The sequence below is a fragment of the Budorcas taxicolor genome, chromosome 24, assembly GCF_023091745.1.
Source record: "Budorcas taxicolor isolate Tak-1 chromosome 24, Takin1.1, whole genome shotgun sequence".
Taxonomy (NCBI): domain Eukaryota; kingdom Metazoa; phylum Chordata; class Mammalia; order Artiodactyla; family Bovidae; genus Budorcas; species Budorcas taxicolor.
The window spans coordinates 15,669,458-15,741,546 of NC_068933.1; the positions used below are offsets into that span (position 1 = coordinate 15,669,458).

Sequence of the window (72,089 nt, forward strand, 5' to 3'; positions counted from 1 at the left end):
AGGCTGAGTTCAGGGGAAAGGTAAGTCCCAAAGCCACACCACTAGTGAGTGATGATAAAGCTGGCAGTGGAGATCTTTAAATCTCTCCACTCCCAATATGGTGCCACTTCCACAATAGGATCTTGCTTCACAGCACCCATGTCTAGATGTTATTAGAATGTAGATGTTCTGCCTCTGACCTTGGCAGATTTCCTCTTCCATTATTAAAGGAAAAGAGAAGCCGTTCATCTATATTAAGTAACCCAGTCACATCTCGCTTAGTATAGGGTTAGACTTGCAGTCAATTGAATCCTCCAGGACATACCTGTCAAGCTGATAACAGACACCTGTTCCCCAAATTTTAATGCCATAGACAATGTCTCTAGTCCCTCATTCAGTGACTTTTAGAAACTTCTTTTAAGAAATAATTGTAATAAAATTGTTGCTTCAATTTTCCAAGACAATAACGATAGAAACAACAAATTAAGAAGACGCATGATGTATTCTTCAATGGATATCAAAGAAAGAGGTTACAAAACCAAAACCACTTGGGAAGCACCATGGGCTGTGGTACTAAGGGCAGGGTCAGCAGATCCACCCACCTTCATATCCCCAGTGTGGACCACCCAGCCCCTAAGCTGAGCAGAAAAAGTCAAGAACATATACGATAGAAGGAAAAGATTTCCATCTTATGGTTAACCTTCTTACTTAAAAACTGGGTATGTAGAAATCTTGCTCCCTAATGACCCTGGATAATTGGAATTTTATTTGTGGAAATTGGTCTTATTTCTGAATTTCATGCACTTACATGTAAACCTTTGCGTGTGTTTAAGTGACCCTACAATATGATGTTAAGTTAAATGTAAAGTAAAATATTACTACATGTTGTCTTTTGGTCTAAAATCTTCATTTATTAGCCTCAGAATAATTTATTTTTTTTTAACATGGAAATTCTCTGAAACTGTGTCAGAGTTGTAACTGAGAAATATGTCATTTTTTTTGTAATATGGAAAATGCAGATGCTGATTTTTTTTTAAATAAAAGTATGATCAAATATCTATATCCCTATTACCTGTCTTCTACTCAAAAGAGGTAACTCAAGAAAAATAAATTACATTTTAAACATGGGTGCTACATTTTATCCTAAGAGTTGACATCAGTTGGAAATATGGATAACTTTAAAGGATAATTTAGTGGATGACTGATTCATAATGTAATAAAAGTATTAGTACTTTTGAGTTGATATCATTAGTGTCATTCACACTTTCTAACAAAATGATCCTTATGCTGCTATCATAGACTGATTTCAAGTTTCCCATACTTTGAAGCATAAACTAGAGGAGAAGCAGAAATCCCAAAACGTTTTGTTTATCTGATAGCAAAAAGTAAAATCCCTCTTAAGGGCTCCCTGGGAGTAAGCAAAAACCATAGCATCGCTGGGTCCCAGGGGTTTACAGCCTAGAAACCTCTCCAGGACGGGGCCTATTGAGCTGACACTCTATTCTCCGTCACAGACAACCGAGGATGTCAATTTCTGAACCACCTGACCTGTCTCACAAAGAGACACTGGTCATGAAAAGGTCAGTTTTTACCCTGGAATGTATTTGGATCAATCAAATGTATTTATTTCCAGCATCTAATGAGATGCTGACAGATACATTTAACTTCGTTTACTCTGCCTAGAGACTCCCTCTTTCTAGGAACAGCACCTTCTTTATTTTTAGAATTATCCTGTGATACCCCCACTTTCTCTTCTCCTCCTTTTGCTTCTTCAAACCACACCCACTGTAAATATGTGGTTCCAGAGCCAGCCATGGAGAGCTCCCCTCCTGCCCAAAGGCTCTCCCACTTTGACTCTCTAGGACTCTTACACTGACGGCAGAAGCAAGCTCTTTTTAAAGGGCTCCGTGGTAAGATTAGGCACAGCCAGATAGTCCCCACTTGACTAGTTACTAAAACAGTTTAGTAACCGTAATTATTGATACATCTTCAAAATTGCTTTTGTCCTGTAACATCAAGTAATCATGGACAAATGTGGTACCCCATTTTCTTTGATGTCTGGGATGATAGAGGGAAGCCTTGGGGGACATTTTAGAATTCTGCCTACCATTGCCTCTTTTCATCTTCTTTCTGATTTGCTCCTTCTGAATCCACAAGCAAATCTTTAGTTTTATTATATTACGAGAACATATGTTCCACTATGAGAAAAATTCAGAAGAAACACAGGAGTATATTTAAATAGATTTAAACCAGTAATCGCACCATTTAGGGAAAAAACCTCTGAGGGTTTCTGCTGTAATCTGGAGACAGGGCAGTTTTTTTCCAGTCATCTTTTTTTTTCCTAATGAGGCCGGTAGCAAAGGAAATCACCAATTTAGATTCTTTAATACTGCACAAGTCAGAGGATTCCCTTTTGTTGTTTGCTGGTGTGTCAGTTGATACACCGAATTTAAATGGATATTTAAACATGCAGTATGAATATTTGAAATATGCTACTTCATTATAGCCAGAAAAAATGTTTTACTGGCAACATTTTCCTACATTCTTAATAAACACAGTTCTGTACTGCAGTAACATGCGTTAAATATTCATTTAAGAACTCCCTAAAAATCTAATTTACTAGCCAGAAAGATGTATTGCATCTTTGAAGAAAAGTTAGAAAACAAAGGAGATTTAGTGGGCAAGGGATTGTAGTCTTTACATATTTTTAAAAGTACAAGAAAGAGAGTAAATCATTTCATATAGATTTAGTAGGTCAATCTAGAATGATGGATAGAAGTGGCAAGGAGATCTATTTCAGTATATAGGGAGATTTTTTTTCTTTAAAATAAAATTCCCTGAACAAGAATAGGCTACTAGGAAAACCAGTATGTTTCTTTCAGGTCTAGATGTCCTGAAAGAGAAGTCTACATTCTATGCTAGGAGTGCTAACTTTATCTGAAAAGGGGCAGATGGTAAATCTTCTCAGCTTTGCAGGCCATACTGTCTCTATCACAACTACTTAACTATATAGGGTAAAAGCAACCATGGATAATACAGGAGTGAATGAGCATGAGTGTTCCAATAAAACTTCATTTATGAAAACAGGCACTGGACCAGATTTGGTCTGTGAACAAATTGTCAAACCCTGCTATGTTCTATTTCCTGAACTGGATGGGAGGAAGTCCTAAACATTGGTCAATTTCATTCCTTCCTACAAACCTCACTGTTACAGGATTCCTTCACAAAGGAAGGCATGGATACCATTTGCTAAAAGGCTCATCATGACTTCCAGGAGGATGGATCCCTTTCCACCCCCTTATTCATATGTATCCAGGTCATTATATTGGAAATGTCTAGTTAGATATATTATGAGCCCCAAATAACTAGGAATGTTGGGGACATTTTAAAAAATGGAAACGTGTACATGAATTATGTGGGCCTATTATGAAATAGTTAACGTATTAAATAGTTGAACACAGAAATGGGATGTTCATAGAATATGTTGACAGGACAAAAAGTTGAAACTCTTGGCAGAAAACCAAAGTCAATATTGGAGCCAAGCAAATACTGCTTGCAGAGCCCTATCGGGAAAGCTTGAAGACCAGCCATTTTTCAATCGCAAGAGACACCCTCAGCTCCAGAACCACGGAAGCAATTGTGCTTTCAGGTAGAGGATTTCTATTATTCTGATTGCTTCCAAATATTTTTTTTTCCATTAAGCATTGTTTTTAGTTTATAAAGCAACTATTAGTTGACATTCTAATTTCCTGTGTATTTAGAGAACGTAGAAGGAACTGATGCTCTTATATGTGGAAACATATAAGTGCAAGATATTTTTCAATCAAAGAGAACATTGATTAAAAAATTTTAAATGGACTTGAATATTTGGGGTATCTTTCCTTAGGGATTTTTGGACAGATACCATTACCATGGTTTACAATAATTTTCTTTTTGCTCATATCAAGAGGTTTCACAAATGTTTAATTTCCCTCTACCAATTCCCTTCGCATAATTGCTAAGAACACAGGTGCCAAATGGACAATAAACACAACAGTAATCTAGAGGCCTCAACTTGTATCTCATGCCAAGTCATTGAGCGTAAAATGTTCGGAAAACCATTGCTTTCTATACTGATAATTGTGTGCTTAGATTTGCTATCCAGACATTTACAAGAAAATCTGTATTACCTTAAATTAAGATTCATGTTAAATATGATCTATAAACAGTAGAGTTATGTGCCTGTTGCTTTCTCTTTTAGGATGATTGCACTCAGGCATGCCGCTTACTTCATTTGCTTGTTTGCTACAGTTTCCTGTGGTGAGTGGATTATCTCTAAGATGCAAAGTTAAGGGTGAGGGGGAGAGTAATCAAGCAAGACATCTGACCCTCAGGACACATATCCTTTTAAGGTTCAGCACCAACTACCACTTTGCAGATATATCATCCTAGACACACCAGAAGGAGGGGCCCAGAAACAAGAATGTTTTGGCAGGTGTCAACAGAAACTTCTGTTTGGAAAAAGACTCTCTACAAAGCAGAGCTTAAAACAGGCAGCCCTCTATTTTTATTATCAACATTAAAAAATCAACTTTATCTGAATATTCAGAAGAGTGCTAGGTATTTATAGCATCTGGGTCCAACCCGAGTACCATAATATGTACTTAGTACATATTTTTACTCTTTTAGACTTCTGGAGAATCATTTCAGAAAAGAAAGTATCTAATTTATATTTAATTTAGGAAGTTGTCTATTTGAATAGTTTGAGTTTCCCTATAGGTTTTGATCTTATTTCTCTTTCTATCCACTAAAATTTCACAGAATAGGAATGATTTTAGACACTGTTTTTCATTAATCATTGTAGAATGGAGTTTTTACGATGCCACCGTTATGTGTGGTTTCTGAGTCTTTGTTGACTTAGGAAGACCACATTGCAAAGATGTTTATGGCTAAGGCAAACAATTCTAGGTGTCCAGGGTAAGGGTGACATTTGGCAAAAAATAAATTCTTAAGAAAGAAGCTTTTTTCCCCTAAACCAAACTCCTCTCCATCTGTCCCCTCATTCCAAATTGCTCTTCTGAGCCATAATCATTACCACATACAAATGCATTGAATGCTGAAGAGTAGAAGCCAGAGATGCTTTTTATTATTTTTGAAAATTATGATTATGCTAGGGAAATTAGAGGTGCAAATTAGCAGAAAATGAGAAAATACCTGTCATCTGTAGTCTTGTAATACAGAGATGGCCTTTGTTAAAAATATCTTTTTCAGATATTTTTCTGCATGTGTCTTTACACACTCAACAAAGATGTTATTAGATACTTTTTTGTAACTTATGTTTCCCATTTATAGTGATCTTTCAAGCAGATAAATATATATCATGTTTTTGGAGCTTAATATTCTTCTCTATTCATGGTAGTTTTGTATGCCCATTCTTATATACATGTTTATTTCTGTAGAAAAAAAATTTTGGAAATTAAAATACCAGATATAGTAAAGGTGTGCATAGTTTTGAAGGTTTTATGATTTATATCATCAAATTGTCTTCCAGAAAAGTTGTTCCATGTTAGAAGATAGGGAGAAACCAAGCTAAGATTGCATTTGAGGGAAAATAATTTATGTACAAATTATTATGGTTGAGCATGATAAATGAAAATCAACCAAGTATTTTTATGCACAGGCACCCCAAACTAATTTTAACATCATGCATTAAGCCCTAATACATCACTATTTCAGGAATTCCTTGGCTGTCCAGTGGTTAGGACTCTGTGCTTCCACTACAGACATGGGTTCAAGCCCTGGTCAAGAAACTAAGATCCCACATACTGTACAGCTGGTATATTTCATCCTGCCTCTGCATTTAGTCATGTCATAAGATCTTTGGTTATTCCATGGACCAATTAAGAAGGTTTAGAACGCAGATACATTTCTTTTAAAATTATTATTTATTCCAAATTAATGTGTCTTTTTTCAATGATTCTGTCACAGGATGCTTGACTCAACTATATAGCAACACCTTCTTCAGAGGTGGGGATGTATCAGCCATGTACACCCCAGATGCCCAATACTGTCAGCTGATGTGCACCTTCCATCCCAGGTGCTTGCTATTCAGTTTTCTTCCTGAAAATTCAACCAGTGATGCAGACAAAAGGTAAAAGTTGATATTTCTTTACTGGAGAAACCAGTCATTTTTCAAAATGGAATCAGTTGTGTGCGCCAGATAGCAAGATTATGTTTCTACATGGCCAGCTTCATCAGAATCACCCTGAGGAGTTCTTATCTAAGTAGATTCTTAGGCTCAGGCCCAAACCTATCAAACTTAAGTCTCTTGGGCCTGGAAATCTGCATTTTAAACAATGACTTAGAGCCATAGAAAGTAGTGTTTTCCTATCCAAGACCTCAAGGAAAACACTTGAAAATCATTGAGTTAAGAGATTATCTCGAGAAAGGGTCTAATGCTGCTGCTGCTAAATCGCTTCAGTCATGTCCGACTCTTAGCAACCCCATGGGCTGCAGCCCACCAGGCTCCTCCGTCCATGGGATTTTCCAGGCAAGAGTACTGGAGTACCATTGCCTTCTCCAGAAAGGGTCTAATAATAGGTGAATATTTCACCTGAACAAGAAAGGTACTGCTGTCTGACGCATGGTCACACTATGGATCATACGCATGAACTATGGATAGCATAGTTCTTAAGAAGATACTATAGAAGGCAAGCATTTTGTTGAGAAAATAATTAAAATCCGTCCTGTAACCTTGGGAGAAGGTAGGTCTGAATGATGCCTACAATGAGCCAGTTTGGGCACCTATAGTATTCATGGAGTGTGTACGCCTACATGTGCATGCATGTGTGTGTGTGTGTGCACACATGTGTGGACATGAATATATATTGTTAACTGGTAATTTGAAAAAGTAAGAGCATTTGCAAAGTAGTTGTAATGAAAAGTCTCATTCAGTCATAAAGTTGCTCAAGTACAACCACAGTTTTATTATAATTTTCTTTAATTTTGATCAATATCCAGAATGAATGTTTCTTCCTTGTTCCCATTTCCATATCCATCATTCTTTTCCTTCATCTTTATTCTATTTGAATTAAAAACGCGGAGTTAGACTGTCATTTCCCGATTCTACAAGGGAAACAAAAGTGAAAATGTTCGTCATGTGGTTGTGTCCGGCTCTTTGTGACCCCATGGACTGTAGCCTACTAGGCTCCTCTGTCCATGGAATTATCCCAGACAAGAATACTGGAGTGGGTAGCCATTCCTTTCTCCAGGTAATTTTTCCCAACCTAGAGACCAAACCCAGGTCCCCTGCATTGCAGGCAGATTCTTTACCATCTGAGCCACCAGGGAAGCCCTCTACAAGGGAAAACTTGTATAGCAAATCGAGACTGTATGTTAGAGGCAGCAACTTTTCATTTAAAAAGTTGAATTGGGTTCTAGAATCCTTTTAAATAAGGAAATGACATGAAAGTTGACATTAAAGACAGAATGAAGTTTTTTAGTAGGTGTGGACTGTAGGGAGTTAGCAGTCAGGAGGAATACCAAATATAGATGCGATTCTCATGACTGGTTTAATTTCTTAAGTAAATGAAAATATTTATAACAACAATCACCAGGTGGGAGCATAATTCCCACAAAGTTTGGGAACACAGGAAGAATCATTCCCTCTTTTATATGACTGACTTTCTGTACTTTGAAATGTGAATATAAAGGAAAACAATGCTAAAGTTAGGTATTACAAAGATTGTTAGGTATTAAGGAATTGCCTCTAAGAATGTTTTTTTCCCAGCAGGTGTCAGGCATGCTGTAGTATTTTCCTTATTTCTGGCTGTATTTATGAGTGCATAGAAATGCTAGACATTTTCTCAATGTGTGTTTATTATTCTACTTCTTATTAAGCTACTTTAAAAAAAAAACAGGTTTGGTTGCTTCTTGAAGGACAGTGTTACAGGAACCCTGCCGAGAGTGTCACGGACACATGCAATTTCAGGACATTCCCTAAAGCGATGTGGTCATCAAATTAGTGGTAAGGTGTGGATTTCTGAGCTCAGTTTGAATGGACAGTGGGTCTACCTTAGAAAAGCTTCTGCTCAAACTCTGTAGCACCATGCACTTTTGGAACGGAGATAAGATAATAGAGATGGGGTTGTATTCTGGACGTACCCTTTTATTTTCATCTCACACTTGAGGAGCCTCTATCATTTATGAGGTTGGCACTTTGGTGTAAGATGTACAGAAAGTAAATACACAACCGAATAATAGTCTCCCTTTGATTTCCAAACAGAAACAGGCCGACAGAGAACCAACTTAATGGTTACTAATGGAGAAGGGTGGGGGGAGGGATAGATTGGGGATTTGGGATGGACAGGTACACACTGCTATATTTAAATAGATAACCAACAAGGACCTACTGTATACCACAGGGACCTCTGCTCAATATTCTATAATAACCTATATGGTTATTCCCTATATGGGAAAAGAATCTGAAATAGAATGGATATACATATATGTATAACTGAATCAATTTGCTGTTCCTGAAACCAACACAACATTTTAAATCAACTATAGTCCACTATAAAAGTTTTAAAAAGCTACCCAGCCCAAATGGATGATTTACTTTCAGAAGGGAAACTAATTGAATTTGCTCTATGTGTTTTATTTGGACAGCTTGCCACCGAAGCATTTATAAAGGAATTGATATGAGAGGAGTCAATTTCAATGTATCTAAGGTGAAAAGTGCTGAAGAATGCCAAGAAAGGTGCACCAACAACATTCACTGCCAGTTTTTCACATATGCCACGAAAACCTTCTTCAATGCGGAGTACCGGTGAGTAAAATTCAGTGTCTGTTCTTTCTGATGGTGTTTTCAGAAACATAATGTTTTTTTCTTCATAACCATTTTTTCCCCCAATTGAAAATCAGAGAGAGTTTTTAGGTCTAATCAGTTGTCTTAGTCTTAAAAAGAAATAGAATATTCTTAAAAGAGATGGAAATACCAGACCACCTTACCTACCTCCTGAGAAACCTGCATGGAGGTCAAGAAGCAACAGTTAGAACTGGACATGGAACAACGGACTGATTCAAAATTGGGAGAGGAGTACATCAAGGCTGTATACTGTCATCCTGCTTATTTAACTTATATGCAGAGTACATAAGGCAAAACGCCAGGCTGGATGAATCACAAGCTGGAATCAAGATTGCCAGCAGAAATATCAACTTTAGATATGCAGATGATACCACTTTAATGGCAGAAAGTGAAGAGGAACTAAAGAGCCTCTTGATGAAGGTAAAAGAGAAGAGTGAAAAAACTGGGTTAAAACTCAACATTCAGAAAACAGATCATGGTATCTGGTCCTATCACTTCATGGCAAATAGATGGGGAAAATGTGGAAACAGTGTCAGATTTCATTTTCTTGGGCTCCAAAATCAGTGTGGACAGTGACTGCAGCCATGAAATTAAAAGACGCTTGATCCTTGGGAGAATAGCTATGTCAAACCTAGACAGTGTTTTAAAAAGCAGACATCACTTTGATGACAAAGGTCCATATAGTCAAACCTATGGTTTTTGCAGTAGTCATGTATGGATGTGAGAGCTGGACCATAAAGAAGGCTGAGCACCAAAGAATTGATGCTTTTGAACTGAGGTGCTGGAGAAGACTCTTGAGAGTCACTTGGACTGCAAGGAGATCAAACCATTCAATCCTAGAGGAAATCAACCCTGAATTGGAAGGACCAACGCTGAAGCCAAAGCTCCAATATTTTGGCCGTCTGATTTAAAGAGCTGACTCACTGGAAAAGCCCCTGATGCTGGAAGAAAGTGAGGGCAAGGGGAGAAGGGGGTAACAGAGGATAAGATGGTTGGATGGTATCACTGACTCAATGGACATGAGTCTGAGCAAACTCAGAGATACTGATGAACAGAGAAGCCTGGCATGCTGCAGTTCATGGGGTCGCAGAGGTGGACGCGAATTAGAAACTGAACAATAGTCTTATTATTTTATTCCATTTCGGCATCATTTTTCCTGAAGGGAAAAATTTCCATTTGGTCCGCAAATACCCTGTGCTTGTGGAGTGAGAGTTCAGTAGAATAATGTCCTGGAGAAGAACAGTTCCTACTGCGCCCTCACCCTAACCTTCCCTCTAAAGAGGGGGAGATGTCTCTTTGATGAATAACGCAATCCCTAACTCACTCATCACTGTGATTGCTTTGTTCTGATTGCTTTGTTTATTTTCCACGGACCATGGATCATTTTCAACAGGGAATGGACTTCTGCAGGCACCTTGAAGTTCAGGAAGCAAAATAACCTGTGTTTTTCACATTCAGGAACACCTGCCTATTAAAACGCAGCTCACAGGGGACACCTTCGCGTATAAAGGTGCTGACTGATGTGGAGTCTGGCTTCTCACTGAAGGCCTGTGGAAACTCGAAAATTGGTAACTGTATGGCTCCTACTTCCCTGTGTGGACTTCTTCCCCAGTGGCTAGATAATAGACACCACCAAGAAATGACCGTATAGTTTTCTCTACAATGTCACTGTGCTAGTTTCCTATGGCTGCTTAAAAAACTATCCCAAACTTCATGGCTTGATTCTGGGTCGTGAGGATCCCCTGGAGAAGGGAATGCAACTCACTCCAGTATTTTCGCCTGGAGAATCCCATGCACCGAGGAGCCTGGTGAACTACAGTCCATGGGTTGCAAAAGAGTCAGAGACAACTTAGTGACTAAACAACAATGAACAAGGGAATGCTAGTCATTATGCTACGAACCTTGGCTTTGTAGAATAATGCACATTTGAGCAATCTTCACATCAGTCAGTGAAACACTGTACCACAAGGAAGGTAACCAACCAGGAAGTCAATGAGGGAGGATATTTATATAGTCCTTCATTTGATTTGCACCATAGAGAACTAAGGGTTTCCCTAGTAGTTCAGACGGTAAAGAATCTGCCTGCAATGCAGGAGATGGAGGAGACACAGGCTCAATCCCTGGGTCGGGAAGATCCCCTGGAGAAGGAAATGGCAACTCATTTCAGTATTCTTGCCTGGAAAATCCCATGGACTGAGGAGCCTGGCAGGCTGTAGCCCATGGGGTCACAAAGAGTCAGACATGACTGAGTGTGCACACACACACACACTTCACTGTGTGATTGTACTAGGCAGCAAAAGAGCCTCCCCAAAACATCCACATCCTAATCTCTGGAATCTGTAAATATGTCACCTTACAGGGCAAAAAAGGCTTGATTAAATATGTGATTATGGTAAAAAACACTTTGAGATTATTCTGGATTATGTGGATAGACCCAATGTAGTCACAAAGGTCCTGATAAAAGAAAGAGAAAGCAGAATGATCAGAGAATCAGACAGAGAGATCAGAAGAGGTTACACTTCTGGCTTTGAAAATGGAGGAAGGGTCCCTAAGTCAAGGAATGCAGGTGGCCTCTAGAATCTGAAAAAGGTAAGGGGAAAAGTTCTACATATATTCCCAAAGGAACAAAGCCATACCGGCATCTTGGCCACCTCATGCGAAGAGTTGACTCACTGGAGAAGACTCTGATGCTGGGAGGGATTGGGGGCAGGAGGAGAAGGGGACGACCGAGGATGAGATGGCTGGATGGCATCACAGACTCGATGGATGCAACTCTGAGTGAACTCCAGGAGTTGGTGATGGACAGGGAGGCCTGGCATGCTATGATTCATGGGGTCGCAAAGAGTCGGACACGACTGAGTGACTGAACTGAACTGAACTGAAGACCCATTTACTTCACTGAGCGACTTCACTTTCACTTGTCACTTTCATGCACTGGAGAAGGAAATGGCAACCCACTCCAATGTTCTTGCCTGGAGAATCCCAGGGATGGGGGAGCCTGGTGGGCTGCCATCTATGGGGTCACACAGAGTCGGACACGACTGAAGCGACTTAGCAGCAAGACCCATTTGGTTCAGAGATTAAAGCATCTACCTGCGTCTGCCTGCAATGCAGGAGACCTGGGTTCGATTCCTGGGTTGGGAAGATCCCCTGGAGAAGGAAATGGCAACCCACTCCAGTATTCTTGCCTGGAGAATCCCATGGACAGAGGAGCCTGGTGAGCTGCAGTCCCCGGGGTTGCAAAGAGTCAGACATGTCTGAGTGACTTCACTCACTCACTTAAAACCCATTTCTAGATAAGGAAATTGCAACCCACTCTAGTATCTTTGCCTGGAAAAATCCCATGGACAGAGGAGCCAGGTGAGCTACAGTCCATGGGGTTACAAATAGTTAGACACGACTAATGACTAAGCACTACACGTTATTCCCATCATGAAAGAACTAAACAACAAGGACAAAGATCCATTTCAGACTTCTCAACTTCTGATCTTCAGAACCGTGAGATAATAAATTTGTGTTGTTTTAAGCCATTAAGTTTGGGATAATTTTTTAAGCCGCCATAGGAAACTAGTACAGTGACATTGTAGAGAAAACTATATGGTCATTTCTTGGTGGTGTCTATTATCTAGCAAAATCAATCAATGAAACCCTATGTTTCAGACATGGGGTAATTTTAATTGAAAGAGCCAGAAAATTTGCTAAGATAGTCTGTCTTATTTAGCGTATCAGCATGTCAATGATAACACGTTATTGAAACCAAATTATCAATAGCCACTTCTATACAGTATCAAGTGCTGACTCTGTGCCAAGCCCCGAATGGGGAGCTGGGCTAGGATCCTGCGTTAGAAGACTGGGAAGTTGGCTGCAGTGCCTCTTTTCCCATTGGTTCCCAGCCTCCCCCAACACACCTCCTCCGTGGTGTGCTCCAGATTTATTGCTTCAGGTTAAGTATTATTTTGTTTTTTAATATACAGATTTGGTTCTTTTCTGTAATTTAATTTCTGGTTATTGATATTGTCTGGTGAGACATTGTTTTCATACTTCAGTCCTTTAAGATCTTTTTTCTGTTTTTTGTTTTTTTTTTCTTTTAGATGTGTGGACCATTTTTAGAGTCTTTATTGAATTTGTCACAATATTGCTTCTGTTTTATGTTTTGGGGCTTTTTTTTTTTTTTTTTTGCCATGAGGCATGCAGGATCTTAGCTTGCCTGCTGCTGCTACTGTCGTGTCCAACTCTGTGCGACCCCAGAGATGGCAGCCCACCAGGCTCCCCCGTCCCTGGGATTCTCCAGGCAAGAACACTGGAGTGGATTGCCATTTCCTCCTCCAATGCGTGAAAGTGAAAAGTGAAAGAGAGGTCACTCAGTCGTGTCCGACTCTTAGCGACCCCATGGACTGCAGCCCACCAGGCTCCTCCGTCCATGGGATTTGCCAGTCAAGAGTACTGGAGTGGGTTGCCATTGCCTTCTCCGCTTAGCTCACCTACCAGGAATCAAACCCACATCCTCTGCATTGGAAGGTGAAATCTTAACCATTGGACCAACAGGGAAGTTCCCTCTCCAGTTCTTTGGACATGGTTTCCTTTAGTTCTTTGAACATATTTAAAATAGCTGATGTAAAGTCTTGGTATAGCAAACCCAATGTTCTTGCTTCCTTAGTGATGGTTTATATTGACCTCTACTTCTGTGTATGGGCCATATTTCCTTGTTTCTTGACATGTCTCACTATTTTTTTGTAAAAAAAAAAAAATTAGACTTTTTAAGTACAAGCATGTGACAAACTCTGGACATCAAATCCCCTCCTTCCTCAGAGTTTATTGTTGTTGTTGTTACTGTTTTGTGATGCTGTTGCTGTTTGTTTGGGGACTTTCCTGAGCTAACTGCACACAGTGATTAGTCTCTTTTGTGGCATGACCACGGATGTCTGTGCTCAGCTTCCCCCACAGTTTTCTAATGACAGGACAGAAGTTTCCTTGGGTGCCTACAAGTAGTGAGTTTGCCAGCCTTGGACAAGGGGCTTTTTGTGAGACTTAGGGCATGCGTTTCACCGCCCTGCCCTGCCCTTTACAACTTTGCCCTGGCCTCCACTTTGTGCTGACACGGAGCTCCCAGAGGTCAAAGTCAGTCCTCGGTGAGGGCCCGGGGCTTTCCCAGCACGGGAAATGTGCAGAGCCTCTGTCGTGCACACAGTCAAGTGTATGGCTTTCCAGATCCCTAGGAATATCTCAGAGATTTTCAAACTCTCCTTGATTTTCCTTCTAAGATTCTCATTGGCTTGTGGTATGCCCCTGTTGTTACTACTGACTTAAGCAGCTACAATGTTGTATAATAGTCACAATCTTTTTTTTTTTTTGACAAGTACTTTCAAGGAAAAGGCTGTTGACACTGAGGAAGTTCTGAATCAGGTCAAAGAAACTCAGTCCTTGGGAGTGAGGTTTTCCTGAGAACCTCCAGTCAAATAATGACAGTTATCTGGGGACAGGGCTTGGGAGTAGCTCCAACTCCGTTCTGTCCCCTCCTGAGGCCCGTTAGCCTGCTGGTTTTCCCCACAATTGTGGGTATTTTCAAGGCTTCCATGGAGCTGTGGAGAGGGGATGAGAGGGGAAGTTAAAAACCTCACAGAACTCAGGGCTCTTGCTGAGATTTGGCTGTTGTTTTTGGATCAAAACTCCCTGGGCTGTTATCAGCCTTTGGTTCACTTCTAGAGTTCTGAAACAACATTAATTTTGACATTCTGGCCAGTGCTCATTTCTTTCTTTTTTTTTTTAACGGAGGAAAGGGTTTTGGAAGGTCTTTACTCTGTCATTCCTACTGACATCTTGCAGTGCTTTTGACGAACAAAACAAATGAAAACGAAACTAGCTTTAAAAAACAGCATGGTCTTTGGAACATAGTTAGCCCCTGTTCTTTTGTCATCTTGACAGGTCAGACTGTGACTGCACTTTATATTCAGCAATATGTTCCGTATTTTGTTTGGAGCAACAGACACATCAAAAGAGAGTAACCAAGATCCTGAGATACCTAGAAACATAGGCAAATAAGATACCATTAAAGAAACAGATTGGACATTTAACCCTAAAAAGTCAGGATGACTGTTTTAAATTTTTGTTTTTGAAGAGCGGTCATTGGGAAAAGGATTAGACTAATCTGTGTGGTTTCATAAAATAGATACTACTATGATGAAACTAAGAAAAAAATTCTGACTCCTAGAGTGGTCCAGAAATGAACCTCGCCATGAGGCAGTCAGCTCCTTGTCATTATAAACATCTGAAATAAAGGTTGAAGTACTTGAGAGGATGCAGTTGTAGGTAGACATGGAATCCCATAAATTCTCTTCCAGCGTAAAGTCTGATTTTTTTTTAAAAAAAGATTTAATTAGTTGAGGTCTAATTTCCTAAACTTCCCATCTGAAGATATTATGTGTGGCAGGCACACTCTCTTGATCCAACTATGTTCATTTAAATTTGGATTCTTTTTGTCTTTCTCATAATTGCTACCATTATTCTTTAAGCTTACATAATTTTAATAGAATTTGTTTTTGTTTTCAGTGGATAAATCATGTCCAGTTCTTTGCAATTCCATGGACTGCAGCACACCAGGCTTCCTTGTCTTTCACTATCTCTTGGAGTTTGCTCAAATTCATGTCCATTGAGTCGATGACGCTATACAATCATCGCATCCTCTACCACCCTCTTCTCCTTTTGCTTTCAAACTTTCCTAGCATCAGAGCCTTTTCCAATGAGTCAGCTCTTTGTATCGAGTGGCCAAAGTATTGGAGTTTCAGTTTCAGCATCAGTCCTTCCAATGAATATTCAGGGTTGATTTCCTTTAATCTCCTTACAATCAAAGGGACTCCCAAGAGTCTGCTCCAGCACCACAGTTCAAAAGCATCAATTTTTCAGCAGTCAGCCTTCTTTTTGGCCCACCTCTCACATCCGTACATGACTAATGGAAAAACCATAGCTTTGACTATACAGACCTTTGCTGGCAAACTGGTATCTTTGCTTTTTAATAGGCTGTCTAGGTTTGTTATAACTTTCCTTGCAAATGTCCAACTCTGTGACCCCATGGACTGTAGCCTGCCAGGCTCCTCTGTCCATGTGATTTCCCAGGCAAGACTACTGGAATGGGTTGCCATTTCCTCCTCCAGGGGATCTTCCTGACTCAGGGATCAAACCTGCGGCTCCTGCTGTGTCTCCTGCATTGCAGGCAGATTCTTTACTGCTTAACCACCTGAGAGGCCCTAATAGACTTTTAAAGTGAAAGTGATAGTTGCTCAGTCATGTCTGACTCTTTGCAGCCTCGTGGACTATACAGTCCATGGAATTCTCTAGGCCAGAATACCAGAGTGAGTAGCCTTTCCCTTCTCCAGGGGATCTTCCCAACCCAGGGTTCAAACCCAGGTCTCCCACATTGCAGGCAGATTCTTTACCAGCTGAGCCACCAAGGGAAACCCAAGAATACTGGAGTGGGTAGCCTATCCCTTCTCCAGTGGATTTTCCTGACCCAGGAAATGAAATACTTTATGTGTTATCAAATTGAGTAAATAATAAGAACATAAGTAAAAGTATAATTGAGATATAATTATGTTATGGAAAAGGAAAGTGGATTTCCTCTTCTAATGGGTACATGGCATTTTTGTTAGAAATTCAGGTTTTTGTTGATGTCTTTATTAAAATATGATGTTTTTATTAAAATATTCAGGAAAACATAACACAAAAGCTCATGTGCCTAAGGCCTGAATTTCAGGGTCAGGGTAATATAAAGAAAATATAAACAAAAGCTGAGTAGCTTAGGTATTTCGGACCAAGTAGGATAGAGCACAGGTTAAGACATTTTATTTCTCTGACATAGGTATCTGTCTTTTATCAGATTGAGACCAATTTTTTCTTCTCCCAAATGGCAAACAACAAGCTTGGGGATGATTCAACAGACATTTTTTTCACTAAGGATGTGTAGGTCTGTGTACAAACAACAGCCATAGTTTCCTTAGTTATGATGACGAAGTACAAGCATGTGTAGCATCGTGACATGTACGTCTTCCCCTGTGGGTTCACAGGCTGCCGCGTGGACATTTTCCAACATCGTGCGTTTTCAGATGCGGATGTTGCCAGAATTATCGCACCAGATGCTTTTGTGTGTCGGACCACCTGCACCTATCACCCCAGCTGCCTTTTCTTCACATTCTATACAAATGCGTGGAAGATAGACTCACAGAGGTCAGTAGGCGTGGGTGACGTTTGCTACTGTCTTGGCATCATTTTCATTTTATACTTCGAGTTTTTCCCAAGTTTTGTTCATTTCCCCCAAAACACTTGAACTCGTAGAGTGAACTTATGGTTACCAGAGGGGAAAGTGGCGGGGGAGAGGGATAGCTTGGGACTTTGGGGTGGACATGTACACACTGCTATATTTAAGTGGATAACCAACAAGGACCTACTGTATAGCACCGGGAACTCTGCTCAGTGCTATATGGCAGCCTGGTTGGGAGGGGAGTTCGGGGAAGAAGCATATATGTATATGTATGGCTGAGTCCCTTTGCTGTCCACCTGAATCTATCACAAGATTGTTAATTAGCTATACTCCAATATAAAATAAAAATTTTTTTAATTAAAAAAAAACCAACAAAAAACACTTGAACTCATAGTTTAAATAGGGGCTCTTCTGCCAGGTGCAGATTAGTTAAGAGATTAGCAGACTTTCCTACCCATCTTCTCTTACTTAAACAGACCATCCAATCAATGAAACAATAGCCATGGGTACCTTTCCTACTAATCTTAATGTTTTGTATTAGCTTGAAGTAAACCACTCACTGGGAGCATATCCTTTAAGCTCCTTTGTTCTGACCCCAGTGTTTCAGAAACTAGAGCCCTGTTTATCCTGATCAGGTTCCAGTTCCATCTCTTGACCCATAGATAACCTGTCCTTTTCTTTACACACAAGATGGAGCTAAGAGAAGGGTATCAAGTTATGATAGCATCAGCACCGTAAATCCCCAGAATCTGTTCTTTCTTCTTTTTTTTTTAAATTAGAAGGTAGAACTTTACCTTTCTCCTCTTTTTGGGCTATCTGTGCCTATAAGTTTTCTTCAGAGGGAGATGTGGCTTGATTTACATTTAATCTCTGTAATTCACTAGAGTCCTGTAGTCTGATGTCCTTTGGAGGGAATTTCTCAGAAGAATAAAATTTGCGGGGGGGGGGGGGTTTGATATGAGGTGTTCTTGGTATTTGCCTTTAATGGGGTTTTCTTTCTTTCTCTTGACTTTTTTTTTTTTTTTTTGACCATAGAAATGTTTGTTTCCTTAAGACTTCCCAAAGTGGGAGCCCGAGTTCCCCTACTCCTCAGGAAAATGCCATCTCTGGATACAGCCTTCTAACCTGCAAACAAACTCTGCCTGGTAATGCGATTTGATAAAAAAATATTACACAAAATGTGATACATTCTATGATCTTCTAACAAGCCTCAATGTTCCAGAAACTTGTGCATGTGTGGCTTATCATTTGCATTTTCTATCTTTTTCACATTTGTCATAGGCACAGAGCCCTGCCACTCCAAAATTTACCCGCAAGTTGCTTTTGAAGGAGAAGAGCTGCATGCGACCTTCGTTAAAGGAGTGGATGATTGTCAAGAGACCTGTACAAAGATGATTCGCTGTCAGTTTTTTACTTATTCTTTATTCCCAGAAGACTGTAGAGGAGAGAAGTTAGTGAATGCTTATTCTTCAAAAACGGTTGGCAGATAATTTCCTGGGCTTTCACCCTCTGAGGTTTACTCTCATGCTGATCGTCTTGTCTAGGTGTAAGTGTTCCTTACGCTTGTCTTTGGATGGCTCCCCAACTAACATTACTTATGGCACGCGAGCAAGCTCTGGTTATTCTTTGAGGTTGTGTAAACGTGGGGACAGCCGTGGTGAGTAAATCTCACTTTTTTCATAAAACTGTAGAGGGATGTCTGAGTTGTTTAGATACCTTTTTAAATCTTCTATAATGGAACCATGTGTCTTGTTTTCCTTAATTGAAGGGGACTGTGATTCACCCTCTGATCCCAACCATTAACTTCAATGCTCTCTTTTTAGTCTGTACAACAAAAAGGGGACGCATTGTTGGAGGAACAGATGCTTCTTGGGGAGAGTGGCCCTGGCAGGTCAGCCTGCAAGTGAAGCTGAGAGCTCAGAGCCACCTGTGCGGAGGGTCAATCATTGGACGCCATTGGGTCTTAACTGCTGCCCATTGCTTCGATGGGTAAGGTTTGGCTGCATCTTATCTGGAGTTGTATCTTGCCTCTTCATTTTGAAGACTCTATAATCAATTTCTACATCATTGTGTCAGTTTATTAATATCCATCCCTCTACAAAGTTACAATAGCTTTTGGTGGTCAAAACTTTGGAGATTTTCTCTCTCAGCAACTTTCCCAGGTAACTCAGGGATAAAGAATCCGCCTGCCTCCAGGGAAGGTTCGATCCCTGGGTTGGAAAGCCTTCCTGGAGGAGGAAATGGCAACCTGTTCCAGTATTTGTGGCTGGAAAATTCCATGGACAGAGGAGCCTGGTGGGCTCCATGGGGTCACAGAGTTGGACATGACTGAGCGCCCATGCACGCCATTGTTAACTGTAGTCACCATGCTGTATGTTATATCCCCAGAACTTATTTATCCTATAACTTTGCTCTACATAGTAATTTTAGACTTATTTTGCATATATCCATATTTAAAGAGTTAATTTAAATTTTCACACTTCCCAAAATATACATATAATTTAAATAGTGCTGAGGTTCCTCTCATTTCCCCTATTAGAGGTATTACATAAAAACTGGGTTTTCCTCTTGGTTGGATGTCAAAAGACACAACCAAGCCAAAAACTGGGAGAAGGAAGGATTTATTATTGCAGTGAGTAAGGAGAACACTGGGGATCTTTCCCAAAGAAATTGTATCCCCAAACAACAGAACTGGAGAAGTTTTAAGCTAAGGGTACATGCATATTATTGAAGGGCCTTGGCCTGAGTTCAGGCCTTGGTTGATTGAAGTCATGAGGGTCAAAAAAAGTCAACATCACCATATCTTAGGTTCCAGTTGATCTGGTTGAGTGCTTCTGGCTAATCTTTGCCATTGAAAGATAACTAGGAGTCTTTACAGCTGATCCATAATCTTTGCTCTTGTTACTTCTCTTACCTGTAATAGTCCTTTGTCTCTGCATTCTTTTATTCCCTTTCAGTTCAGTTCAGTTAAGTTCAGTCCCTCAGTTGTGTCCAACTCTTTGTGACCCCATGAATCGCAGCACGCCAGGCCTCCCTGTCCATCACCATCTCCCGGAGTTCACTCAGACTCACATCCATCGAGTCTGTGATGCCATCCAGCCATCTCATCCTCGGTCGTCCCCTTCTCCTCCTGCCCCCAATCCCTCCCAGCATCAGAGTCTTTTCCAATGAGTCAACTCTTTGCATGAGGTGGCCAAAGTACTGGAGTTTCAGCTTTAGCATCATTCCTTCCAAAGAAATCCCAGGGTTGATCTCCTTCAGAATGGACTGGTTGGATCTCCTTGCAGTCCAAGGGACGCTCAAGAGTCTTCTCCAACACCACAGTTCAAACGCATCAATTCTTCAGCACTCAGCCTTCTTCACAGTCCAACTCTCACATCCATACGTGACTACAGAAAAAACCATAGCCTTGACTAGACGGACCATAGTCGGCAAAGTAATGTCTCTGCTTTTGAATATGCTCTCTAGGTTGGTCATAACTTTTCTTCCAAGGAGTAAGCGTCTTTTAATTTCATGGCTGCAAGTCACCATCTGCAATGATTTTGGAGCCCCCCAAAATAAAGTCTGACACTGTTCCCACTGTTTCCCCATCTATTTCCCATGAAGTGATGGGACCGGATGCCATGATCATCGTTTTCTGAATGTTGAGCTTTAAGCCAACTTTTTCACTCTCCTCTTTCACTTTCATCAAGAGGCTTTTTAGTTCCTCTTCACTTTCTGCCATAAGGGTGGTGTCATCTGCATATCTGAGGTTATTGATATTTCTCCCAGCAATCTTGATTCCAGCTTCCAGTCCAGCGTTTCTCATGATGTACTCTGCATAGAAGTTAAATAAGCAGGGTGATAATATATAGCCTTGACGTACTGCTTTTCCTATTTGGAACCAGTCTGTTGTTCCATGTCCAGTTCTAACTCTTGCTTCCTGACCTGCATACAGATTTCTCAAGATCAGGTGGTCTGGTATTCCCATCTCTTTCAGAATTTTCCACAGTTTATTGTGATCCACACAGTCAAAGGCTTTGGCATAGTCAATAAAGCAGAAATAGATGTGTTTTCTGGAACTCTTGCTTTTTTGATGATCCAGCGGATGTTGGCAATTTGATCTCTGGTTCCTCTGCCTTTTCTAAAACCAGCTTGAACATCAGGGAGTTCACGGTTCATGTATTGCTGAAGCCTGGCTTGGAGAATTTTGAGCATTACTTCACTAGCATGTGAGATGAGTGCAATTGTGCGGTAGTTTGAGCATTCTTTGGCATTTCCTTTCTTTGGAATTGGAATGAAAACTGACCTTTTCCAGTCCTGTGGCCACTGCTGAGTTTTCCAAATTTCCTGGCATATTGAGTGCAGCACTTTGACAGCATCATCTTTCAGGATCTGAAACAGCTCAACTGGAATTCCATCACCTCCACTAGCTTTGTTCGTAGTGATGCTTTCTAAGGCCCACTTGACTTCACATTCCAAGATGTCTGGTTCTAGATTAGTGATCACATCTTCATGATTATCTGGGTTGTGAAGATCTTTTTTTGTACAGTTCTTCCGTGTATTCTTGCCACCTCTTCTTAATATCTTCTGCTTCTGTTAGGTCCATACCATTTCTGTCCTTTATCGAGCCCATCTTTGCAGGAAATGTTCCCTTGGTATCTCTAATTTTCTTGAAGAGATCTCTAGTCTTTCCCATTCTGTTGTTTTCCTCTATTTCTTTGCATTGATCGCTGAAGAAGGCTTTCTTGTCTCTTCTTGCTATTCTTTGGAACTCTGCATTCAGATGCTTATATCTTTCCTTTTCTCCTTTGCTTTTCGCCTCTCCTCTTTTCACAGCAATTTGTAAGGCCTCCCCAGACAGCCATTTTGCTTTTTTGCATTTCTTTTCCATGGGGATGGTCTTGATCCCTGTCTCCTGTACAATGTCACGAACCTCATTCCATAGTTCATCAGGCACTCTATCTATCAGATCTAGGCCCTTAAATCTATTTCTCACTTCCACTGTATAATCATAAGGGATTTAATTTAGGTCATACCTGAATGGTCTAGCGGTTTTCCCTACTTTCTTGAATTTAAGTCTGAATTTGGTAATAAGATCATTAATTACTGAGACCTATTCAAGGACAGGGCTTTCCTGTGGTTTAGCCATAAAGAATCTGCCTGCAATGCATAAGATGTAGGTTTGATCCCTGGATGGGGAGAATTCCCTGGAGAAGGTCATGGCAACCCACTCTGGTATTCTTGCCAGGAAAACACTATGGACTGGCGGGCTATAGTCCATGGGGTTGCAAAAAGTCCAACACGATTGAAGCGACTGAGCACATTCAAGGACTAGCATTGTGGCCTGGCTTAGATCACAGAACGGCTTAAGCTAAAAATGGTTTCTTTTATATCCAGAAAACCATGACTGGATCTCTTTCTCTGGGGACCCGCTATCCTATCTGGTTGCAGAGAGACTTACGTACAGTCATTCTTTCTTGCCAGTTCTGAATTTCATGGAAGTGATTGCTTTCAACTTGGTGAATGATTTTCCATGAATTTCCATGATAAACTGTGAGATATCTCCCAAACAGTTTATCTCAGAAAGAGACAGCAACATTCTTCTATATTCACTTACAGAAAACATGACATAATTATACACTTCCCAATATTTTTAACTAAATCTTCAGAGTTCAGCACTGCTGCTGTTGGTGCTAAATTGCAAGGAGGAGAAATTAGGTATGTAAACATATGAACTGGACATGGAACAACAGACTGGTTCCAAATAGAAAAAGGAGTACGTCAAGGCTGTATATTGTCACCCTGCTTATTTAACTTATATGCAGAGTATATCATGAGAAACACTGGGCTGGAGGAAGCACAAGCTGGAATCAAGATTGCCGGGAGAAATATCAATAACCTCAGATATGCAGATGATACCACCCTTATGGCAGAAAGCGAAGAAGAACTAAAAAGCTTCTTGATGAAAGTGAAAGAAGAGAGTGAAAAAGTTGGCTTAAAGCTCTACATTCAGAAAACGAAGATTGTGGCATCTAGTCCCATCACTTCATGGGAAAGAGATGGGGAAACAGTGCAAACAGTGTCAGACTTTATTTTTGGGGGCTCCAAAATCACTGCAGATGGTGACTGAAGCCATGAAATTAAAAGACGCTTCCTCCTTAGAAGAAAGTTATGACCAACATAGATAGCATATTGAAAAGCAGAGACGTTACTTTGCCAACAAAGGTCCGTCTAGTCAAGGCTATGGTTTTTCCAGTAGTCATGTATGGATGAGAGGGTTGGACTGTGAAGAAGGCTGAGCGCCGAAGAATTGATGCTTTTGAACTGTGGTGTTGGAGAAGACTCTTGAGAGTCCCTTGGACTGCCAGGAGATCCAACCAGTCCATTCTAGAGGAGATCAGCCTTGGGTGTTCTTTGGAAGGAATGATGCTGAAGCTGAAACTCCAGTACTCTGGCCACCTCATGCGAAGAGTTGACTCATTGGAAAAGACTCTGATGCTGGGAGGGATTGGTGGCAGGAGGGGAAGGGGATGACAGAGGATGAGATGGCTGGATGGCATCACCAACCCGATGGATGTGAGTCTGAGTGAACTCCGGGAATTGGTGATGGACAGGGAGGTCTGGCGTGCTGCAATTTATGGGGTTGCAAATAGTTGGACACAACTGAGCGACTGAACTGAACTGAACTGAAACATGTTATATGTAGTATTTTCTTCCCAGTTCTTTTTTGAAAGGTAAAGAGAAAGGAGAAAAGAGCAATATGAAAGGCCAGTCTTTCTGGTTTCAAATCAGTTCTTATTTTTCCCTCCTAGGCTTCTCTTGTCAAATATTTGGCGCATTTATGGTGGCATTTTAAATCTGTCAGAGATAACAACAGAGACATCTTTCTCACAAATCAAAGAGATTATTGTCCACCCAAATTATAAAACCTCAGAAGGCAGTCATGACATTGCCTTAATAAAACTTGAGGCTCCTTTGAATTTTACTGGTACGTAGCATATTTCAGGAGACATGTATTGCTGAATTTTGTTGGTTTAAATTTTCAGATCAGTTTCAAGGAGGGGTCAGAATCTAAGGAGACTGTCTTTATTTTCTGGTTAGTAAAGTTGCGGGAAAGATGAGTATTGCCAGGAAAAATAATTTGGAACTTGACATAAAATGTCTTCTACTTAAGGGCCAAGATGTGTTACTTAGTTCTTTCAGGAAGGAATACAGCTGCATATTATACTATTGAAATAATAACAGACATGGAAGGGAGCATGACTTCCTTTGACAAGAGTAGCAGAATTAGCATTGCCTTGGGCCTAGGCATATTGGGAGTATCTGAGGGCAAGCATAATCAAATATTAATTTCCAGGTAAAACCTGAGTAGGGAAGAGACTGTTGGACAAGGCAATTCTGGGAGACAATAGCTTTGTGGTTGGACGGGGTGTGTTTGGATGTATAAAAAGCTCCACTGTTGCTGGATGCCTGCTGGGTCTGCTAAAGATTCTGTGACCTCAGGGCAGGATGTCCTTGACTCCAGTTGCCCCCTAATAGGATTGTTATTAAAATCAGTTAATAAGTTAAAGTGCCTAAAAATCATGCTTAAAACAGTGTAGACCCCTCTGCTATTACTATTGAGGGAATCATACATAAGAACTTGTAAAGGCTCTTGACAGTAAATTTGGGTTCGGAATTTTAAAATTTGACACCCAAAATGACTGTGATTGCTGAGACATTTTCTTGAGTCCCTGACCTTGGAAACTCAGTGGAAAGTAAAAGGTGTATTCTACTTGGTGCTACTCTAGAGAAAGAGAATATAGGGGCGGGGAGAGTATGTATTTTTAAAGTCAATGTCCATAACTAAATCTAGCCAAACTCTAATGTAAAAATTGCCTTTTAGATTTGCAAAAAGCAATATGCCTACCTTCCAAAGATGATACAAAACCAGTTTATACTGACTGTTGGATAACTGGATGGGGCTTCACAGAGGAAAAAGGTACCTCGTGGCATTTTATATGTTAAAACACAGGAGTGGATTTGTTTAATTGGCCTCTAAAGTTATATCCAGATTCGTGATTTCATTCCCAGATATGTATTCAGTAATTCTTGAGAAGACAGTGTTGCTTGGTCCTGGAAAAATTCCTAGGGTAATCTCTTAAGCATCTTTGTTTGACTTCTTCTAAAGGATTGGTCCCATACAGGACTAACAACTTCCCCAAGCCCATCCTGTCCTCAGAATTAATAGAGTTCCCATCTCCCAAGGCCACTGTTATCCCTTGGATTAATAACCAGGAGTACAGGCAGACATGTCATCTCTCTTTCTGGAAAGCTTTTAAATCTTTTTTTAAAACACATCCTTCCTACAACCTGGTAAAGCCTGCAAACCTCTTCTCTAATGCTTTCACACCCATAAATAAAACACAGGATTACAAAGAAAACCAATGAAACTGCAACTTATCAGAATACTTTGAAAATGACAGTGTTAATAGCTCAGTCCTGTCAGACTCTTTGAGAACCCTTGGACTGTAGCCTGCCAGGCTCCTCTCTGTCCATGGGATTCTCCAGGCAAGAGTACTAGAGTTGATTGCCATGTTCTCCTCCGGGGGATCTTCCTGACCCAGGGATCACACCTGGGTCTCCTGCACTGCAGGTGGACTTTTTACCATCTGAGCCACCAGGGAAGCTCTTATTTCTTAACAATTAATGTAAAACAACTTTATTATAAATTGTATAGTTCATTCCTGCCAAATTGAGAACTATAGATTTTAAAAACTTTTTTAAATTGCAGTGTAGTTGATTTACAATGTTGTGTGACTTGCTGTTGCATAGCAACATGAATCAGTCATACATATATCCACTCTTAGATTCTTTGCCCATACAGGTCATTGCGGAGTATTGAGTAGCACTGCCCATACTATACAGTAGGGCCTTATTGGTTATCCATTTTATGTATAGTAGTGTGTATATGTAGATAACCAATAAGGACCTGCTGTATGTGTGGAGGGGCTTCCCAGGTGGTGTTAGGGGAAAAGAACCTGTCTGCTAAGGCAGGAGATGTAGGAGACTAGAGTTGGATCCCTGGGTCGGCAAGATCCCCTGGAGGAGGACGTGGCACCCCACTCCAGAGTTCTTGCCTGGAGAATCCCACAGACAGAGGAGCCTGGCGGGCTACAGTCCCTGGGGTCACAAAGAGTAGGCCTCGACTGAGCGACTAAGCACACGTATGTATACTTTTTCCAGTTTTACTGAGATATAATTGACATACATGACTGCATAAGTCCATGCTGCACAGAATGATGTTTTGACTTTTATATGTTGTGAAATGATCACTATTATAAATTTGGTTAGCATCCATCATCTACTATAGACGCATGTGTGCTAAGTTACTTCGGTAGAGCCTGACTCTTTGGGACCCTATGGACTGTAGCCCGTCATGCTCCTCATCCATGAGGTTCTCCAGGCAAGAATTCTGGAGTGGGTTGCCATGTCCTCCTCCAGGGGATCTTCCCAACCCAGGGATCAAACCTGCATCTCTTATGTCTGCTACATTGGCAGTCAGGTTCTTCACCCCTCGTACTACCTAGGAAGCCCCTATTACAGACACAGACATACAAAAATTATTATGTGAAGAAATGACCTTCATGGAAACTTCAGCATTCTCATTCAAGACTGTAGTCTTACTTCTATATTTATCTTATTGCCTCCTTCTGATGTTGCCTCTCAGGTAAAATCCAAAATACCCTACAAAAGGCAAATATTCCTTTGATATCAAATGAAGAATGCCAGAAAAGTTACAGAGATTATAAAATAACCAAACAGATGATCTGTGCCGGCTATAAAGAAGGAGGAAAAGATGCTTGCAAGGTAATGCGTTAGAGTACGAAAAACACACAATAGGCCACTTGAGAAAAATCATTTCAAAATATGTTTTTCCAAGAGTAGTTCTCCATAGCTTTCTAAATGACTTGGAACCAAATAACCTGATAATTACATGTAAAATCTTTAAAAAATCGAATATATGCCTATAGTTTTTATATATTATCTATCTCACAGCAGGAGTATGCCATCTTTAAGAGAAGAAAATTGTGCAGACAAATCATTGTGCTAAAATACAAGCACATTAAGTTCATCTCACCTTGGGATGTGATGATGTCAAATTTTCAGTGTTGGAATGAACAGAAAATGCCAACTATATACTGTTGATTAGGTCACTCTTACTATGTCCAGCAGCTCATGAGACGCATGAAATATCTGAAGAGCTATGAGAAATTGTTTGTGTGGTGTGTGTGGTATGACTACAGAATTTTAAAGGCACATGCATCATAACCTCCTCTCATTTTGCTTTTTCCACTCACTGTGATACAGGGTGATTCAGGCGGTCCCTTGGTTTGTCAACATGAAGAAACATGGCATTTGGTGGGCATCACTAGTTGGGGTGAAGGCTGTGCCCGCAGGGAACAACCAGGAGTCTACACCAAAGTTGCTGAGTATGTGGACTGGATTTTAGAGAAAACCCAGGACAGCCATGGTCAGCCTTTGAGGAAGTAGCCAGCTTGAGAAGCTTCATAGACATGGGGAAGAGCCTCCCTTTGAGTATTCAATTAACAACCTGCATTCAATTCACGTGCTGAACCTTGGGGTTTCTCATCTGCAAAAACCCCACAGAGGACAAGAGGAGTGGTGTCTACCTCTTGTCCTTGTTGTAAAAGCAACGATGCATAATGCTTTCAGCATTCGGTAATGATACCGTAATGAGAGAGAAAAGCAACCGAGTACGTCTACAATTGTTTGTTATGAAATAAAAATGGCAAAAGAGTGTGATTAATGTGTTTTATTCTGATAGTGAAACAGAATGGAAGACAAGTGACTCCAGGTTGTAGCACATTGCCTGGGATCATTCTAACCTTACCACTGCCTCCAGAACTCCGTCTATCCAGGGATAATAAATTCTTCTCTTGGCCTCACCTGCACAGTCATTCATACCTACTACTGCCTGCCTCTCTTGGGGTGAAGAGCCAGTGATCTTGGATTTTGTTCTGCCAAGCGGAATGGAAGAAACCTGTGAAATGTGCACTTTTGCAAGGAAGAGATGGGTTATCTGAACCTGGAAGATTAGCAGCACAGCTTTCCATGTCAGCTTCTTACCTTGGTTCCCTGGACGTTGCCACAGGGCTCCAGACTGGCCGTGCAGGGGAGACCTGTGGGGCTGCAACTGTCTGGGTGCAACTTCCGCCATAAGATCCTCACATAGCCTTCGTGGAAGGCAGGGGATCTGATTTGCTGGGGGTTCAGGGGGCTTCCCAGGTAGTGCTAGTGGTGAAGAATGTGCCATAAGAGACACAGGTTTGATCCATGGGTGGGGAAGATCCCCTGGAGGAGGGCTTGGAAACCCACCCCAGTACTCTTGCCTGGAGAATCCCATGGACAGAGGAGCCTGGCAGACTACAGTCCACAGGGTTGCAAAGAGTTGGACACCATTGACTTAGCGTACACAGTGGATCCTGGGTTCTGCAGTAGTAACCCAAAGGCAGTAATAAGTAAATTCCTGGTGGTAGGAAGCAGTCCTGGAATGAATGATATTAATTCTTATGTAACATAAATTCCAAACTTGTCAGTGACCCACCACCACAACTGATATCAGGAAGTTATATTGCATCCCACTGAACTAACTTGACATTGACACAGAATTTGACCATTCACAAAATACTGAGTAAATGAATTAGAAAAATAGAAAAGCAAAGTTCCTAAAAGAGGTTGAGTTTTTCCTTCTATGTTCACAGACACAATGAGAGGTGGAAAGAACTAAAGATGGAGGGGACTGACTGAAAGAAAACCACAAGGTCTGAGTCATTCATACACCACATAGTAGGAAATTGAAGAGTTAAGGGCTTACTCCGCAAATAAATTCCCCAGATTTTGCAATATCTGGCTGGATTCCCTGAAATGATTAAAAAAAAACAAAACCCCACAACTTCATCTTTTACTTTAGTGTACAACACAGATACTGTGAGTGTTGTTTTATACTTAAAAAGAAAAAAAGTGGTTTGCAGTGAAAATCTTTTATCTTCACTACTAGTGTCCTAAAGGATGTTTGAATAAGACTTGAAGGGCTTGCAGTGTAATCCTTGGGCTATAAAATAAATTATTTTTTCACCCTCGGGCTCTTGCTGGTCAAGGAATGACCTGCTTTGGGCAAAAGAGGAGAGCTTAAATGTGAAGCTCCTCCGGGATATGCTGATCATCTTAAAGTTGCCAACTGGAACCAGTGGTGCTGGACTGGTCTCTTTATTACCCATCACGTGTTCAGTACAAGGGGGAACAGAAAGAGCACTTCACCCAGTAACAGCGTCAACAAACTGAGATGTGTGTAAGAGGCTAAGAGGGCCAGAGGCTGGCATGACTTCACTTTCACGAGGGCAAATGGACAGAGAGGCATGGGGCAGCACTGAGCCTGCAGGCCAGCTCTGTGCCACCAGCATAGCAAGCTGCAGAAAGCCCAGCATGTGAACACATCTGGTTAGCCAAGGGCTCCCGCATCTTGTCTCCTTCCTCGCCGAGGTGTGGGAAACATCTAAGGTATACTTAAAATTTATTAAAGTGGGAGCCACTTTCATTCACATCTCATAGATTATAAATGGGCATTCATGTCTAATGAATGAGTATGTCTTTAGGCTCAAGATGAAGCAACGGCAGCTTAAAGAGGTAAAGAGACCACTTCAAGGTCACCCGCAAGGACAGAGTCAGGACTAGAACTGGCATTCATATCCCAGGTGAAAGTTATGAGCGACCTAGACAGGATATTAAAAAGCAGAGACATTACTTTGCCAACAAAGGTCCGTCTAGTCAAGGCTATGGTTTTTCCAGTAGTCATGTATGGATGTGAGGGTTGGACTATAAAGAAAGCTGAGCGCCAAAGAATCGATGCTTTTGAACTGTGGTGTTGGAGAAGACTCTTGAGAGTCCCTTGGACTGCAAGATGATCCAACCAATCCATCCTAAAGATCGGTCCTGGGTGTTCACTGCTAAGTCACTTCAGTCCACTGTCCCTGGGATTCTCCAGGCAAGAACACTGGAGTGGGTTGCCATCTCCTTCTCCAGTGCATGAAAGTGAAAAGCAAAAGTGAAGTTGCTCAGTTGTGCCCGACTCTTTGCGACCCCATGGACTGCAGCCTACCAGGCTCCTCCATCCATGGGATTTTCCAGGCAAGAGTACTGGAGTGGGGTGCCATTGCCTTCTCCTGGGTGTTCACTGGAGGAACTGATTTTGAAGCTAACTCCAATACTTTGGCCACCTGATGTGGAGAGCTGACCAATTGAAAAGACCCCAATGCTGGGAAAGATTGAGGGCAGGAGGAGAAGGGGATGACAGAGGATGAGATGGTCAGATGGCATCACCGACACAATGGATATGGGTTTGGGTGGACTCCAGGAGTTGGTGATGGACAGGGAGGCCTCGCGTGCTGCAGTTCATGGGGTTGCAAAGGGTCGGACACGACTGAGCGACTGAACTGAACTGATGTATCCTAAGTCAGTATCATATTGTATTATGAGGAAGATTAAAAAAAATGACAGGAGCACATATAGCCATCATTCGCTATTTTTATTATCATCTAAAGCAGTGGTTCTCACCTGAACACACTCCCAGCCAGGGGACTTTGGGCAATATCTAGAGACATTTGGTTGCCACACCTGTATGCTGTGGGTACTAGTGGGTAGAAGCCAGGGATGTTGGTAAACATCCTACTATGAACAGAACAGCCCCTCAGAACAAAGAATTATCTGTCCCAAATATTAGTAATGCCAGTGTTGAAAGGTCAGTATTAAAAGAGAATGGAAAGGGGATATTTCAGGGACAGCAAGGAAGAGGTTTCAGGACGTTGGAGTCTGTGCTTTTCTTCGAAGCAAGTCTTGATAAGAAAGGAGATCCAAGAGAAATCTGACGTTGGCTGTGACTGAGAAAGTGCACCTGTGTGTTTCTTCCTGTCCCAGACGGAGAATTTTAGGCCACCAAGGATTCCAGCTTCTAACTTATTCTTGGGTCTCTATAGACCAAGTTCTGAATTTTTCCTGAGATTTTGTCCAGTAATTCCCTATTTTCATTAAGCTTCAAAAGCATTCTACTTCACTGCAGGGGTTGGGGGGAGAAAGCTTTAAGAGAAAAGTATTTAACAGTAGAATTCTAATCTGCAAAACATTGGTCGAAGAGAATTCTTAGAATACTTGGTGTCAGTTTGAAAAGAAGCTCTATTTAATATGGAAGAGTTCCTACACAGGTAAGACTCTTATTCTATTTTCATTTGAATAGACAAGAATATTTCAGAATCCTTATATTATTTCGAAGGCTTTAGAAATTTCACTAATTTAGCGAGACCAAATTTAGGAAAATATTATTTGGTTTCCCAATGATGTATATCGCTTGTCAGAGTCTTTCTGTTTCTCTCAATAGAGTTGGAGGCCTATCATTATAATCTTTGTACTAAGGCTTTAGGATAGAGATAGGGTTTCATGAAGTAAACCGTACAGGGAAATAAGGACCTTACATAATTTCATGTATCAGTTTTCCACAAAAAGCTTTCCTGGCATAAATTCGCTATTCTATGTTTGAACTGCCTAAAGAACAGTGCATTATAGACATATGCTTCTTGTGTAGCTGAAATTTACTTTTATTTTCATTTATTTATTTTTGGCCCTGCCACATGGGATCTGCTACTGCTGCTGCTGCTAAGTCACTTCAGTCGTGTCCGACTCTGTACGACCTCGTAGACGGCAGCCCATCAGGCTCCCCTGTCCCTGGGATTCTCCAGGCAAGAACACTGGAGTGGGTTGCCATTTCCTTCTCCAATGCATGAAAGTGAAAAGTGAAAGTGAAGTCACTCAGTCATGTCTGACTCTTAGCGACCCCATGGACTGCAGCCTACCAGGCTCCTCCATCCATGGGATTTTCCAGGCAAGAGTACTGGAGTGGGGTGCCATCGCCTTCTCCGCATGGGATCTAATTTCCTGAAAGTGTTAGTCACTCAGTTGGGTCCTGCTCTTTGTAGACCCCATGGACTGTAGTCCCCCAGGCTCCTCTGACCATGGGATTCCCCAGGCAAGAACAGTGGGGTGGGTTGCATGTGTTCCTCCAGGGGATCTTCCCAACCCAGACCTCCTGGGTCTCCTGCATTGAAGGTGGATGCTTTACCGCTGAGCTACTAGTGCTCATTACAACTAATCCTTTCCAGGTCTCCAAGGTAACACTGTGTAAGGGGAAATGGGCTTGCAGAAAAGCAGGGATCTACAATTGACCCCACCTGCTCCACAACCCTGGAACAGCTGAGTTTCAATTCTCTACTTTTCCAAACATCAGTTAGTCCATCAGACTTTCCTTGTTTTCTTTTCAGATGGTGAGATTCCAGTTAGCCTGAAATTAATGATTAACAGTTGCTATTTGAAAATGTGGTTAAGTGCAGCTTTGGCCAGTGGGCATCCTCATTTTGAGTTTAAGGAGATGGCAACCCACCCCAATATTCTTGCCTGGAGAATCCCAGGGACGGGGGAGCCTGGTGGGCTGCCATCTATGGGGTCGCACAGAGTCAGACACGACTGAAGCTACTTAGCAACAATGGTTAAGAAGTGAAGAAGTGAAAGTGAGGGCACTCAGTCGTCTTCGACTGTTTGCAACCACATGGACTGTAGTCTACTAAGCTCCTCTGTCCGTGGGATTTTCCAGGCAAGAATACTGGAGTGGGTTAAGGCACACAGGCAAATTTAAGTTCTCTAAGCTTCTCTCTGGTCACTTGTTTGGATACACAGGAAAACGAGAGAGAAAAAAAATCAGTGTATTGAAAAAGCAAGCACCTCTACCAGAGTACATGTTTGATATGCAAAGATTTTAAGTACTTTGACAGGCATTCTGCACAAGGAAATGATGTTACATCACACTGGGAATCAGCAAAAGTAAATATTAAAGTTAAGTGAACAGTACCTGCAAAAACTCATTGAGAAGAGGATGGCCATTTTGGAAGACAAAAAACATTCTTATTAAGAATCACAACAAACAAGGTGTTTCAGGTATGATTTCAAAAATTATTATTTAAGATGTCCCTCAAACAATTATTCCTTGATGTGCCTTTTTCTGTGGAGTTAAAAAATTTTTACAATAGAGAATAAAATGTGTCTGATTTAATATTTTGGAAGTTTTTAGTTAATACCCATAAGCAATGTGGGAGGAGATTGCAGAATGGAAGAAGAGTAATAGTTTGTACTCAGTAGCAAGTATTTCAGGAATTGAAAAGATATTCAAGAGTAATATGAACACATCAGAAGACAATCTGTCTCATAGATTTCCCTTGAGACAGGAAAACTGTCTCAAGTTTTCCATAGAGATGTCAATTCAGGGCTTTGTGGAGATAAGTATGTGCGTAGAAGACCAAGACAATCTAGGAATATATTTGCAACCTCATTTTAAAAATAGAACATTTTAGAAGTAGAAAATCAGTTATAGCTTCTTTGATAGATTTAGAAAAGAAACTTCAACAATGGAAACAAAGGAAATGAATTGGAAGAGAAGATAAATATGGAAAAATGGAGATGGAGAGAGGGTAGATGATCATGAGAAAGGTCTGATCAGTAGTGAGCTGGAGGCAAAAGAGAGGGAGGGAGGGAAGGAAAGGGGACGACCCTTCCAAGTCCTCGGTTCCTCCCAGTCGTGAAGGTGTTGACCACTGCACAAACAAGCATGTTGAACATTCTAGGATTGGGGGGAAGATAAAATTCAGCACTATGATAAGGAGCTCTGTGACTCCTATTGAATTATTTACTCCTCTCCCTCCACATTTCTTGTAAACTCTGACATCAGTAAATTAATTAAAATTCATGTCTTATGTTGTAAGCATATGCACATTTTTCATTTTTCGTAGGATGGCTTTATTATACCAAATGGTACATTTCACTTTATTTGCCTCCGTTGCTGGTGGTAAGTAGAGTCTTATCTTTAGTGTTGACTGGAAATAGCTTGGTTCCCCGACTTATGGATTAGAAAACAGGAGGGCATAAACCCAAAAGGGAAAATCACACATGGTCTTATTAATATTTTATTTAAGAAGGCCTAGTGGTGGGTCTAAACCTGCATGTAATTACAATCAAACTAGTAATGAGTGATAATGATATTTTGAGATATCTGAAACGGTAGTGTTTTCAGATCTGCTATTTTTATTATGCCAAAGGCACAGGTCCTGTGAACATGAATGCATTTTGCTCCTACATTAGCCATGGAAAGATATGCCATATTTTAGTTAGAAGTTAGTGAAAATGAAGTTGAAATTTCTCCTCATTTAAGTCCATGGACTACATAATCCTCTAAGCCTCTAGTGATAATTTCTACTGTTTTTTTAACCTGTATACTTTTCCACATACTTACTGGCATGTTGGTTATTACTGAGGTAAAATTACTTATTTTTAGTTTTACTTATTTTTTTGTTGCTACAATAAGTTTGAGTTATATTTTGTTCTGCCCAAATATTTTTATTTTTGTTATATATATATTTAAGAAGACCAAGGGTTATATCTTAGTATTTGTCAAGGAAAATATACCAAGATTAAAAACTCCAATACGTTTATTCAGTGATTAAAATAGTAATGACCTAAAAATCCACAATCTGGAATATTAGATGTTTCTTTCTAGAAATAGAAGAAAATTTCAATTTTATGTAATTTAGTTTTGTTTGTATTTTTAACTTATTTATGGTTTCAGTGGAAGGGGCTTCAGTAATTTTTCTAAGAGTCTAAAGTTTTTGTTATTAAAATGACCTATTTATTTGTTTGGCTTTTATTAAAATATAATTGATGTACCATACTGTATATATTTAAGGTCTACACCACAATGATTTTACTTACATACATCATGAAATGGTGGCCACAATGTGGCCATCATCTCATATAGATACATTAAAGAAACAGAAAAAAATGTGCCCCTTATGATTCTATCTCGTAGGATTTACTCTCTTAACTTTCACATATAACGTACAGCAGTGTTAATTACATTTATCATGTTGTACATTACATTTCTGGTACTTACTTATCTTATAACTTGAAGTTTGTACCTTTTGACTTTTTTTTTTTTTTTTGGCCATGCCATGCGGCATGCAGGGTCTTAGCTCCCCAGCCAAGAATCGAACCCAGGCCCTCTGCATTTGGAGCACGAAGTCTTAACCACTGGACTGCCAGGGAATCCCCCTTTTGACTATCCATATCCAATACCCTTTTCCTCCAGTGACTGTCTCTGGTATACACAAATCTGATCTCTTTTTAAAAAATGTTTATTTTTAAAATATAATTGATGTACAATACTATGTTAATTCCTAAAAACAAAGCAAGTGAACAAACATAATGAAATAGAAATAGAGGCATAGATACACAGAACCAACAGGTGATTTCCAGAGAGGAGGTGGTAAGGTGAAGAGAGAAATAGGTGAGGGTGATTAAGAGGTCCAGACTTCCAGCTGCAAAATAAGTGATTCATAGTAACAGACTGTGCAGTGTGGGGAATATAGGCAATAATTTTGTACTATCTTTGTATGGTGACTGATGGTAACTAGATTTGTCATGATGATAAACTGAAATGTACAGAAATATCCAATCACTGTGTTGTGCAACAGGAACTAACATAGTGTTGTAGGTCAACTGAACTGGTCCATTTAAAAGAGTGAAGTGATATGATACCTTATCCCCTCAAGGGCCATCAAACGCTACCCAAAGCAGTAGGTACCCAAAACTGGGTGGCTACCCGAAGGCTACACGGAGCCTTACACAAGCATGGTGTTTAGACATAGAGAAGCGATGGGGAAAGGAAAAGCAGAGACCATTCTAGACCTGGATGGGGTCCTAGAAGGTGTTTTTGCCCGAAAAGATCTGAGAAACAAATTAATTACTTGCAAAGCACCCACATCTCCAGACAATCACTCAGAAGCGCTGTTCTATTGAGACACACATGCCGTTTCATAATTTTCTTTTCTATCTGTGGCTGCTTATCCAATAAACTAAAAGTGTTGATGGCCCTGGTTTCTAAGTTCTGATATTTCCCGTTAAGTAGACCTATTTCACTTGCCTTTGTGAGATTATTACCTGATCAGACATGTGCCCCATAAAATCCAAAATCACACACGTCATGTATTACGGCCTAGAGTGTGTGACCACGCTGTTCCAAGATGCCTGCTTTAAAGGAGGAGACATCTCTGTGGCTTTCACGCCAAACGCCAAGCACTGCCAAAGCACCTGCACCCACCATCCGAGGTGTTTGCTCTTCACTTTTATGACGGAGTCATCATCCGAAGATCCTACCAAGTGGTAAATGTTTGCTTTTCTACATAGAGGAAATAAATTGTATATGACAGACAGTTACCAACAATGAACTGTCATCTACCATTTTATAAAACTTGACGTTAACACTGGAAAATGTATGTTCCTTCAACTGAAATACTAAATATTTACAGAAGAAAGAGCAGCATTTAGACAGGTCAGGAGGAACGGCCGTGCCCCTCAGTGTGGACTTTCCAACTCTCTGGTGGTCTCAGTATTAACAGTACTCTCTGTCTGATTTTTTTTCTGCTTTAAAGCCAGTTCATCATTTTGTTCTTTGCCTTTCAATTGATTATTGATAGTTTAAGTGAAAGTGAAGTCGCTTAGTCGTGTCCGACTCTATGCGACCCCATAGACTGTAGCCCACCAGGCTCCTCTCTGTCCATGGGATTCTCCAGGCAAAAATGCTGGAGTGGGTTGCCATTTCCTTCTCCAGATTGATACTTTATATTATTCAAATTAGTATATTTCCCTCAATGATGTTATTAGGAAAAAAAATTCACTGTTTATAAAGGTAATTTGAAAGAATAGTACAATGATTCATATCATCCCAAGTCTTTTTGTCATTTTGGTCTTCTCTATTATGTATATGTAGATGTCTAACCATTTGAAATAATTTGAAGCCATCATAATATTTCACCCTTAGATATTTCAGCATATATTATCGTACACAAATGACATTAAAAATTAACAAGAATCCCTTTATATCATCTCAGTTGTCCTTCCAATGTAATTTACAGCAATTAACCAGAATGTTATCAAGATTCACAAATTACATTTGGTGGTTTTGTGTCTATAGTCATATTCTTAAAAATCTTGGGACGTTCCACCTACCATTTTTGTTTTCATATTGAGTTTAACATTTAATAATAAAGCTTTACAGCAGGATGACATTATCAGCATCTTTATGCACTATTGCTGCATTCAGAGTATTTACATAGTTCCCTGAACTTATAAAACTTACTATTCTAGAATTTACGACTGACTTGGCAAAGTTTTTCTTAATAGGCAGAAAGTAAATATCTTAGGCTTTGTGGATCCAATAGCAAAATCAAGGATATTATATAAATACTTATATAATGATTCAAAATATAATCATTGAAAACTATAGAAACCATTCTTAGCTCATGAACTATATAATGAAACAGGCAGAGAGCTGCATTTAACCTAAAGGCCATAGTTCACCCACTCCTATTTTGTGTTTGGAAGGAAAATTTCATGTCCTTTTTCCAATGTCGAGATGTTGGAATGAAAACCAAATTCACAATCTCTTAAGAAAATATTTGTTTTGGCATGAGATAGAGGAATGTTTCCTTCTCTTTGACTCTCTGCGGGCTGACTTTTAAGATCCATTATTTTAAAACATACGTTTTCACCCAGTAATGTTATTTCTTTAAAAAAACAGGTATACTTGCATCCTGAAAGACAGTGTTACAGGAACACTGCCAATGGTGAATATGACAGGAGCAATTTCTGGATATTCTTCCAAGCAATGCTTGCACCAAATAAGTGGTAAGATGTCTTGCTAGAATTGATATTGATTAGTTACTGTGATGTATACAGGTAGTTACACCAGCTATGGTTTTATGGCTATAAAATAAAATGCTGTGATATGGAAACAAACCCTCTCAGTGAAGCATTCTTCACACAGAGTAAAAATTAGCACACATGCGTGTCTTCCCCCACCACTCCATTATGCTGTGCTTGTACTTAATCACTCAGGTGTGTCTGACATTTTGTGGCCCCATGGACATAGCCCACCACGCTCCTCTGTCAGTGGCATTTTCCAGGCAAGAATATTGGAGCAGGGTGCCATTTCCTACTCCACAGGATTTTTCTGACCCAGGGATAGAAGCCCTGTCTCTTGTGCCTCCTGCATTGGCAGGTGGATTCTTTACCACTAAGGCCACCTGGGAAGCCCCATCCTATTACAGGTCATTAACATTTATCTCATCGGACACATCCAACTACATCAGGTCATCATTCATTTTTTCCCCTCTCCTTTCCAGCTTAACGTTTTATATGAAAGGCCTTATTAAATACATTAATTCAAATCAAGGAAAGCAGCTATAAAGGTTGAGATGACACTTGCCGTAACAGTGAAATAGACACTAGTAGTATAGGTTAGTTAGTGAATCAGTCCATCAGTGGAGTGAAGGAGACAAGAGAGGCCAGCTCATAAACCTGAAGCAGAAACGTACAAGTCTCCTGTTGCTGCTGGAGAAGGCAGTGGCGCCCACGCCAGAACTCTTGCCTGGAGAATCCCAGGGACGGAGGAGCCTGGTGGGCTGCCATCTATGGGCTCTCACAGAGTCGGACACAACTGAGTGACTTCACTTTCACGTTTCACTTTCCTGCATTGGAGAAGGAAATGGCACCCCACTCCGGTATTCTTGCCTGGAGAATCCCAGGGACGGTGGAGCCTGGTGGGCTGCCGTCTATGGGGTCGCACGGAGTCGGACACGACTGAAGCGACTTAGCAGCAGCACCATATTGCTGCAGTGTAAGAAGGCAATGGCATCCTCTTACTGTTTCCATGGAAGAGTAGGAATTGAGCAGATTAAAATAGAATTAGAGGATTTCTGAGAAAAAGTCAGTGAAAGAGCAAGTCTGGAGGAACAGTGGCTGAGATTGAATGATCATACTTGACGCCAGAGGCTGGAAAATAACCATATATTCTGATTTTATTTCCAGCTTGCAACAAAGATGTGTATGTGGACCTAAACATGAAGGGGATGAACTATAACAGCTCTATTACCCAGAGTGCTCAGGAATGCCAACAGAGGTGTACAGACGACATGCACTGTCATTTTTTTACATTCTCCACAAGTCTCTTTCCAAGCATAAAGGATCGGTGAGTGAGCTATGGGCTGACGGAAAACAAAACGGAATTCTTTTTTTTTTTTTTTCCTATCAACTTGATGTCAAATTTTATTTTTAACCCATGCAAGACAATTCTAAAAATACTAATACCATAGATTTTTTGGTGAAAAATGTATTTAAAGTCCAGCTTGGATGCACTTCCTTTTATAATACAGAATCTGTCTTTCAATGACACTTACCAAAAATGTTAAATCCACCTCTTAGCTAATTTATTGTTGTTACTGTTTAGTCTCTTAAGTTGTGTCCAACTCTTTTGTGACCCCATGGACTGTAGTCTGCCAGGCTCCTCTGTCCATGGGATTTCCCAGGCAAGAATACTGGAGTGGGTTGCTATTTCCTTCTCCAGGGGAATCTTCCTGACCCAGGGACTGAACCTCTGTCTGCTGCTAATTTATAGAGTGCTACATTTCTTAATTGACAGTTTTAAAACAGTTGCAATGGTCAGTCAGTTCCCTTCTCAGCCTAAAGCATGCTACAGTCTGAACTGGTAGAATCAAAAAGAAAAACCTACTCAGATATCCTCCCAAATAACAATTCCCCAACTGAGACAAAGTAACCAAAACCTATTTGAAATACTTTAAAACTTGTCCCGCTACTAGATTTTGAAATATTCCAGGGGTAAATATATTATGTAAAAATACAAAAGGATCTGATTTGCAATTGATTAACTTCTTTTCTCTTGAGAAATATTTTTAGGGAAAAATATCATTAACTTTTTAATTTAGAAATATTTGAGATATTTTGGATTTGTATCAGTTCAGTTCAGTTCAGTTGCTCAGTTGTGTCTGACTCTTTGCAACCCCATGAATTGCAGCACGCCAGACCTCCCTGGCCATCACCATCTCCCGGAGTTCACTCAGACTCATGTCCATCAAGTCCGTGATGCCATCCAGCCATCTCATCCTCTGTTGTCCCCTTCTCCTCCTGCCCCCAATCCCTCCCAGCATCAGAGTCTTTTCCAATGAGTCAACTCTTCGCATGAGGTGGCCTAAGTACTGGAGTTTCAGCTTCAGCATCATTCCTTCCAAAGGAATCCCAGGGCTGATCTCCTTCAGAATGGACTGGTTGGATCTCCTGGCAGTCCAAGGGACTCTCAAGAGTCTTCTCCAACACCACAGTTCAAAAGCATCAATTCTTCGGCGCTCAGCTTTCTTCACAGTCCAACTCTCACATCCATACATGACCACAGGAAAAACCGTAGCCTTGACTAGACGGACCTTAGTCGGCAAAGTAATGTCTCTGCTTTTCAATACGCTATCTAGGTTGGTCATAACTTTTCTTCCAAGGAGTAAGCGTCTTTTAATTTCATGGCTGCAAGTCACCATCTGCAGTGATTTTGGAGCCCCCCAAAATAAAGTCTGACCCTGTTTCCACTGTTCCCCCATCTCTTTCCCATGAAGTGATGGGACCAGATGCCATGATCTTCGTTTTCTGAATGTTGAGCTTTAAGCCAACTTCTTCACTCTCCTCTTTCACTTTCATCAAGAGGCTTTTTAGTTCCTCTTCACTTTCTGCCATAAGGGTGGTGTCATCTGCATATCTGAGGTTATTGATATTTCTCCCAGCAATCTTGATTCCAGCTTGTGCTTCTTCCAGCCCAGCGTTTCTCATGATGTACTCTGCATAGAAGTTAAATAAGCAGGGTGACAATATACAGCCTTGACGTACTGCTTTTCCTATTTGGAACCAGTCTGTTGTTCCATGTCCAGTTCTAACTGTTGCTTCCTGACCTGCATACAGATTTCTCAAGAGGCAGATCAGGTGGTCTGATATTCCCATCTCTTTCAGAATTTTCCAGTTTATTGTGATCCACACAGTCAAAGGCTTTAGCATAGTCAATAAAGCAGAAATAGATGTTTTTCTGGAACTCTCTTGCTTTTTCCATGATCCAGCAGATGTTAGCAATTTGATCTCTGGTTCCTCTGCCTTTTCTAAAACCAGCTTGAACATCAGGAAGTTCACAGTTCACGTATTGCTGAAGCCTGGCTTGGAGAATTTTGAGCATTACTTCACTAGCATGTGAGGTGAGTGCAATTGTGTGGTAGTTTGAGCATTCTTTGGCATTGCCTTTCTTTGGGACTGGAATGAAAACTGACCTTTTCCAGTCCTGTGGCCACTGCTGAGTTTTCCAAATTTGCTGGCATATTGAGTGCAGCACTTTGACAGCATCATCTTTCAGGATTTGAAACAGCTCAACTGGAATGCCACCACCTCCACTAGCTTTGTTTGTAGTGATGCTTTCTAAGGCCCACTTGACTTCACATTCCAGGATGTCTGGCTCTACGTGAGTGATCACACCATCATGACTATCTTGGTTGTAAAGATCTTTTTTGTATAGTTCTTCTGTGTATTCTTGCCAGAAATTGGATTTGTATAGGGAGGTACAATTATCTGGAGCATCCCTGGTGATTCAGGGGTAAAGAATCTGCCTGCAATGCAGGAGCCATAGGAGGTGTGAGTTCAGTCCCTGGGTTGGGAAGATCCCCTGGAGAAGAAAGGGGCAAACCTTTCCAGTATTCTTTCCTGGGAGACTCCATGGATAGAGGAGCCTGGCAGGCTACAGTCCACAGGTTCGCAGAGAGTAGGACATGACCAAAGAGACTCAGCACATACATGTACTACACTTATCTGAAATCTAACAATGAAAGAAGAACTCAAAATGACTAGTATTTGGATTTTCACATTCTGGTCTACACATTCACAAAAAGGAGATGAGCGGAAATAAAGCGTCAAAGATTTACTTGAAGAAAAGCAATGAATGATAACACAAGATGAAGTTCTCAAATCAATAATTAAGGTTTTGTGGTTTGTCTTTAGCTCAGCTCAAACCCACCTTTCTACATATTTTATGTGTAAGATTCAATGCAAAGTGAACAGCAAGCCAGGACATCAGGAGTTGCTAGGTATTATTGGAAAAGTTAAAATGGTAAAATTGAGATGAGCTTGAGAAGTCTTTAATTCCTACATCTCCACTCTTTATGTCACTACCCATCTAAAGCTGTCATTTTACTGATGAAAAAATAAAACTGACAAAATTCACAGAACCACCAACTCCCAGCAGAGATGGGACTCAAGAGCAGCTGTCTAGTCTCTCAGATCAAAGTTTTCAGAGCAATTCTTTAGCTTCCATGCCCAGGCCATCTCTAAATGTGATTTTTTTTATTATCTTATAGTTTTCCTTACTTGCGTTTGGAGGGATAAAATAATTTTCCATTTTGGTCTTTATTCAGTAACACTTGTCTGTTGAAGAACACCCAAACAGGGACACCAACCGGCATAACGAAGCTCCGTGAAGTGGTATCTGGATTTTCTTTGAAGTCCTGTGGCCTTTCTAACCTGGGTAACTCTTATTTTCTTAATGAGGTAGTTTAGCCATTCAGTGCTAATGATATGTACAATAGGCCTCACTTAGGATACCAGTTTGTGCTCCCTGATGAAATGGATCCATTGACCTTTTATTTTCCTCATGAAAAAAAATTCCTGATGTTCTATATGATAAAAATCTATATTGGAATTTAAAGCTTACAGCAATCACTTCAGTTATCCTAACTTTAAAAGTGTAAAAGATCTTGGGATAAACAAATCTTTTAAAGTTACTAGTAAGACCTTGGTTCTTTAGAGCCGTTTTAGGTTTGCAGCAAAATTGAGAGGAAAGGATAAAAATTTCCCTTTACCTCCTGCCCAGACACATAGTCAGCCGCCCCTATTACCAGGCATCCCTCACCAGAAGGTACCTTTGTTACAACTGATGAGCCAACATCATAATCACATCACAATCACCCGAAGTTCAAAGCTTACATTACAAGTCACTCTTGGAGTCATACATTGTATGGGTCTGAACAAATACATAGTGGCACGTTTCCATCATCAGAGTACCATTCAGAATACTTTCACTGCCTTAAAATTTCCCTGTGTTCTGCCTGTTCATCCCTCCCTCACCTCCCAACAAATGTTTATATGGAATTTATGAATACCGTGAGTGGGGTTTTACTTTTACCGATGCTACCAATGGACTGACCTTCTGACTATGCTTTCTTCTGCCGTGCAGCTTGCATTAGGGACGTTTTCCCGAGAACGGCGTTTGTGGACATCACCATCGACACTGTCGTGGCCCCAGATCCCTTTGTCTGTCGCAGCATTTGTACTCACCATCCCAGCTGTCTGTTTTTTACCTTCTTGTCTGAAGAATGGCCAACAGCATCTGAAAGGTAAGGAGTTAAGATTAAGGGTCATGTGTTATCTTTTAAAACAGTTGATCAAAACCCACCCTTGAAAATTCTGAGCAACTACAAATTTTATCTAAATGTCTCTCTAGAATAGATAAAAACTGCAAGGAAGAATCCTAGCTCCTCTCTTTCCATTTCCCACTCAGTGACCACAGGACTTTTGCTTTTCTTTAGGTGAGGGAGGTCTTTGCCTTCAGCAAAAGGACAGCAACAGAGGAGGAGATGATTAGATACCATCAGCGACTCAAAGGGCATGAATTTGAACAAATTCCGGGAGATGGTGAAGGACAGGGAAGCCTGGTGTGCTGCAGTCCATGGGGTCCCAAAGAGTCGGACACGACTTAGTGACTGAACCACAGTGGCAACAATGAGAGGGTTACTAGTTCTGAATAGAAGGAAGAAAATAATGATAGTCACTGAGAGGTATCTCAGCCCAACGCCTGGTTTAAGATCATTGATACAGGAGTACAAAGAGCTGGAAATCGCAGTGACCTCTCAAATTCAAAGTGGAGAGCGGGGCAAACAGTGGCCTTCATCAAAAGAATTGGGCATAATGGTGGAGGACGCTTTGAGAATTTAGGCCATTTCCCTAATGATGCATATTAACACAGGAAACTGTAATAAAAGCACGGGAAATTGCTATGATCATCAAAAGGATGTTTGTTGCCCCCATTAACAAAATTCACTAAAAAAAAAAAAAAGGAGAAATCATCTTAAGACTGTTTGCTTTAAAATCTAGGTTGTAGGTATTATCTGAATCTGAATTCTTAAGAGTTCTTGGCATTTGCTTGACATGGCTGTTCATTCCTGGGGGGAGTGTCCTCCAGAGAAATTCAGCCAAAATAAGCCCTTGAACTCCTGTTTATCAAGCAAGGCTGGTTTTTTTTTTTTTTTTAATCGGTGGAGGATATAACTATAGAAGTATCAATAGTAGGTTTGTCACCTGAGAATATCTTTGTTACTTTCATTTTCTCAATATGGTTCTAAACATGGAGATGCGATAAGTACGCTCAATAGATTAAAAATCTTGTACTACTTGGGCCAGAGTGGAAGTAAAACAGAAGTGATTAGATTGGGATATATTGTTAACGTAGAGCCAGTAAGATTTGTTGATGGATTGAATACCAGCATGAAGGAAAAGTCCGTGATGGCTGCAAAATTTTTTGGCTCAAGAAAGTTGGAAGGATGGAAATACCAATGAAGAGATGAGGGAAGATTTCCTATAGAGTTGATTTCAAGAGGGAAGAGGTGTCTGGTAGTCAATGAGAAAGAAATATCGAATTGGCAGTTAAAAAGAGAGGTTTAAGTCAGTGATTAGGTATCCCCAGCTGGTAATTAATGCCGCTGAAACTGATGAGATCATCAAAAAATTGAACAGAGGGAAGGAGGGCACAGATTGAGCCTTAGAGCATTAAAAATTTCAGAACTTAGAAAGATGCCTTTGTAAGGTGTTATTTTGTCTTAATCACAGTTCTCTTTCTTTCATATTCCATTTATAAAATTTCCAATCAATACCTATAAGAGGAGGTATTTGATCATCATTACAGGATGAGAGAAGAACATGGGTGCTACAAGCCAAGACTTGGCCTCTTAAATTCGAATTAATGAATATTAAATAAAACTAAATCTTCATTTCCTCAGCTGTACTAGCCACATTTCAAGGACTCATCATATGGCTGGCTAGTGGCTGTTGTAGTGACTAGCATATTTGGAGTGTTTGCGTCATTGCAAAAAACTCTATTGGACATCACTGCCCTAGACTGTGATTTTGTACTAGTTAGGAAAGGTTCCTTCCTCCCAGAGAAATGCCGCCTGGGTGTGGAGCCTGCATTTATCTCTGTCTAAGCCTACAGCAACTCTTCAGTAGCAGATTTCTAGGCAGCGTGAAAATTCTTGGATAGTTGAGATAGTCTAGGAAAGTTGAGAGAAAGGAAATGAAAAAGGAAGGTGCTAGGAACAGTGATGTTGAACAGAGCAAGCTCAGAAAATTGAGAGGCAGTTTGGAAAATGTCTGCCACCTATGCAACCTAGAGTCTGACTCAGTGTACTTTCAAAACGGAAACCCCTTCCCTATTGAATACCAACAGGAATTGATTTCTATATGCATTATGAAAATGTCTTCTTTGATACGGTTTACATGGTGCCTCTTGACGTCCCTTTTTCACTCTTAGAAATCTGTGTCTCCTTAAAACATCTTTAAGTGGATTGCCAAGCGCACGCTTTAGAAAGAACAAAGCCTTTTCTGGTTTTAGTCTACAAAACTGCCGGCACAGTGTCCCAGGTAATCAGTGCAAGCTCTTCCTTCTGATCAAGGTCAGCAAATGGGCGGGAGGGTTCTGCATTTCGCATCTCAATATGTGCTTCTGCGGTGCAGTGTTCTGCCATTCTTCATTCTATCGCCACACTGAGTTCTTGGGAGAAGAACTGGACATCGTAGACACGGACGGGCATGAAGCCTGCCAGAAAACATGTACCAATAGCATCCGCTGCCAATTCTTTACCTATTTTCCATCTCAAGAATCGTGCAACGGAAGGAAGTAAGACATGTCAAGTCCCATAGACGCTCCTGTCCCAGCTTGTTGAGAGATGTGTTATGTTTATACCATTTTGCTTCCAACCTGCAGGGGTAAATGCTACTTAAAACTTTCTGCAAATGGATCTCCAACTAAAATACTTCATGGGACAGGAAGCATCTCTGGATACACATTAAGGTTATGTAAAATGGATAATGGTGAGTTTAACGTCACTTGAAAAAAAGTAATAACCTGAAGGAGTTATTTTATCCTGAGTATGTCATGACTAAGAGAATCAATAATAGCCACAGAGGGGAGAAAATTAGTACAACAATGAATGTAGTTACAATTTTCTGTTATTTTCACTGCTGTCAATCAGGCTGACCTGTTTTAAAGGTAAATATTGGGCTTTAACTAAACTCTGCATTGCCTGGCATTAATTAAATATATGTTATAATCCCTCGGTCAAGAAGATCCCCTGGAGAAGGGAATGGCAATCCACCCCAGTATTCTCGCCTGGAGAATCCCATGGACAGAGGCGCCTGGTGGGCTATATAGTCCATGGGTTTGCTAAGAGTCAGACACCACTGAGTGACTAACATTTTTTGCTTAAACATTTTATAATTTGATACATTTATATAACCAGTATTTCCTGGTGAGGCTCAGGTTTAGTCAACATTTTTATGTCTGTTTGTTGATATCAAGGTCAGTGATCTTTCTTATTATCCTTTATAATAGAAATATCAACCAGCATCTTGATTAGTCATCTTCTTTCTATTGGTTGTTACTTGATCTTTAAATGAAATATAAATAATCATCTTATGTTTGGAAAATTATGTTATATATACAAGAAATATTCAGTAACTCCTTCTCCGGGGCCTTCAGATTTCCCGCAAGTGTTCAGAGTATTTATGAATATTAGCAAAAGTTACAGTAAAACCTTATTAACTTGTAACAATGAGTATAAGAGAGTGGAAATAAAAAGATTATCTATATTAAGCAAGACCTATAATAATTTAAAAATGATAATACCAGATCAGCAGTACTTCCATTCCAGGGGCCAATTTCTGAGCATAGTAACAAAACAACACTAAGGGATAGAATAGGAACATTCTCCCTACACGCATTCCTCCCTAAATTATCGTAATAACCTATGACGACTTTAGTGTTCATGATTTACATACACTGCATGTTTCTAGACTTTTATTGCTTACTGCCCAATATTACAATGTAATATAAATTAAGTTGCAGCTGAGATTTAATGAGTGAAATGGACGCGATAATTATGCTTTGTAGTAGATTTCAAAGTATGAAAATCTTCTGTGTCAGAAATACTGGCTCTACTGAGAGGTGAATAAATAAATCCTGAGGTTCTGAGAACTTGTTTTGTAGAACAGACAATGTTACATTGTGTCCAATATTACCCTCCTAGCTGGGAAATTCTGCCTTCCTAGGGTTTAGAGCTGAGAAGGCAATGGCACCCTACTCCAGGGCTCTTGCCTGGAAAATCCTATGGACGCAGGAGCCTGGTAGGCTGCGGTCAATGGGGTTGTGAAGAGTCGGACATGACTGAGCAACTTCACTTTCACTTTTCACCTTCATGCATTGGAGAAGGAAATGGCAACCCACTCCAGTGTTCTTGCCTGGAGAATCCCAGGGACGGGGGAGCCTGGTGGGCTGCCATCTATGGGGTCGCACAGAGTTGGACACGACTGACGTGACTTAGCAGCAGCAGCAGCAGGGTTTAGAGGGGCTCTGATGGGACTCTGGATGGTTCTAGCTTCTTTACAGTCAGTTGAGTTGTATCTCATACCTTCTCTGTTTTTCTTACAATAAATTTCCCTAAGACAAAAAGGAGCATTTACGATCTTACTGTTGTCCTGGTGCTACCAAGCAGTAGAAAGGATGGAGTCGATTTTATTGTCAGTAATGGTGACATCGCTTTAAAAAGGGGAGCCAGCACTTACACCTTAAATTGCAGAATCCATTCTCTTCCCTCTTTCCTTTCTAATGTTCCTTATGCTTCTAATGTTCTAATGTCCCTCCTTATGTTCCTTTCTAATGAATCTATGGCCTCTGGTCTCTAAAGGTTGCAGACTATATCAGGTGTAGACTGACAGCTAAACAAAAACTATAAGATAAAGGAAAATAAAATCTTATGTCTTTTTAATGCACCTTCTGATATAAGTGAAATGAGTTGATTAGGTTTTATTGTATTAGATTAAAAATGTGCTAATATGCAAGGGAATATCTGACTGAGACATTTATATCTTTCACTGTCATTGGTTTATACTATAACTTAACATTCTGAAGACACAGAGCAATTGCCATCCAAAGAAACATCTATTAGTTCAAAATGCAAGGCCAAGCATGGGTATTTTCAGCACTTTGTTTGAACTGAGAAATGAACACTGAGATCTATAATTCATCTTAACAAGGTCTTTATATATAATATTTTAATATATTTTAGTTACTGCTGACATATTAATTTTCCAAGTCAAGAAAGAAACTGAGGGGTGAGTTTGAATCAAAGTCCTCGGAAATATCAAGGGTCGAGCATAAAACCCCAATCTGTCAATAAGACCAAAGGGCAGAAGCTGTTCACAAACAGAAGAGAAGCCGGGTTGGGGTGTGGGTGGAGCTGGAGGGGCCAAGCGGGCCAAAGGGCAGCTGGGGTGGGAGAGCAGTGGGAGGAACTGGACAAAGGCTGCAAACGGTGCTCACCTCTAACCAGAGCTCTCAAACGTCAGTGAGGCTGATCAGAACTTAGGCAGTCAGGGTCCACTGTCAGAGTTTCTGATTCACAACGTCCAAGGTGGGGCCCAGGAACGATCATCTCTCACAAATTCCCAGGTCATGCCTGGGAGGTCGGTCTGGGGGCCACACTTGACAACCATTGCTTTAAAAGAATCGCTGGGGTTGTCATTTGAGGGAGGGCAAGCCTCGAAGTCCCAGACGAGACATTATTTTGTTGTTGTTCAGCCGCTCGGTCGTGTCCGACTGTTTGCGACCCCATGGACTATAGCATGCCAGGCTGCCCTGTCCTTCTCTATTATTTGGGGCATTATTTGGGAACGTGCAATTACAAGGTGAACCACTCATTCAGGTTTCATGTTCATATTGTGCTTTGCCAACTTGAGTCTAAAGTATCTTCAAGTGAAGGTCACGGTACATTATTGAACCCAGGGAAGGGCATTCCCTGTGTGCCTGAAGGAACGTAACTACTGATAGAAAATAAAGATTTAGGAAGCTACTCACTGCAATCCTTCTGTCGTAGTGTGTACAACCAAAATCAAGACCAGAATTGTTGGAGGAACCCAGTCTGTTCACGGAGAATGGCCATGGCAGATAACTCTGCACATGACATCACCCACCCAGAGACACCTGTGCGGAGGCGCCATCATCGGAAACCAGTGGATACTAACAGCTGCTCACTGTTTCAACGAGTTCAGTACTGTTGCTGGTTTTACTTGTTCACCATGCTCATGCATATATTAATATTAAATCTACTCTAGTATTTTATTTCAAAGATGTCAGTTTTCCTATTTGCTAAATTAATTTTGTCTTTAGTGGGGAAAAAAGTAAAAAGGAAGAGCTGTTCATATTCTATACCAGCATCAGAAGAGGTGCAGGAGCATGGCTGTTTGACTCCATAATATTCCACTTTTCTGGCTAAATGTATACTCATCCCCAGGGGACTTCTGCTTACCTCCTGTTGATTATATCACCTTCTGTGCACTGTCCTGGGCTTTGGGTTTAGGACTAAACTCAAAGAGAATTTCCTGCGTCCTGAATGTAATTTCCCACTTATTCTTCCTCTCCGCTCTGACTCTGTCTCCTCCTCCTCCTCCTTCTCCGCTCTCTCTCTCTTCCTCTCTCCCCACCCCTCACTCTATTTCCAGACATAGAAAGAAGGGTTTATTATGCGGGTTTATTATGCATCATCATATTGGATTCCCTACTTCAGTCATTTTCATTACTGGCCAGATATAAAAGCTCCATCGAGAGCATACAGACTGTGTGTATCCCAGGGAATTTTAGTTGACCAGATTTCCTCTTTGCACTGCAGTATCTTCTAGGTTGTTTTTAGACTCAGATTTGTGGTTTTGCCGGTTTATTTTTATCATTATGCAGCTTACTCATAACTCAAAGATTTGAGGTCATTAATCTCTTTTAGCTTTAACATATGGGACAGTGGGGTGCCAGAAAGTATGAGTGAATTTCTCAGGGTCACAGCCAATCAACAGCCGCACCTAAAGTAAAACCCAGAACTCTGTGTGTGTGTGTGTGTGTGTGTGTGTGTGTGTTGAAGGGTGGAAAAATTATTCATTGATGTTTGTGCATTTAATATAAGGTAATTGATAGCCCAGGACCTTCCATAAAAGAGGACTATGTGACTGAAAAATCTTAGCAGAAAATCACTTCTTTCCACATAAAAGCCCCTCACTGGCTAGGAATAGTGAGTTAAATAGCACTGTATCTCAAAAGGTTGGGAATTATTTGCTAACGGAAATCTCTTTTCCTCTCTTGCTTACTCCTTAGGGTCGAGTCACCTAATGTGTTGCGTGTCTATAGCAGCATTTTGAATCAATCAGAAATAAAAGAGGATACATCTTTCTTTGGGGTTCAAGAAATAATAATTCATGATCAATATGAAAAGGCAGAAAGTGGATATGATATTGCCTTGTTGAAACTAGAAACAGCAATGAATTACACAGGTATGGAAAATTTCAAACAGAAAGTTGTCTACAGTGATGCTGGGGTTCACACTCCCAGGTTCATGGCCTGACCTTGGCAATCCCTCCACGTATTACTGTCATTAAAAAGGGAGAAGGGCTGCAAAGCTCCCCTTTCAGTCCATTAAGACTGAATGCTGGGATCTTCCCTGGTGGTCCAGCGGTTGAGATTTTGCCTTTCAATACAGGGAGTGCAGGTTTGATCCCTGGTCAGGGAGTTAAGATCCCACATGCCGCATCCCACAGGCAAAACAAATCAGAGCATAAACAACAGAAGCAATATTGTAACAAACTCAATAAAGGCTTTCAAAATGGTCCATATTTTTAAAAAATGCATATGCATATAAAAGGCTGGCATGCTGTCCTGATGATTGAATCTATTTTTTTGTGGGGAGGGGTTCAAATGGCAAGTTTTCTTCAGATTCACAGAATGACATGACTTCATAATATATTGGAATGTTAGAGATGATTTATATCTCCTTTTTCAGCAAGAAAGGATGGCAAGTCAGAATGAGGAAGCAGTTTCTACAGGATCCCAGACCTCGTGAGAGTAACAGAGTTAATGGAGGAGGCTGTCTCTTGTTCCCTCATCCTTGATGTGTGATAGATAACTCTGACCATGAGGAATGAAAACATATGACAAAGAGGAAACAAAAACCCGAATAGAATAACCTGAGAACACACCCTAATCATAGAAAGTGAAGAGAGAGAGTTTTCCTGGGAAATGTGATGTATTCTGTTTCTGATAACTAAACTGTGATTTTTAAAATTTAGATTCTCAATGGCCCATATGCCTACCTTCCAAAGGAGATAGAAATGTGATGTATACTGAATGCTGGGTGACCGGATGGGGATACAGAAAATTAAGAGGTAAGAAACTATATTTTTCTGTGTGCTACAGCTGAAGACACAGAACACAGTTTAATCACAACATTTTCTGCTATCTCAAGTCACACAGCTAAAATGAGAGTAAAATAATAACATTATTCAATTGCAGAAAGTGTATTCATAAGGATGGAAGGCAAATATCACCCAAATGAAGATGATACCTCGCCTATTTGATTGGAAATTTTAAATATGACAATCTCTTTAAAGACTCATTACTTTTAATGAAGTGTAATTCAAAACCTAGCACTTTTCAGTAAATGTCTTAGCCTGTTATCCAATTATTTTCTCTGGAAAGTAATTTCAGTTAGAGCTGTAATTAATTTTGAGCTTAATTAACATGAACAAAATGGTACAATAGTGAGAATAACATCTTCTCTACACGCTGTAATTACAAAGGTCTGTGAGCTAAACCTGATTTTTGTTTTCTTCTAGATTTTTAAATAGGTGCGGTTTTGATTTTAAATATAGGTACTTATATTTAATTTATATTATATGTATGTGATTATTCCATTTATAAATCAAAATTTTGTTTTAGACAAAATACAGAATACTCTCCAGAAAGCCAAGGTACCTTTGATGACTAATGAAGAATGCCAGGAAGGTTACAGAAAGCACAGAATAACCAACAAGATGGTCTGTGCTGGCTACAGAGAAGGAGGGAAGGATGCCTGTAAGGTAACCCTGTCTTCAGCCAACTGAATAAACTCAAATTGGAATGTTTAATGCATTAAACTTTTTTTAATTTTTAAGTTAAACTTTTTTACTAATTTATTTATATCTGGCTGCACTGGGTCTCTGCTGCTGCGCAGGGGCTTTCTCTAGTTGCAGGGCCTGGGGACTATTCCCAAGTTGCGGTGCTCAGGCTCAGTAATGTGACACGTGGGCTCCATTGCTTCACAGTATGTGGGATCTTAGTTCCCAGACCAGGGACCAAACCCAGCCCTCACCCGCCACCGCATTGGCAGGTGGACTCTTAATCACTGGGCCACCAGGGAGTCCTCGGTTTGGTGCATTTTTTAAAAAACAGTCTTCTGCCAATGAGCAGGGAACACAGTGGGTTTATTTTTTCCTTACCCTAAAATCTGACGTGGATAGATTGGTGTGGGGGACAGGTAATCTGCTTCTTTGAAGTTTATTAAAGGGCCAAGACAGAATTTCAGGTGAAATCACTCCCAGGGCAAGGTATTTAAGATGCGAAGTCTGAACTGATCTGTGTGCCCTTTTCTTTTCTGTTTGTCACAGGGGGATTCGGGGGGGCCCCTGTCCTGTAAACACAACGAGGTGTGGCACCTGGTAGGCATCACGAGTTGGGGTGAAGGCTGCGGCCAAAAGGAGCGGCCAGGTATTTACACCAACGTGATCGAGTACGTGGACTGGATTCTGGAGAAAACGCAAGGCCCTTGAAAGGGTCCTCAGAGACCATTCGACTTCCTGAAGGGTAAATCGGATCATTCCCTGAAAAGGGTTTGGATTTCACTGAAGAAGACACTGCACCTTCATTTTCCTCCACAGGCTACAATTCTGAGACTGTAACAGACTGGAGGGGTTGGGTATTAGTAAGAAAAAGCAAACTGTCATGCCCCCTAAGCTCCCAGGGTTCCGTGATGATCAGAGTCTGACTTCAGTATCCAGGTTCTGTTTTGTTGGCTATACCTCTCCTAAACCAAGGATATACAATCAAGATTAAGATATATAAAGATTAAAGCGTAGCCAGATAGACCAGAAAAGGATCAAGTGGCGGCACCAAAGGATTGGGTAGAACTGCTCAAAGAAACCACTGTAAAAAGGTGTGGTGAATGAAACATGGGAAGCAGAGAAAATAGGAACCAGGACAGTCATCATCCAATCGCAAGATTCTGTGCTCTGCGTACGGGGAACTCTTTTGGGAAAAAAAGAACTGAATTTGATGGCAGGTTTCAGAATAATCAAAAATTCTTGTTAATTTTTAAATGGGTTTGGGTAGAGACAAACTATGAATAAGTGAGAATGTGGACCCCAGAATTTCTGTAAGGGAAAGGATTAAAAGCAGCAATCCACCTGGAAGTGGGTCCTCTGTTTGTGCATGGATTTCACATGCATTTGGCATAGTTTTGGGTACAGGAGGGCTGGTGAAGATGAGGGGGGTAAGCTAGAGACTTTAGACAACCTGCCTCTGCGAGTATGGGTTCACAAATCTACATTTGTAGATGATAAATGTATTGGAGAGAAATCAATGTAACATACACCAGTCCTACAGAAGACAATGATTTGGGAACACATGGATGGGTACAATAGTGTTTTCAGCATTTTCAAGGCAGCACCTTGTATTCTCAGTACTGGGATGTTCCCTGTCATGCAAATATTTACATGGTTATTGTTTTTTATATAGTCTAATAATCTAAAATTTGCACTATCTCCAACAGTTTTCAATCCATGCCAACAACCTGTGTCAAGATTCTGTCTAATATGCACAGCGTTGATTGAGCAGACTGAACTGGGGGGAATACGGTGGTGAGCCAGTCAATATATCTCTACCTTCATGAAGCTTCCAGTCTGGTTAGCAGGAGCCACAAAAAGAAAGTAATAATATGCATATAAAATATAGAGTTTTAAATGGAAATGAGGAGGCAGCATAGGGTTCTACGAGAAGGGAAGGGAAAAGAGAATTTGGAGCAGGTTCAAAGATTGGGATAAAAAGGAATTTTCTGAGGAAGACACAGTAAAAACAAAAGCAAAAAAAAAAAAAAAAAGACCGGAATGGCATTAAGACCTTAGCTACTGTCCCACCTCATTAAAGACTCCGGGAAACTTTGCTCTATTTTGAGGAAGAGGCTTGTCCCAGCTGGTCCTGTTGGACCCCGTCCTCCCTTCACCCCCTGGGTCCTCCTCATCCTCTCATCTTCTGCTCTTACAGGCTTTCCCCACGGCCCACATCAGAATGGGGCAGAACGGGCCTGTCCCTGTCCTTGTGCAAGGGGCTTTCCCACATTCTGGTTAAGGTCTTCAGAGTTCACGTGTAGAGACTTCACTACTGCCCTAGGCTCCAGCAGCCGTGAAGGGTGGTGCCGTGCTCTGGGGGTGGTTTCCTCTCTCAGCCCACCTCTCCCCAAGAAGGCCTTGAAGCTGCCTGGTACCTTGGGGACGGGGGGCGCTTCTGGGGGCCACTCCCGACATCCATCCCATTTCCCTCCAGGAGTGTGTATGCAGTGATCATCCCTCAGAGCAGGCAAGCTTCTCTTTCCTTCTGTCCTTCCCAAGGCCATCTACAAACTGAAACTAACTCTTTCAAGCAATTTTTCATCTAGGAATGTGCGTGTGTGTGTGTGTGTGTGTGTGTGTGTGTGTGTGTGTGTGTGTGTGTGTGCGCGCGCGCGCGCGCGCGCACGCGCGCCCTCATGCGGGGGTCGGGGGCGGGAATGAATGAAAAGGAATATTTCTGATAACCACAACACTTAACACTCACTCAGCTTCACTGCTTGTCTGGATCTTGATGATTTCTCATCTTCAGACGCAGATTTAGTTTCTTAGGGCTTGGGTAACACATTGCCACAAGCTGAATGCTTTAAAACAACAGAAACTCTTTCTCTCACCATTCTACAGGCTGGAAACCTGAAGAAATCAAGGTTCAGCAGGGTCATGCTTCCTCCAAGGCCCCCAGGGGTGGGTCTTTCCTGGTCTCTAAATTTTAAATTATGGCCATCTTAGATATCTGGGGGACTTCCCTGATAGCTCAGTTGGTAAAGAATTCGCCTGCAATGCAGGAGACCCCAGGTCAATTCCTGGGTCGGGAAGATCCGCTGGAGAAGGGATAGGCTACCCACTCTGGTATTCTTGGGCTTCCCTTGTGGCTCAGATGGTAAAGAATCCGCCTGCAATATGGGAGACCTAGGATCGATCCCTGTGTTGGGAAGATCCCCTGGAGAAGGGAAAGGCTACCCACTCCAGTATTCTGGCCTGGAGCATTCCATGGGCTGTATAGTCCATGGGGTTGTAAACGATCCAACACGACAGAGCGATTATCACTTTCATTTAGATCCGCAGGGCACTCAGGTGTGAAAGAAGAGTCCTGACCACTGCACCACCAAGGAATTCTTCAGTTAGGAGCTTCTGGAGCAGCCATTTAAGCAATCCTCTAAGGATATCAGTTCGATCATTTCATTCGATCCGAAAGAGTTAAAATGGACATCCTAGAGTTAACAGGTTGTTAAGCGGATATCCTAGACTTAAAATTTAGTTGGCCAACCAGTCAGCAATTAGTGTTGTTAATGATAATAGGAGCATCATTTCTGGCTAACAAGAAGAAGTGAAAGTGTTAGTCGCTCAGTCGTGTCTGACTCTTTGAGACTCCATGGCCTGTAACCCACCAGGCTTGTCTGTCCATGGAATCCTCCAGGCAAGAATATTAGAGTGGGTGGGTTTCCATTTTTTCCTCCAGGGAATCTTCCCAACCCAGAGATCAAACTCGGGTCTCCTGCATTTGCAGGCAGAGTCTCTACCATCTGAGATACCAGGGAAGCCCAACCAAAGAAGAAAAGAATGCAACTGAGAATATTACAATATGTCCGTCTTGCAGAATGCCTGCTGCGGGCTTTACTTCTTACACCTTGTACTTCTGTTACCACCATGCAAGACAAGGTATTATTATCCCCATTATAGCATAATATCATGTTGATGCTTTTACAAGGAAACAAAAAAAAAGACAAAATACCTTGCGAGTATTTTCCTCTCAGTTCTCCACTTTCCCTCTAGATGGCACTTTCGTACCTCCTTTGGCCTCATTTTAAACCCTAGGATCTGACAAAATGCACTGAATTTATGATGTATGTAAACAAATTCTGTGTATTGATACATATCTGGAAACATTAAATCAAATTAACTGCTTCAATTCAAATTCACATGACTTTTCACATATAATGGTTGTCTAGTTCTAGACAGTAGTTTGTCCTTTAAACCACGTGCTCCAGAGTCCCCCAGCTTTGGGGACTTCCACTTCCCCTCAGTGACCGACTACAGGAGACCCCAGCAGTGGGCGGCCCTGGGCCTGGGTGCCAAGGCGCTCCCAAAGGCCCCAGTGCTACAGACCGAGTGGTTAGCTGTCTTCTGAACAGTCATCCCCTGTCACCTGCCATCTGGTTGAATCCCATGGCTTGCGACTTCTTTGTCAAACAATATTTATGTATTTATTTGGCTGCACTGGGTCTTAGCTGTGGTAGGCGGGATCTTTAGTTGTGGCATGCGAACTCTTAGTTGCAGCATTTGGGACCCAGATCCCTGACCAGGGATCGAACCCAGGCACCCTGCAATGGGAGCTCAGAGTCTTAGCCACTGGACCACCACGTATGTCTCTCAGGACTTCTTCCTGCCGTCTCTCTGTGGTTTCCTTTAAGCTGCTGCAATCCTTTCTCCCAACCCTCAGCTGTCTATGCTTCCCCCCTTCCCCCCACCTGGCTTGGCCCACATCCCCCTCCTTTGATTATTCAGAGTATTTTAAAGATCACACTGCAATACTGAAAACAAACAAACAAGCAGAAACCTTTGAATTCTGAAGGCTTGGTGAGAGCAAAAAAAGAAACGAAAAATACACCTCCCCTCAACACACACACACACACACACACACACACACAGACCCCACATTTGGAAGTGAACAGTGGAAACAGTGACAGAATTTATTTTGGGGGAGCTCCAAAATCACTGCAGATGGTGACTGCAGCCATGAGATTAAAAGACGCTTGCTCCTTGGAAGAAAAGTTATGACCAACCTAGTCAGCATATTAAAAAGTAGAGACATTACTTTGCCAACAAAGGTCCATCTAGTCAAGGCTATGGTTTTTCCAGTGGTCATGTATGGATGTGAGAGTTGGACTATAAAGAAAGCTGAGGGCTGAAGAATTGATGCTTTTGAACTGTGGTATTGGAGAAGACTCTTGAGAGTCCCTTGGACTGCAAGGAGATCCAACCAGTTCATCATAAAGGAGATCATTTCTGGTTGTTCATTGGAAGGACTGATGTTGAAGCTGAAATTCCAATACTTTGGCCACCTGAGGCAAAGAACTGACTCATTTGAAAAGACCCTGATGCTGGGAGGGAATGGGGACAGGAGGAAAAGGGGACGACAGAGGATGAGATGGATGGATAGCATCATCGACTCAATAGACATGAGTTTGAATAAACTCCTGGAGTTGGTGATGAACAGGGAGGCCTGGCGTGCTGCAGTCCATGGGGTCGCAAAGAGTCGGACAGGACTGAGTGACTGAACTGAACTGAAGAATACAGTTACTCCAAGACTCCGTGAGTCCAGTCGTTCCACTGAGGTTTCCCTACTGGCTGTGTGTCTCCCAGACCCCCCAGCTTGCAGAGACCAGTGAGTTTGGGGCCAAAGCTCATACTGTTTTGTAGCTTTGACGAAAAAAACCTCTTAGGGAGTTTTAGCATTTGGGTTTGTCCACTACATGGGACAGAGAGACGGCCTGAGGTACAAACCTGCCCTGAGTCATGGACAGTATTTAACAAGCCTGCCAGCTGACTTAGGGACTTAAAAATTTTTTTAAACCGGTGAGGAGAAAGTCTAGGGAAGTAGGTGCAAGTCTCCCAAAGGGCAGTGTGAAACCGTCAGAGCTTCCAGGTGTGCCCACCAGAGGGCGCAGTTATTCTGTGACCAGAACACTAATCTAGAATTCAGAATCCAGAACTGAGACTTTTTTTTTTAACTGCAGCCTCCTGTCACTCCCCTCTCAGCCCTACCTAAGCCTGCCTTCAATTTGTAGGCCTCGAGTTTTCAAAAATCATTGGAGTCCAGTCTTAGCTTGAGCATCCCATAACAAAATCACAATTCCTACTAATGAGAGATACTTAGGTGCTGTGGAGGGCACGTTGTGCAGAGCCCCTGAACAGTTACAGGTAGTACCTTCCAGGCTTTTTTTGGCTCCCATGAATCTGTCTCTGGCTGCCACGAAGCTCTTTAGAAGCTTCTGTCCCCCTAGCTGTGTCTGGACATCACAGGAATGAACTTGAAACACCTCCCCAGTTCAGCCACTATATCACTAAACTAGAATCGCCTTCTGTGGAAGAAAGAAACAACAATACGGCCTTTTAGAAATTGAGTTCAGATGATGGTCCCTGATAAGAGGGGCCTGTTCATCAGATATTTCAGTGCCCACACTCTAGGGGGAAATAAGGCCTCCAGAAGTCATGTTATTCCAACATAAGCCATTAAATTGTTTATTTGGCATAATTTGGCCTAAGATTTACTTTCTCATGCCATCTTATTGGGAGTTAGTGGGAACAGTGAGCATAAAGCAAGCCATGAGGCTTGTTGTTCAGTTGCTACGTCACGTACGACTCTGCAACCACATGGACTGCAGCACACCAGGCTCCTCTGTCCTCCACTATCTCCCAGTGTTTGTTAAATTCATGTCCGTTGAGTCAGTGAAGCTACCTAAGCATCTCAGCCTCTGCCACCCCCATCTCCTTTCACCCTCAAGCTTTCCCAGCATCAGGGTCTTTTCCAGTGAGTTGGCTCTTTGCATCAGGTGGTCAAGTTATTGGAGCTTCAGCTTCAGAACCAGTCCTTCCAATGAATATTCAGGCTTATTTCCTTTAGGACTGACGAATTTGATCCTTGCTGTCCAAGAGACTCTCAAGAGTCTTCTCCAACACCACAATTTGAAGCCATAGATTCTTTGGTGCTCAGCCTTCTTTATGGTCTCTCACATCCATACACGACTACTGGAAAAACCACAGCTTTGACTACACGGAACTTTGTTGGACTGTTTACCAAAAGAACCTGACATTTACATTTAATAGTATGATTTATCTCAATTTTTAATCCAAATCTGGATTCCATGTGTTTGTGTTTCATGCTGAATTTTCCCATCTGTTTTCAAATTTGACATTGCTCTGAAGTTTCCCTTTTAAGCTATGTTAATTGGGTTCTAGAAATATAAAGATGACTGGAAAGAATTAAGTCAGAATATGAATAGTGTACTGGGATTGTAGAGGGGATTTTTATTCATCTCTCTCTGTATTTTGATGTATTTTACAAGTTTCCTCAAGACATATGTCTTGTATTTATATTCAGAAAGTACCATTAAAATTTCTAAATATTTAAGACTGTTAAATTTTTATTCTTGATCATTTGAACATGAACATAAGCCAAAAGCTTCCCCCAGTTAAGAACAGAAAGCTTTCAGCACTGAAACACATAATGAAATATTTAATGGGCATTTTATATGACTGGATCCACTGATAGCAAAATAACCACATTTTTAGACATACATCAAAAAAATCTTTAGAGAAATTGACATTATTTTAAAGTTCATGAATTAGTTATATTTTAGATTTATTCTACTTTTGATCATAGGGATGAGTCACAACCATTGTTCCGCTGTCCTCTCGTTTGGGGCCTCATTTGGGTACCACTTGCCTCTTTGATCATTAGAACATACAAGGAATGTCTGTAGAAGCAGTAGATGCTTCTCATGGAAACTGAAGTGAAGTAAAAGTTGCTCAGTCGTGTCCAGCTCTTTGCGACCCCATGGACTATACAGTCCGTGGAATGCTCCAGGCCAGAATACTGGAGTGGGTAACCTTTCCCTTCTCCAGGGGATCTTCCCAACCCAGGGATAGAACCCAGGTCTCCCGCACTGCAGGTGGATTCTTTACCAGCTGAGCCACCAAGGAAGCCCAAGAATACTGGAGTGGGTAGCCTATCCCTTCTTCAGTGGATCTTCCCAACCCAGGAATTGAACTGGGATCTCCTGCATTGCAGGCAGATTCTTTACCAACTGAGCTATCAGGGAAGCCCCTGCTTCTCACGGGGGACAGGCTGTTTTCCTTTAGCTGCTAAGGATGATATAATGATCCACACTGTGAGCAGAAGAGGCCAATTTCCAGAGAGCGAGGCTGGTTTTTGGCAGTGCCAATGCCCTGATCAGAATGAGATGACGCTGTGAATTCCCATCCCGACAAAGGAAATTAAAAATCCAATTTGAAACCAGCTTTGACTAGACTTCGCTGCAAAATGAAAAAATGATATGAGCTAAGTAATTCAAGCCTTTATTTAGAGCCACAGACACTGTGTGGGACATTGCCTCTCCGCTGGCAAGAGCCTGGCCTAGGAATTTAGCTGCTTCATCCTCGCTGTGTTCTAGCCTCCACCTGCCACCCAAGAAAACTGCCAGCACCTGCAGATCCCCGACAGCTCACCTTCTGGAGCCGAGGGCTGATCTGTGGAGCCAAAACTCCTCTCCCCACTGCCTTACTTTTGGTTCATCAAAAACAGAACAATAGAGAAGATTCTCAATACTATTCATAATGGAATAAAACTTGATTCTTTTCTATTGGGAAGAAAAAAGGTTGTCCAGCTCCGGTGAGGTTGTCGGAGAAGCACAGGAGGAAATTTCTGTGCAGAGTTTGCATCTTTGCATTTGACTTCCCTTGTAGCTTAGTTGGTAAACAATCTGCCTGCAATGCAGGAGACCAGGGTTCAATCTCTGGGTGGGGAAGATTTCCTGGGGAAGGAAATGGCAACCCACTCCAGCATTCTTGCCTGGAGAATCCCATGGACAGAGGAGCCTGGCATCCAGTGGACTCAACTGAAGTGACTTAGCACAGCACAGTCCTGGGGCTTCGTCGCTGCACGCGGGCTTTCCTCCAGTTGCGGCGAGCGGGGGCTCCTCCCCAGGTGTGGCGCTGGGGTTTCTCACGTGCTGGCTGCTCGTGTTGCAAAGCACAGGCTCTGGGCACATGGGCTTCAGCAGTGGCAGCTCCCGGGCTTAGCTGCTCTGGGCATGTGGGATCTTCCTGGGGCAGGGATCAAACCTGTGACCCCTGCACTGGCAGGTGGATTTTTAACCACTAGGCCTGCAGGGAAGCCCTTAAACATGTATTGTATGAATCTTCTCCCAGCTTGTGGCTGTCGATTTTATGTTCTTTATTAAATCTTTTGATGTACTTTAAATAATTTGATATAATTCTATATCAAACTACCAGTCTTTTATGATTAGTCATTTTAGGCCTTATTGAAAACCCTTCTTCACTGTTAATTTTATAAAATTGCTTTCCAAAATATCTGAGGTTTTTTGGTATTACATTGAAGTCTTTCATCCATCAGGAACTTATTTTGATATACGGTATGTGGAAAGGATCAATTTTCCCCACATGGATGACCAGCTGTCCCAGGGCTGCTGGGAAACCTTGATCCTTTTTCCAGTTGCCGGCAATGCCGCCATCGCGTGTATTTTGGGTTTCCGTGTGTGCCAGTCTAGTTCTCTGTCCCTATCCGGTTCCTCTTCTCGATTTGTTGACTTTAGTACCAGCGTCACATTTTCTTAATTGACCCTTGCTTTGCGATATGTCTTCCTCTCTGGTAGGAAATGATTTCTCAAATTGTCCTTCTTCAGCATCTCGTCTATTCTTATGTGTTTGCTACTCCATGTTATTTAGAACCTTATTGTCAAGTTTCTCAGAAAAAAAAAAAAAAAAAGAGCCAATAGGTGTTTGACTAGAATTGGGTTGACTCTAGATTACTTTGGAGAGAGAATACTACTGTGTATTCTGTCTGGAGTTTTATGATATTGGGTTTTCCTACCCAGGGACGCAGGATTTTTTCATTGCTTTTGTCTTTATTATTGTCTTTCAGTACAGTTTGTAATGTTCTCCATGCTATCCTAAACATCTCTTGCTAGATGTATTTCTGAGCATCTGGCTTTTGTGGTAGATTTTACTTGTAAAGCCCTCTGGGCCTGTTAATTTCTCTGTGCAAAGAATTTTGATTACAGCTTCAATCATTTTAATGCAAAAATATTTGGTTTAATTTAATATTTGAAGAGCTTGAGTGGCTGCAATGTTTTTCTCTAGAGAGGAAGGGCATTCTGCCTGCAGCCAGGGAGCTCTTCTAACTCAGAACCCCTTCTGCTTCAGGGAGGTAAGGCTGAGAAGGGAGTGCAGTCGAGGAGCTCTGCTCACTTTCCTGCAAGTTCTGCTGGCCCTTGTTTGTCTATTGGCAGCTGAGCTCCAGAGGAACCTTGCTTTTACGTGAATAATGCTTAGAATATGTGCCTCTGAAAGATGTTTAGGGCAGGCTGTAGGTGTTCCAACACCCCTCCCCGCCCCGCCTCTGTGAAAGGGGCCCTGAGAATATCCAGTCTGACATTCTGCCAAAAGTAAACATCTCAAGGCTAGCTCTTAGGAAGCCACTTACTATCACTCATGGCTCCCAGTTGCTACAAAAAATAATAATTTAGGGAAGTGCTGATCCTGATGGAAGGCGGCTGAAGGGCATTCTTCTTTCTTTAGGGGTAGGCTTATTTGAGGCGGGCAGTGACGAAGGCTGACACTGACGCTGTCCTTTCTGGTTTTCCACACATCTACCAACTGGGGAGTGGTGAAACGAGGCTATTTCAACCTGACAGCGATGCTTCGGGGAATGCTCAATGCAAGTCGGCCTCACGTAGTGTTTCTAGTTTGCTTATGCACTCGCTTTGCTGAAAGAATAATCTTGTAAATGGTTACTGAGCTCCAGTGAGGGCCGCACAGGACAGCCATGACCTTGGAACGAGCAGTGATCACGCTCTGGTCTCTCCTCTGCTCTCCTTTGCTTACGTGGACCTGCACTTGAGCGTTGCCCTCAGACTTTTTTCTGAGCATTCCTATCACCCACCACCCGTGAAATGAAACACTGTGCCCTAATCACCTCTACGTCAACTACTCAGCCAGGCAAATATTTGGTGTATGGAACTCATCAACAACAACGCAAGTAAAGAGGACAGTTTGTTTCCTTTCTACATGGCTTGAATATATGTATTCTTCAAAATCAGACATATGATCTTATCGGTTCATTTGTAACTTGGTTTATATATAACCTTTTATTGAATACAACAAATAAATTGAGGCACAAATATCTTTGGGAGCATCACCTACAAGAATAAGTAAAATTGGCAAGTAGGTGAATTGCAGCTCATTCTAAAGGCCAGAGACATATCTGGAAATTACTCATCGGCCTCATTCGAGAGGCCAGCTCCGCTTACACAAGGCAGCCTAATTAGCACTCGTTATTGCTTTCTATCTGATTTTACACCTCATGCATACACAGTTTGGATTCTATCTTACCTCATTTGTGAAATAGTTTTTACCTTTTATTCTTTCAAATAATAAACGTTGGTTGTGATTTTCCTAAGTGTACACGATGCTGGATATTAGGAGTACAATAAAGTGAACAATTACCCTATGGGATTTCAGAGTCTCAGGAATAGACAGACAGTTGGAGGAGTGTAAAAAGCACTTTGAAAGAGGTATGCATATACAAAATTCTCAGGACGATAACTGAGAGTAATGAAATCTGCCTGACAGTTGAGAAAGACTCAGTAGAAGAAATTATATTTGAGTCAGATAGCAAATACGTAGGAATATTCCAGGATAAGCACAAGAGAAACTTCTCGGGCAGAAGGACCATTAGATGCTGTGGCTATGATGACAGTGGATTGGAATGGGACGAACACGAGCTCACGTTCTGGCCTGTCACTTCCTGGATCTTGATTGACAATCATTTTCCTCTGAGAGAATAATTTCTTCTTTGCAAATTAGACATAAATTACCTATCACACAAAGCTGTTGTAGGTTTGATTAAGATGAAAATTGCCTAGCACAGCACACTGGCTCATAAAAATCAGTCTAAAAGTGGTAGCTTTAACTCACAGAGACAAATAATTCATGATAAATCAATGTCAGGAAATGAATCACAGGTCAATAATTGTTTTTAATATCTTCCAATGAAGTCCAAAGTGTTTAGAGACCTATCTCTCGTTGCTTATTTCCACTGCTTTTTATTCTGATTCTAAAAAGAAGGGCAGAAGAAAGTTTTTAAATATTCAAATAATTCCACACTTAAATTTAGCTTAGTTTTGATTCACTGTGATATAAAACAATGGCGATTTTCATACTCTGCTGCATCCAGGTTAAAATAGAACTTAAATGGTTGACCATCCATAGCACTTGATGTTCTGATGAGAATAACAGCTGGCTGCTCTGTATTTCAAATGTCTTTAGCATTCCACTGACTTTTCTCTACTCTTAGAAAGGAAAGCGTTATTAAGAGGTCTGTAAACAGCTTCTCCTTCCTTATGAACACCAGAAGCAAACTTGGCCATGAGCAGAAATTCCTGCAAACACCAACTGTTAATTCGGGGTCTCTCAGGGTCGCTGTATACTAATTACTCATCTGTTATCGTTCAGTTTCTAAGTCGTGTCTGCCTCTTTGAGACCCCATAGACTGCAGCACTCTAGGTTTCCCTGTCCCTCACTATCTCCCAGAGTTTGCTCAAACTCATCCCATTGAGTCAGTGATGCCATCCAACCATGTCAACCTCTGTCTCACCCCCTTCTCCTTTTGCTCTCAATCTTTCCCTGCATCAGGGTCTTTTCCAATGAGTTGGCTCTTCACACCAGCTGGCCAATGATATTGGAGTTTCAGCTTCAGCATCAGTCCTTCCATTGACTATTCAGGCTTGATTTCCTTTGGGATTGACTGATTTGATCTTGCAGTCCAAGGGACTCTCAAGAGTCTTCCCAGCACAATTCAAAAGCATCAGTTCTTCAGTGCTCAGCCTTATTCTGCAGCTCTCACATCTGTACATGTGAAAGTTGCTCAGTCGTGCCTGACTCTTTGCAATCTCGTGGACTATACAGTCCATGGAATTCTCCAGGCCAGAATACTGGAGTGGGTAGCCTTTCCCTTCTCCAAGGGATCCTCCCAATCCAGGGATCGAACCCAGATCTCCCACATTGCAGGCGGATTCTTTACCAGCTGAGCCACAAGGGAAGCCTCCACATCCATACATGATTGGAAAAACCATAGTTCTGACTAGATGGACCTTTATCAGCAAAGTGATGTCTCTGCTTTTTAATATGCTGTCTAGGTTTATCATAGCTTTTCTTCTAAAGGAGCAAGTGTCTTTTCATTTCATGGCTGCAGTCACTGTCTGCAGCAATTTTGGAGCCCAAGAAAATAAAATCTGTCACTGTTTCCACTTTTTCTTCTTCTATTTGCCATGGAATGATGGGACATGATGCCATGATCCTAATGTCTTGAATGTTGAGTTTAAAGCCAGCTTTTTCACTCTCCTCTATCACCCTCATCAAGAGGCTGTTTAGTTCCTCTTTGCTTTCTGCCATTAAAGTGGTATCATCTGCAACTAGAAAAGCTTTTAACAAGGTACTCCTTGTCTGTCTAGAACAGATCACTTATTGTCAATAAACTTGCCATGTGTAGACTGCAGCTGTGTTGAAGAATAAATGTTGGGACCAGATAAAACTACATGATATGGAAGATAAATAGGCTGAAAGACCCTTAAACTCAGTGGCAGGTTTGTACTAATCTATCCCCCTACAAGCTTCTCTTTCACAAACCAAACCTCATTCTGGCAGAAAAGGGGACTGGGTAGCTCTATGCTATGGATTCGGGCACTCCTGGGTACTGATCTGTTCCGCATGCTATTATTTTTATTGCATATTTTATTTATCATCAATAACAGTCTTGCTGGGTATGAAACGTGTTCTGTATGCATCTGATTGACAGTTAAGGCCTTTGTGTTCATTCAATTTAAAAATCATAGAGAAATTCAACCTGAAATTGTCTTCACAAGAAGGAAGGACTCAAACTGCCCATCAGTCTGGAAAAAAATGTAACGTTCATTTAATATAATGAACCCAGAAGTCCTGGAGTTGCCTCTCTCTGCTCAGCTGTTACCTGCTTCTTCTTGGGTGTTTTTAAGCGTGTGCGAAGTTCTAGAGGAACAAATACTCTACTTTTACTAGTAAAGATATCTGCTCGGGCTAGAACTTTTCTGACAGTGGTAATGATCCCATTAGTTATTTTAATAGTTTAAATGGTGCCTTGGAGAGTAAGAAGATCTGCCATTAAAGGGGAAAAAAAGCACAGCTGAGTTGTCTCATTAATGAATTGAGCTGCTCATTAGCTAATCTTTTCCAGAGTCTCTAAATGATGTCCTGGTTAACGGCCACTAGAAATACAGAAGCGTTTTAATAGAGGTTCTCAGTCTAAAACCTTGGCAGTTGTAACACTGATGACTTTGTACATAATAATAATAACAACATACATAAGAGCTGCCGACTTTTACTGAGAGCTTACTATTTGCCAGACACTCATGGGAATAGGGAATCCTGGAAAAGACAAGCTGAATTAGTTCATCTGGCTAGCCGCTGGATGTCTAACTCAAGTTACATGTACATTTATTAAGTTAGGTCAATGACATAATTGGCCCACTGTTCAAAATCGTACAGATGGCGAGTACAGGCGGGTCCCAGAAGTTCATGATTTATGAGAAGACGCATCGCATGTTGCCGCTCCAGAGAAGAAAACTCCTTTCTCCCAAGCAGCATACATCTTCATCATGGGGCAACAGAGGAGAAAGTTTTGCTGTGGCCATTGCTGTTTTTATCCTTAATCTTCCTGACTTCCAAACCATCCAAGATGAGCAAGGAATTGTCACGGACTGCATTCAATGACCCATGGTTGGGTGGTGGCCATGAGTTAGAGCAAACTCTGGGAAACAGCGAAGGCTAGGGAAGCCTGCTGTGCGGCAGTTCATGGGGTTGCAAAGATTTCACGACTTGGCGACTGAAGAACAACATGGAAAAAAGAATATTTCAGTCCTTTAATAAAATCTTCAACAACTCCAGCAGTTGATTCAGATCTCTGGATTCTCATCAAATTCTAAGCAGGACAGAGTTGGTCAGAGAATTTACTCCCCAGTGGTATCTCATGCAGCCAAGAGGACGAGTGCGGGAAGTCAGAAAGCCTGGCTCCAGTCCCACTTTTGCTTGTTACTAAGCTGCATGACTTCGCCCAATTTACTACATCTTCTAATATTTCACTTTCCTCATCTCTAAACGTGGAGACACTAGTAACTACCTCACTGTACCGTGCTTGGTCACTCGGTCGTGTCCTACTCTTTGGGACCCCATGAAACTGTAGCCCGCCAGGCTCCTCTGCCCCTGGGATTCTCCAGCAAGAATACTGGAGTGGGTTGCCGTGCCCTCCTCTGGGGATCTTCCCAACCCAGGGATGGAACCCAGGTCTCCTGCACTGCAGGTGGATTCTTTACCATCTGCACCACCAGGCTAGCCCAACTACCTCATTGGGTTGTTGTAAAAATTGAATTCAAATGAGATGATACAAGATAATGCTCCAGTAATATACCAAACCATCCACTAGTTGGCAGTTGTTATTATTTTTATGGTTATTGTTAACGGGAGGACCGCTTGGACCAGTTCATCTCAGTGATATTAGCTTCAATTTCCTTCACCCAAGATTTCAGTACCACTCCTGCCAACTATGACTTGAACCCTGCCCCAAACTCCATTCATCTGCCCTAAGGTTCCATACCAGACCTTGTTTCCTATACATCCTTCCAACCAATACTGTGGCCTCCTCCCTACTCCCCACGGGTTGTATTTCTACCACGAAATAAAATCAAAATCATGCCAGTGCTCACTTGGTTTTCTAGTATGAGCTGATGCAATAACTTTCTTACTGATGATATAATAAGATGCCTCCATGTTTCTTCAAGGATTTACAGATCATTTCTTTTCGCTGTCTGCATGTACAACAGTTTATTTATCCATTCCCCTCCAACTCTTTGCAACCCCATGGACTGTAGCCCTCCAGGCTCCTCTGTCCATGGGATTCTCCAGGCAAGAATCCTGGAGTGGGTTGCTGTGCCCTCCTCCAGGGAATCTTCCCAACCCAGAGATCGAACCTGCAACTCCTATGTTTCCTGCATTGACAGGTGGGTTCTTTACCACTAGCACCACCAGGGAAGCCCTACTGAGGCTTAGATTTAATCTAATAATGTTAAGATGTTGTGTTGGGACAGATATAGGCATAATTAGGCAATGCTTTACTGTATAAACTCTGTGAGAGCTGTGTGTGGCTCTTTCTTCTTCCAAAATATCCTATGTAAAACCACTAATACTTGTAAAGGTCCATTGTGAAGAATTTCCTCCCCTGAGTGTATAATTTTGACCACTGTGGGATGAGGGAACTTTCTGAAGTAATTGCTGACATGGAAATTCACAAAAAGGCTTTGTGCCCCAGCGACCAAGAAGAAGAATGCAAACAACTTGACGGAGAGATGCAGTGGCTTCCCGGTTGCAGGCACCCAGCACATGTTCTATCAACTATTGGCACGTTTTGCTTTGGGGAACAGAAAGCTTCTTTATATAATACGGGTAATTACTCTCATGCTCAGCTGGGGGTTCGGCTCGGCTTCTGTCTCAGTAAACAGAACCAGAGAGAGGGGTTAGCTCTGCGGCGGGATGCCTGCCAAACGCTAATCCCTATTGGACAGATGAAAATAAAACCTTATTAAAACCTCTTGTTCTGGCCTTAAACATTTCCCTACGTTTCTGCTGTATGGCCGGAGCTAACACACGTAGCTCCTTGAAACTGCGTCATCCTACGGGGCGCCTTTCTTGTGGGATGACCTTGTTTTCCACACTGTAAAATGTGTAGGTGGGGAGCATTTTGGTTGTTAAGTGTATTTAGTTATTCCTGAATGATCTTTTCTAAAGAAAACCCGAATATGCAATCACTCTGCTTAAAACCCTTTAAATGCTCCTTGGTGGTGGTGGGATGAAGATCCCAATCCCTCCCATAGCCTCCGGGCCTAGCATCATCTGGCCTCTGACGGTCCCAGCAGTCTCCTCTCATACACAAGCCCCTGTCCCTTGCCGTCTGTTCTCAGCGCGTCTCCTTCTGTGACCTCTCTCCACAGCCCTCCATCACCTTTCCCAGGAATTGGTTCTTCTTCCAGCGGTAGCTCAACTGTTACTTCCCAGGGAAGCCCTTCTCACTGTGTAGCAAACAAACATGAAAATCCTTGTGTGTGCTGTCTTGGGAAGGCACCACTTATCAGCACCTCTTTCCAGCATCACATTTCCTGTGCGCGTGTGTCACCTAGAGATACAGGGCACGTTCAGATATCTGGCACAGGAGGTAGTGACTATGGCGGTGGTTGACGTTTTTCCCAGATATTTCTCTGAAAAACGCAAGGGCTGTTGGTGACAGTGGATTTGTGGCAGTGACCATTGTTAGCTTCTGGTCTACAGAGATTTTGTAACTCTTTGGGAAGTTCAGGCTTCCCTGGTGGCTGAATGGTAAAGAAACTGCCTGCCAAGGCAGGAGACACGGGTTTGATCCCTGGTGCATGAAATTAAAAGATGCTTGCTCTTTGGAAGAAAAGCTATGACCAGCCTAGACAGCATATTAAAAAGCAGAGACATTACTTTGCCAACAAATGTCCATCAAGTCAGAGCTATGATTTTCCCAGTGGTCATGTATGGATGTGAGAGTTGGACTATAAGGAAAGCTGAGCACTGAAGAATCGATGCTTTTGAACTGTGGTGTTGGAGAAGACTCTTGAGAGTCCCTTGGACTGCAAGGAGATCCCACCAGTCCATCCAAAGGAAATCAGTCCTGAATATTCCTTGGAAGGACTGATGCTGAAGCTGAAACTCCAATCCTTTGGCCACCTGATGCGAAGAACTGACTCATTGGAAAAGACCCTGCTACTGGAAATGATTGAGGGCAGGAGGAGAAGGGGACGACAGAGGATGAGATGGTTGGATGGCATCACCAACTCAATGGACATGAGTCTGGGTCAACTCTGGGAGTTGGTGATGGACAGGGAGGTCTGGCATGCTGCAGTCCATGGGGTTGCAAAGAGTTGGACATGACTGAGTGACTGAACTGAACTGACCTGAACAGAGTAACTAAGCCTGCAAGCCACAGCTACTGAGCGAGAGCCCTAGAGCCCAGCGGCTGCAATGAGAGGGGCCCCTGGTCTCTGCAAATAGAGGGAAGCCCTCACAGCAACAAAGATCCAGCACAACCAAAAATAAACTATTTTTTTTTTAAAGAGGTCAAGAGGGGGCATGGTCATTTCAGCCAGCACCTCCCAGGTCAGGCTAGTGCGCTAGCTCCACGGCTTCCTGCAGCTGTGCCCTGCCATTGGCTGCCCTCGTTTTTTCCCACCTATTTTGCTTGCATCTGTCCCGCTTCTCTTCATTATCCTGCCTGGTGATCTCCAAGTCATTCATTCCCTCATTCAGCCGGGCTCTAGTCCAGGTCACCTTCTGTACATGCTGAGCTTGATACTCCAGATTTCATATTGTTACCAGGAAGCCCTGATGAAGCTGTTCACAAACCCAAGTGATGGCAGAGGCAAGGTGGATCATCTTGTAAACACTCCTCACACCTTGGTTGCACCATCTCAGAGAGCTTTATGCCTTCAGATTTTTGCTACAGATAGTGATTCACCTCTTTCACAGCATTACCTGTACGGACTAGTCTGACACTATTTCTTTGCATGCTTAAAAAAAGAAGAAAGGACTCAGATTTGCCGAGAAAAAAAAACCCATAAGCTTCAGAGGGATTTGGATGGCTCAGAGATGTCAACTGCTTTCCTAAAGCTCCGACATACAAATATATGATAGTATTTATCTGCAGACAGATTCTTTGGTAAGGTCAAGAGTGCATGCGTGCATGCTAAGCTGCTTCAGTCATGTTTGATTCTGTGCGACTCCGTGGACTGTAGCCCGCCAGGCTCCTCTGTCCACGGGATTCTCCAGGCAAGAATATTGGAGTGGGTTGCCATGCCCTCCTCCGGAGGGTCTTCCTGACCCAGGCAACTAACCCATGGCTCCTGCACCGCAGGCAGATCCTTTACCGCTGAGCTACGGGGGAAGCCCAAGAGTACATCATTTCTAACTACATGTACTAAGATGTTAACTGCCTTTTTTGCTTGTTTGTTTAACCCATAGCACCATAGGACCCACCACTGAGGCCCCAAATGTATTTATAGAGATGCATCAGTAAGAATAGTCCTGGTTTATTAAAGAATGATTCAAATACATTCTGAACTTGACCTCAATTCTGAGTGAATCCTGCACACTCTGTATAACAATCCATCTGCCTTTGGCAGTGAGGGGAATGGCCAGCCCTAGGTCACTCAAGTCACTCGGTTGTTATGAGAGCTGCTCACAGTCAGGTCAACAAGCTGGTCAAGTTGCCATAGCTCTGACTACCTCAGAAGAAAGCTAGGAGATTACCCCACTGTTTTTGAGATTCATCCCAATCAACATCTGAACTCTAAAGTTTAGTTATAATTCAAAATAAAGTTGAAGTAAAAACAAGACTGAAATCTATGAAGCTGAACCACACAAAGTTGCTAATATTCAAAATTATGTACATTTATCAATGGCAACTTCATTTTATTCAATGTAATACTTATTTAAAGAGCTCACTAGGATCTGGGCAAAAAGAACCCATGATTCTCAAACCTGAAACATATGCCAGCAAAACTACTAATGTTTACAGATCAAGAAAAAACGTATTTCTGAGACTCTAAAAAGCAAACAAAGCTGTTTAGAGAAGAAAGAAACCTTGATTCACCTTAGATTTCTCAA

The 72,089-nt window shown here is 41.6% G+C and overlaps 2 protein-coding genes across 2 annotated transcripts; both read left to right on the forward strand.

Annotated features, from left to right (window-relative positions):
• The first annotated feature begins 4,220 nt into the window (after positions 1-4,220).
• On the forward strand, positions 4,221-27,590 carry KLKB1 (kallikrein B1). Its single transcript, XM_052661473.1, has 14 exons — positions 4,221-4,278; positions 5,947-6,109; positions 7,878-7,984; positions 8,626-8,785; positions 10,283-10,392; positions 16,882-17,041; positions 18,111-18,220; positions 18,357-18,525; positions 18,620-18,732; positions 18,899-19,064; positions 23,870-24,045; positions 24,943-25,038; positions 26,767-26,906; positions 27,408-27,590. The coding sequence occupies exons 1-14, from the start codon at positions 4,221-4,223 to the stop codon at positions 27,588-27,590; spliced, it is 1,911 nt and encodes a 636-aa protein (XP_052517433.1).
• A 6,354-nt stretch (positions 27,591-33,944) lies between these two features.
• On the forward strand, positions 33,945-53,030 carry F11 (coagulation factor XI). Its single transcript, XM_052661476.1, has 14 exons — positions 33,945-33,999; positions 36,206-36,368; positions 37,786-37,892; positions 39,075-39,234; positions 42,494-42,603; positions 43,312-43,471; positions 45,661-45,770; positions 45,864-46,026; positions 46,114-46,220; positions 49,280-49,448; positions 50,545-50,720; positions 51,513-51,608; positions 52,162-52,301; positions 52,869-53,030. Exons 1-14 carry the CDS (start codon positions 33,945-33,947, stop codon positions 53,028-53,030), a joined length of 1,878 nt encoding a protein of 625 aa, XP_052517436.1.
• Positions 53,031-72,089: the final 19,059 nt, after the last annotated feature.

Bases quoted from the DNA above. Each gene is read 5' to 3' on its own strand.
- KLKB1 (XM_052661473.1), top strand. From the start codon at position 4,221: ATGATTGCACTCAGGCATGCCGCTTACTTCATTTGCTTGTTTGCTACA. The intron at 10,393-16,881 runs GTAACTGTATGG...GTGGGTTCACAG, and splicing joins CTGTGGAAACTCGAAAATTG to GCTGCCGCGTGGACATTTTC. The intron at 18,733-18,898 runs GTGAGTAAATCT...CTCTCTTTTTAG, and splicing joins TAAACGTGGGGACAGCCGTG to TCTGTACAACAAAAAGGGGA.
- F11 (XM_052661476.1), top strand. From the start codon at position 33,945: ATGGCTTTATTATACCAAATGGTACATTTCACTTTATTTGCCTCCGTT. The intron at 34,000-36,205 runs GTAAGTAGAGTC...ATTACGGCCTAG, and splicing joins ATTTGCCTCCGTTGCTGGTG to AGTGTGTGACCACGCTGTTC. The intron at 46,027-46,113 runs GTAAGACATGTC...TCCAACCTGCAG, and splicing joins GAATCGTGCAACGGAAGGAA to GGGTAAATGCTACTTAAAAC.